The sequence below is a fragment of the Manis pentadactyla genome, chromosome 3 (assembly GCF_030020395.1).
Source record: "Manis pentadactyla isolate mManPen7 chromosome 3, mManPen7.hap1, whole genome shotgun sequence".
In the NCBI taxonomy this organism is placed as follows: Eukaryota; Metazoa; Chordata; class Mammalia; order Pholidota; family Manidae; genus Manis; species Manis pentadactyla.
The window spans coordinates 7,258,071-7,330,159 of record NC_080021.1 but is presented as its reverse complement, the minus strand read 5'-3'; the positions used below and the strand labels follow the sequence as shown (position 1 = coordinate 7,330,159).

The 72,089-nt window shown below is 45.8% G+C and overlaps 1 long non-coding RNA gene across 1 annotated transcript; it reads left to right on the top strand.

Moving 5' to 3' along the window:
- Nucleotides 1–36,695: 36,695 nt before the first annotated feature.
- On the top strand, nucleotides 36,696–67,245 carry LOC118915105 (uncharacterized). The gene is made up of 4 exons (XR_008996117.1): nucleotides 36,696–36,841; nucleotides 53,487–53,584; nucleotides 54,022–54,143; nucleotides 66,795–67,245. It is a non-coding gene; the product is annotated as an uncharacterized LOC118915105 (long non-coding RNA).
- The last annotated feature ends 4,844 nt before the right edge of the window (nucleotides 67,246–72,089 follow it).

Below are 72,089 nucleotides of genomic sequence, written 5' to 3'. Positions count from 1 at the left end.
GCTGTGGGAGGAGGAACATGCGTGGAAAGAGAGTTAGGATCCAACCCACAGCCAAGGAGGACCCGGGGGAGGAGGGATGTGAGCGTGCCTTCCTGGTCTGCCAGCTCGGAGTTAGCACCAGATCCGCCCGGTTCACCCTCCCCTGTGCAAGAGTCCGCGTCTACAGAAGGGGCATGCAAGTGACTCTGTTGAAGGGGACTAAGGCTGTGAATTTATATCCATGATAATTAATAATGAACTTTGTTTAAACATGTATTTTGCTTTGAGATATTAAGTAATAGTAATGATGAATCTATATTGCATAACTCATCATAAATTATGGATAGATCCATAGATCGATAGACAGGTAGAGGATGAGGGCGTGAAAGGATGCTGAAATATTTTTCACTGTGGGAGTATAATCAAATTCAATCAAATAAGTTAGGAAACCACTGGTATATTGAATGGATTGGAGAGAGGATAAGACATGAGTGAATTGGGCACCATTGAGGTTACGCAGGCGAGGCATGTGAAATAGAATGGAGACGATGGTGGAGTTTCCAAAATGTTAAGGTGGTTGACTCAGGAGGGTGAACTGCAGGAATATGTGACGGACGGCAGCTGTGTGTAGGAGCCGGGCCGTGAGTGCCGACCGAGGGTGCAGACTGGGGTGAAATCCTCATGGTGAGCAGACAGAGCGAGCAGCTCACAAATAGAAGCCACCTATTAAGCATGGTCAGTAAGGATCCTTTGGACATTCGAGTCCAGATGCCTGGGCCAGAGGTCCTGGGCAGGCGGGGTGAGGTCTGTGGTCACACTGGATGACGCAGAACCGAAGGGGGCCTTTCAGAGGATCCTCTGCTCCCCGGGGGCAGCGCTGATGAGGCTTACACAGCTTCCTCTGATTGCATTCCAGGGATATGAAGGTGGCGAAATCCAGCTGTGAAGAAAAAAAGTGCATTTTGTGGAAAATACTGCGAGAAGGAGGGAATGTGTTGTACAACTATCGGGAAGAGGTGGCACAGCCCGAGCCTCCACTAGAGGAGGTGACGCACGTGAGAAAGGAGATGAGACAGAGAGAGACAGGACCATGAGTGATGCTTGAAAAACAGGAGAAAATCAAAGCGCTGAATGCAGACAAAGTAAGGAATAGGATGCCCGTACGGAACAAAGAGAATCCCAGTAGAACACATTTCCGGGTGTGAGTGAGGGGGCCTGTGGAGGGCTGGGGCACGGAGGGGAGATGAAAGGCAGGACACAGACAGGGGCAGGGGAGTAGGGGATGCCAAGGGTAAGGTCTTGCCCTGCGTTGTGCATTCCTCTGTATGCGCTAAGGTTGAGCCTCAGCGATTGTCTCTGAACGATTGACTGAATACAAATCCATTTAGCAGCGATTCACTGATTGCCTATGGGATGCGATGCGCTGTGCTCAGGGCCGCGGGGGCTGAGGAGATGAATGGAGCATGGGCCCTGCTCTCTCAGACCTACGGCGTGGCTGGGGTCACACATAAACAACTGGCTATGACAGCAGAACATAACATGAGGGCTACACGGAGCACCCCACAGTGAGCACCACAGGAAGAAATCTTTAACTCTGGCTGGGCGTGCTGGGGAACGCTCCGGGAAGGAGACGCTTGACCCACATTAGGAAGGCTATGTCTGGATGGGAGCCAGGCGGAGGGCATTCTAGGCGAAGCTGGAAGGCAGGACACTTCGAGGTGTGCTCAGAACACGTTGCTGTTGTGCCCTATCCTCAAGGCAGGTACAGGTGGCTTTGCCAAGCGGCCCCCCCAGTGACAATGTCAGGTGGGGAAGGGTCATTCCCTCCCTCTGCCTGCAGCACATACTTAACGTTCTAGGGGACTTGTTGACATCATCATCTTCTCACCCAAAATTTTTGATCCTTGGGGGCAGGGAGCAGGCTCTGTGCATCCCTTTATCCTCTAACTGGCATAGTTCCTGGCCCAAGACTGGGGCTAAGGATTCTGAGGAAGACCACGGAAGGCAGCAGAAGGGTTTCCCTTGCACTCCGTGGGCCCTGGTGAACCATCCGAAGTTTTTTCTCTTTTCAAACGATGTGAACAGCAGGATGTGGTATCATTTATATAAATGGCAAGGCAGGAGGTGTGGGAGCAGCCGTCTAGGGGAAAGTAGGGATGGTGCTGGCATAGTGGGTGGAGGGGTGTCATGCTGACAGCTACTACCTGTCTCGTATTTCTGGTCTGGGGAATGAATGCTGAGGTGGGCATGTCCCTTCTAATTAGTATTAAGCTTAGAAAAGTTGTGAAGATGGGCCAGTCTGAAGATAGAATGAAGAGTTTTGTTACGATGCATTGATTAAACTAAAATAAGTTTAGCTTAATAACGGATGATCTTTCTGTATCAAAATGTCTAAGCATATCCCAAATAAAGAACCTGCATATGTACTTTTTCCCCATTACTTGTGGTCAGAAATGCTCGGCTTTCATGAGCAGCTGTTGTACTTTCTTGGCCAGTTCCTTCCCTTCTGGGTGGTCCTGAGGTGGTACCCGAACATTCACCTGCAGCAGGCAGCCCCCACCACCCCCGCAGCCCCTGACTCTGTCTCCCCAGAACTCTGCTCACATTTTGTGTCTGTATTACTTTCTTGGAAATGTTCTGGATCGGAAAGGGAAGATAATTTGGCTAAATGCTCATTTCCCAGTAGCAAACCGAGGCTTTGATTTTTTTAAGTTAACTTTTTTTTTGCCTAAGATCCCACGGGCTGTTTGTGGCAGAACTGAGCATTAAGTTGCAAATGTACAGATCCAGTCATTCAAAACTTAGGCAACCCAATGGGGCTCCACAAAACGGTGATGGCGACAGTGTTCAATTAAATCAAAATGTAATGAGTAATTATTCCACGTGTCATATACCATCAGCAAGCAGGCTCCATGCTGATGATATTTTTTCATATGAGAGATTTTATGTGCGTATATTAATTGCATCATATGCAAGGAGAGGGGAAAGGGAACTGACATTTTTACCATTTTAATGTTTTATATCAGACATTATGTTAGGCAAGTTGCAGGCATCATTTTATTCTCACAACCACCCTGTGAATTGCACATTATTCCGATTTCCCAATGAAGTGAGTTAGAAATGGCAATGAACTTCCCCCGGGTCATACGCTAGCATGTAATGGGCCGACCTCAGGGCTGTCAGGTCCCAAAGCCTCTCTCTCTCAGATCCGGGCTTCTTGGAGGCGTCACTCCAGTGCAAAATAATACTCTTTCTTCACAAGCGTCCTGCAGAACCCTGGAGGGAGGAATTGCTGGCTTTGGCTGGTTCCCCTGTTCCCGAGGCTGGCCCCGCCTTATGCCCACTTCCCTTTCTCCTTTTTGGGGACGTGAATCTCACGTTGCTGCTATCGGTCAGTGTCAGATGTGCGTTTCCTCACAGCTGGGCTAATGCCCCAGGATTTAAAAAGTCTGACTCTGCAGGAATGTCAGGTTCAAGTGGTAAGATCGGCGGCTGCATCTGCTGTTTGCAGAGGCTTGGTGCCCATTCCGTGTGCAACACCGCCAACCTACCCAGTGCGGGAGAGGCGGTGCTCTTTTCCTTTGGCCACAAGGCCTTCAGCAGCTGCTGGTGCTGAAGCCACACTAGGCCTCCCACACAGAGCTGATGAGGTGGGGAGAGCTTTTCAATATGCTCGGCTTTCAAGGCAAGAGAATTACTCTCAGCCAGGGCCACCCATTTCCATCCCATCACCCACATGCTCTCCCCTGGGACATCCATCAGGGGTCACCTTCTCCCTGGCACATTCCAAGGACCACTTTTGGGTTTTGAGGTTTATATGTGGTTTTTTTCAAAGAACCTCAGGCACAAATACCTCTGCTGGAAAATAGGAAATGATTTAATGAGTGGGAAATTGTTTTTAAAATGGTGAGGTAGCAAGCTGCTAATGCTCTTGAAGGTGAGGAATCTGGTCATTTACATTCCTCTCCAAATGTTATCCTATAATAATGCACTGATGGGTTAAATTATTTGTCTTTGAGGCTTCCAAAGTACTTTTGGAAGGGGGCTGGTCAGTGGTATGAGAGATGGCGAATAACTCACTGAAAGGCAGGACTGCCCCAGGCAAGAGGCTCTGGCCACTTCTGAATTCAGACTATAAATGTCAATGGGCATTTGATTGCTAAGACTTGTGGTTACATCTGGCAGTGTGATGCATGGGGCCCAAGCTGCAATAACAAGAAAGAAGATTGCAGCTCACTTGGGCCATGAAGTTAATAGTGGAGCATGGTTCAGGGGTGGTGGGGGACAGGAAGGAGACAGAGGCCTGGGATGGTCACCGGCTGAAACCAGGAGGGACAGGAGCTCTGTCTGCTTTTCTTCAACCATAAAAGAAATTGACCTAATAATTGCATCACAGAGCTTGAGGTCAAATCAGAAGGCATCATAGAAAACACCCACTTTGCTTGTTTGCCCACAGTATTTCACTGAGTCTTCAGGTCCCCAGAAGGTAACTTGGGAATAATTGTCATGTAAAAGTTATACAGACAAAGAGATCTTTAAGCCCCACCATGTGTCATGTGAGTGACTTGTATCTGTTTTATATACTGTGGTTCTAAGTAAGGTTTCACTTTACCTATAAAATAGTTTCTGCTTCCAAAGACAGCTTGAAAAATACTAATATCCAAAATATCCACAGTGACTTTGAAACTTCACAGGTACTTCCTGAGCCTACAGAGCAAGCTAAGACATTTGTTAGCATGAGAGTCTGTCTTGAGGCAAGTTCTTCCAAAAGCAGACCTCAAGCCAAGGGTCTGAATGCAAAATGTTTCCCAAGGAAGGGCTCCAAGTAAGAGAACTGGGGGAAGAGATGGGGAATGTGAGAAAGGTGAGAAGCCTGAACGGTCAGGAGGAGTCCAACCTCAGCCTGATGCCATGGAGCTCTGGAGCAGAAATGAACCTCAGAGTTTATAATGGGGCAAAGAAGCTAGACTTTTATAATCCAGCACCAGTTAACTATTGGGTACAGACTGACTGGCAGATTTAAATTCCCAGCACATCTTCCTCTTTTTATAGATAAGTTAACCTCAGTAGCCTAAGGACTGTCCTCTGAGGAAGGTCACAGCACACAGAACCTGAAGGATGGGCACACAGCATTGGTCAGGGAGTTCCAAGTGATCAGGGGGCATTCATGCTTCCTGAATTCAGTTCAACCTGGAACCTGGAACTGGCATCTGCCCTCTGCCTCCCTCCCCACTCTGAATGTATCTATATTGTATCTTGTGTTTGAGAAAATGGTTTATAATATTTTCTTTATTCATCAGCTCTCTTCCTGATGGTCTGTATTTTGTCCAACATCTCAAATTAACCCCTACTTCTTTTACTGACCTTTCTTATTGGTTTCTGGGTAAGTCAGGGTTCAACGGAGAAGCAGGCTGCATGGAATTGTGTCATGCAGCTGTGGGGCTGGCTAAGCCAGTCTGCAGTTCATAGGCAGAAAGTTAGGAAGTCAGGAAAACTTCATAGTTACTCATGAGCCCCGTGGGCAGAGCTGAAGCTTTTTGTGGACAGGTGGGAGTTTTGGAACTAGGGGAGGCCTGCACCCTCTTTTAAAGGCCTTATAACTAGTTAAGTCAGGCTTACCCGGGATAATCTCTCTTTTGGTTAACTTAAAGTCATTTGATTAGGAGCCTTAATCACATCTGCTGTAAAAATCCCTTTACAGCAGCACCGAGAGAAGAATGTAATTGAATCACAGGAGTAAGAGGTGTGCCTGCTACAGAATGACTGCCACCTCCCTTCCGTCCTCGGCTCTCAGGAGAGAGTGTCTCTTACAGCCCATGCTAAACAAATGCATACAAGAAAGGGAAATCTTGGGACTCTAGTTTAATCTAGTGAAGTTGACACACTACGTCATACGGTTTCCTGATCTTTGAAGAGTGGTTCTCCCTGCTGTAACAATATATCCACTGATTAATGGCCCAAGAACAGACCTTTCAAATATCCACGGTTCTCCAAACCCATGTATGGCCCTAACCCTGTTACATACCTCCCTCTTAAAGACAGAACTGATACTAGATATAAGGCAGAAATCTTGGACAGGGACTCCTTATTCAGAAGATGTCAAGTTCTAGAGCAGTGGGGTGATTTTCCTGGAATCTGTAGCTGTTGAGTGACATAACTAGATCTAGAATTCTCTCTGTTTCCAGGTTTTTGAGATGACTGTAAGGCTGGAGGTCTGTCCCGTCCAGCGGGACCTAGTTATTTGTGGGGACGAGGGGGATCCGACCTGAAAGAAAATGGGGGCGAGAGAAGAGCGAAGGCAAGACAGTATTCTGATCAAGCCCTCAAATTTTATTGTAAGACGGGGGTAGATATACACCAGTGTTCAGGGGCAGAGTGGGCCATAGGATACTTGTAAGCAGGGGATTGGCTGCATAGCAGGGATGGCGCAGCGAGTTATATTCTGATTGGTATATGATAATGGGGAAGGAGGGGGAGAAGAGTATCTCTTGGCGCGCGCGGGCTTTCTTGTTGGCGCGCGCGGGCTCGCAGCTAATCTCCAGGAAGTGAAGCAGGAACCTCATGAACTGTGGCCATCTTGTTGTCTTTGTGTGGCTCCCAACATCTCCTCCCTTTCTATTTATTTCAGAAAGGTGGGCCTTAATCGAGTGAGGGAATAGAGGCCTGGCTCCTCCAGCAGGGTAACATTTCGCAAATGCTCTCGGTATCTTTTAGGGAGGAGAGGCAGAGCTGAAAGCCAAATTGATCTTAATATATCAAGGCTTTATGTACATATGGATACCAACCTCTATGCAAGCCAGGCGTATTCTCAGGGAGGACCAGAGAGGTTCTAGGAAGAACCCTCCCTTGCGGTACTTTGTCTCGCACTCATCTCGATGCCCATACCCTCATAGTTAGGGGTATGTCTGGTTCTGGCTGACCAGCATATGGGCCACATTAAGTACGGTGCCAGAATCGATGGTACCATGGTTGAGGCGCCTGTAAAGTTGAGAACCGGAGACCGGGAGCATTGGTTGGTTCGGTGTAAGACTCTTCATCATAGGCTGTAAGTCTGTGATAATGAACAGCAACCGCTGGCTTGACGAGCTGGTCAACCTGCTCTCGAATAAAAACTGTCAGTTTTCTTAAGGCCCAAGGGCCAAGAGACACTAAAAGGAAGAATCCTGCCAAGGGTCCAAGGATGGTGGGGATCAGAGTAGTTAACCAAGGGGTGGCAGAGGTCCAGTTTTTATACCAGGCCTCATCCTTTTCTCTTTGTTTTTGCCTGGCTTCTAGGTTTTTCTTAACTTTATCAATGCTATCTTGCACTAACCCTGTTTTGTCTTTATAGAAGCAACATTCTTCTTTAAGAGCAGCGCAGAGGCCTCCTTCTTTCAGGAAAAGGAGGTCTAACCCTCGGCGATTTTGGAGCACTACCTCAGAGAGAGAGACAACAGATTCTTTCAGGCTGTCTAAACCTTCTTGCAGATTTTGTATGTCTTTATCAATAGCCTGACTAAGAGCATAATATTGTTGTTTAGAAGTAATTATGGAGGCAATGCCTGTTCCAGCCCCAGCTGCTCCTAATCCTAATATTACAGATAAGGTAATGGCGGTTACTGGCTCACGCTTAGTGCGAGTAGAGCCCGAGTAATATGGAAGGAGGTCTTCGGTGGGATGTATGGAAATCTTGGGCATGAGCATGACTAAAACACAATATTCATTGTTAGATATTAGCAAGCGCGGGTTAACAGAGGGCGTTATGCCAAAGGAGCAAGCAAAATAAGTACCGTTGGGCGCGACAAGGAATTCATAGGACAGCGGGGGTGAGAAGGAGCTGTTACAAATGGGTATTAGCTGAGGGGGTAGACGCAAGATGGGGCTATGTATACAGAGGCCTATTCCCGAAAGCTGCGTCAATGTGAGACCCGGAGAGGTCTCTGAAAAACGGGAGGGGTCTGACAAGCGAGTCTTGCTGGAGTCATTGGTAAGTATGAGGTCTGCTGAGGTGTTTACTAAAACTGCTATCCCTTCGTAAAACGGGGGAACGGGGGAGAAACATAACCAGCACTCGCTATATCCAGTGGAGTTAAGGGATTCTGCAGTCACATTAGCCAGGCCTTTAAGGATTTCGCCTGTAGAGGGTAAAACTGGGGGGAGCAAGGCCTGGAAAACAGTACTAGTAGACAGGGGAGAAGGGTTAGAAGGTCTTGGGTCTCTTGCCTTAGGGGCAATAGGGCCAAGGACAACGTGCTTGTTGGCGTTTGGAATGGATCGAATTAATTTGATTTTAAAAGTGAGCCCAGGGTCCTTTCCTGAAACATAAAGCCTTAGCCCCCATTCATGTCCCCTGAGCCATCCATCAATAGGGGCCCTTTTTCCCTTGTCAGTAAAGGCAATGGAGAGCGGTGTACATCGCCCCCTTGTGGATTGGGTGCTTTGACATTCTGGGGTAACAGTTGAGTTAGGCTTGGGATTCCAAGCCCTACTTACAGTTATATAATCCCAGGTGGAGCTAGGCTTCCAACTAGCATCTCCTGTAGTCTCACACCCCCAGGAGTCACAGAAATAGGAGTCTCTATATCCACATTTATAGTTAAGGGCTCGATCTCTATGAGCTCCCGGGCAAACATAAAATTCTGTTTCTCTGAGGTAGGTTCTCCTAGGGGTGTTGTTACACCCAGGAGAGGTGGTAGATTGTCCCTCAGGGTAGGTCTCAGGGGAGGTGGAAAAAGGAAAGTAAATGTCTGGGGTCCCCCAGGCCGCAGAAGCTCCAGCGGCCAAGTCACAGAGGTCAGGGGCAAGAACAGGCCATGGGGGGGAACTTGCTAAGGTAGAAGAACTGAAAACGACGTCTCCTGCTTCACTGGTGACTGTCCAGGTGAAATTGAAAATCTGATGGGTCCAAACGGGGCGAAAGGTCATGACGAGGGTCAATAGTGTACAAATCTTCATTTTTGCCTCCTGAAAATAAACAGAAAGGGAAGGCTTCTCAGGGGTTAATATGCCCTGGACTGGAATTATTATTGTTTTTGCCTCTATTTGTGTCTAGGAGTTTAATGAGCCTATCTGGGAGCCATCGGGCATTTTGTGCCTTAGCATCATATATACAAGCATGTCCTTTCCCCCATATGAGCACAGGGTCAGGCCCGTGCCATGTGTTGGTCATCGGATCTCTCCACATAGCCTGTGCATAATTATCTGCCGTGGAGGGATGCCAAAGGCGATCAGCAGCGGTTTTACCCGCGGAGTCATAAGTAAGGAAATTAAGAACAAACAGTGCATGATTTAGGAGTGTCTTTGCATTACCTGTTTTCGGATAGAGTACTTCTCCCCCCGACTGAAGTTTGAATAACATGTTTTTAAGGGTTAAGTGGGCTCTTTCAACAATGCCTTGGCCTTGGGGATTATAGGGAATTCCTGTTATGTGCTTAATACCTAACTGCGCACAGAACTGTTTAAAGCTAGAGCTGGCGTATCCAGGCCCATTGTCAGTTTTTAAGATTTTAGGTGGTGGTAAATATGCCAGGCATGAGAGAACATGGGTAATAACATTTTTAGTTGCCTCTCCCGTTTGCAAGGATGCACATAGGAAACCACTACATGTGTCAATAGACACATGGATATATTTTAATTTACCAAAGGGAGGGTAATGAGTGACATCCATTTGCCATATCTCTCCTGGAACCAACCCCCGGGGGTTGATTCCGTTATGAGGCTCTGGGAGGAGAGTTAGACATCCTTGACATTGCCGAACTATTTGGCGGGCCTGTTCTCGGGTGATTGAAAATTTGAGTCTAAGAGTATGAGCATTGAGATGATGTAGTTCATGAGCCCGTTGGGCTGCAGCCAAGGGTGAGTCTGACGTGACAGAGGCTACTAATTGAGTCGCCAGATCAACTCTGTCATTGCCTTTGGCAAGCGGCCCTGGAAGGCCAGTGTGAGCGCGTATGTGCCCGATGAAAAAAGGGGCATCGCGGTTTAGAATTAATTTTTGCAATTTTGCGAATAGGGGGGAAGCATTTGTAGAGGGACGTATGTAAGGCACTGTCTCTAATAGGGGAACAGAGGTTGCTACATAGGCACTGTCAGTGTAAAGGTTAAAGGGGGCATCTATTAAAAGCTCAAAAACTTTGATTATTGCAGTTAGTTCAACAAGTTGTGCAGAAGAGAGGTCTGTCTGTATTCGAGTAACTTGCCCATTAATACTGAAAGCGGCTATACCGGAGGAGGACCCATCAGAGAACACCATTACGGCCCCAGCAATTGGCGTGGTTTTAGTCCTCTTGGGAAAGACAACCGGGGTCTTTTGAAGGAACTGGACTAATCTGTCTGCAGGGTAATGATTGTCTATTGTCCCCTGGAAGGAGGTGCAGCTAATTGCCCAATCATCATCATGTTGAATAAGCCATTGTAATTGAGATGTATTGTATGGGAGGGTTATAACTTCAGGGTCTCTCCCAAACAACTTGAGAGCTGCCTCTCGGCCTAAACGTAAGAGGGCAGCAACTAATTGAGGATAGGTAGCTAAGACTCTAGGGGGGGAGGCTGGCAAATGAACCCAAAATAGTGGATGGTTTTGCCAAAGGACTCCTGTAGGGGAGAAGGGGGTAGGGAAAATGAGCAGCCACAAACTTAGATGTGGAGAGAAGTAGCTAATGGTCTGTTCAGAAATAGCCCGCTCTACAATGGTTAATGCCCTTTGTGCTTCTGATGAAAGCGAGCGGGGGGAGGAAGGATCAGGGTCTCCACGTAGGACATCAAACAAGGGCTTTAACTCTCCGGTGGTCAGCTTTAAATAAGGCCTGAGCCAGTTGATGTCTCCTAGCAGACGCTGAAAATCATTAAGAGTGTTTAAGGAGCTTCTCTTTAACTGAATTTTTTGAGTGAGGATTTTATTAGAAAATAATTCAAAGCCTAAAAAAAGTTGGGGGGGGTGGACCTGGACTTTTTCTGGGGAAATTTGTAGTCCTCGATCTCGGAGGGCAGTGACTAGCTGTTGACTGGCCGCATAGAGCTGTTGCTGGTCAGGACCGGCAAGAAGAATATCATCCATATAATGGATAATATACAAAGTGGGGAAGAGCAACCTAAAGGGGTCTATAGTCTGGGCTACAAACTTTTGGCAAAGAGTGGGGCTGTTGGCCATTCCTTGTGGGAGAACTCTCCACTGAAACCGGGGAGAGGGCCCTACACAATTGGTAATGGGTATACTAAAGGCAAAACGTTTGCAATCATCAGGATGCAAAGGTATGGAGAAAAAGCAATCTTTTAGATCAATTACTAATTTGACATACCCTTTAGGGATGGCTATTGGAGAGGGAATTCCCGGTTGTAATGCGCCCATAGAGACCATAGTCTTATTAACCGCCCTGAGGTCTTGTAGGAGCCTCCACTTGCCTGATTTCTTTTGGATTACAAAGATTGGGGTGTTCCAAGGGGATGTAGAAGGTTCAATATGTCCAGCAGCCAGCTGTTCCTGCACTAACTCTATGGCTGCATTTAATTTTGTAGTGGTAAGGGGCCATTGATCGATCCAGACAGGAACATCACTTTTCCAAGTAATCTTGTCTGCCTGGAGTGCAGGAGGAGCAACGGCCCTTACGAAAAATGTTTTTCAAACCCTAAACCTGAGCGGTCTATCTTAGGCGTGGCCAGTATCGGGTTGGGATCTCCCTGTTTTAGTTTGCCCAACCCCTGACCAGGGAGGTAACCCTGTGAAAGCATCTGCTGTGTTACAACTTCATTAGGGCTACACATGATGACCTTCATTTGAGAAAGGATATCTCTTCCCCAAAGATTTACCGGCAACCCAGGAACTACGAAGGGTTGAATGAATCCGGTATTTCCTTCTTCATCTTCCCAGTTTAATAACTGTGAGCTCTGTAAGGTGTTTCTTGACTGCCCAATTCCTTGTAGATGGGTCAAGGAAGCGTGTAAGGGCCAGCTGGAGGGCCATGAAGCCTGAGATATGACCGTAGAGTCGGCCCCCGAATCTAAAATTCCTTCAAATACTTTTCCTTGGATCTTAAGTTTAAGAGTGGGGCGTTCTTTAGTAATAGCTTGGATCCAATATAAGTCTGAAGAACCTGGGGTAGAGGAGCCTCGCTGCTTATGAATAGCAGGGTGAGATGTACTTAAAGGGAGGGGGAGCGCCTGCGCAAGGCGCTGACCTTTCATAATGCTGACAGGGCACTGGGGGGCACTAGCAAGAATTTTTATTTCTCCAGTATAGTCATTGTCAACTAAGGAAGGGTGGACAATAAGGCCGTTTATTGTGGTGGAAGCTCGCCCTAAAATTAGAAAATAAGTATCTTTGGGAGGTGGGCCATAAATTCCTGTGGAAATAATTGTAATTCCCTCCTCAGGCGTTAATATTGTTGAGGAGGAGGCACAGAGGTCAAGTCCTGCACTCCCGGGTGTGGCCCGATAGAGGGCGGGAGTGCTACAGCTAGGCTGTTCCCCGAGGCCGGCTGAAATGGAATTGGCTGGGGGGCCCGGGGCTGGCCCCTCAGCCCGTTTCCCTGAAAAGGGGGGGTGAAAGGATTTGTGGTACTGTAAAAAGGATTTGTTGGATTGTTACGGCACTCTTTGGCCCAGTGCCGCCCCTTATGGCAGCGAGGGCAAATACCGGGGACTGACCCAACTCTAGGAGGAGGAGCTGTGGTAGGGCATTGGCGAGCGAAATGGCCTGGCTGTCCACATTTAAAGCAGTCACGCATAGGCGGTGCGCCCCTGGGGAAGGAAGGAGGATAAGAAGCCGGGGGAGTTTGAACAGCGGCACCTACAGCTAAAAGGGCTTGGACTTTGGATGTAAAAGGATCGACATCTCTACACATTCTCAGCATTTCATCAAGAGTTTTGTCTCGAGTCTTACCGCGGAGGACGGCTCGACATGCCGAATTGGCGTTTTCATAGGCTAGCTGTTTTACAATCTTATCATTGGCAGCCGCGGAACCAAGGGTCCTTTCGGCGGCCTCTAACAGTCTGCTAACAAATTCGCTATAGTCTTCTTGCGAGCTTTGAGTGATCTTAGTTAGAGGAGTGTTAGCAGTCCCGGAAGCAGGGAGTGATATCCAAGCGCCCAAGGCGGCATCTTTCACTTGAGATAAAAGACCAAGGGGAAGGCGCTGCTGCCTGGTTTCAGAGATATATCTGCCCTGTCCCGTAAGCTTATCAAAAGTCCAGGACGCTGTTGGGGAATGAGGGTCTTTTACATTGGCAGCAGCGATGGTCTGACAGCGGTCAGCAAAATCTGCCTTCCAAGTTAAAAACTGACCACGGGTAAGCACAGCCTGGACTATACGCAGCCATTCACCTGGGAGTAAATGTCCTCCTCGAGACAGCGAATCAAGAACAGAAAGGGTAAAAGGGGCATTGGGGCCATAAGCTTTAACGGCCGCGTTCAGCTCTTTTAAGCTTTTGAAATGGATTTTGTGAAATTCTCTAGGGCCATCAGCAGGCTCGGCCGGCTCTGGCTCAGCCTGCTCCTCTCCCTCACTTTCTATTTCCTGAGCAGCAGGGGCGTCTTCGCCGTCGCTTTCAAGATCGCCCTCTTCCGGGCTATGTGTTGTGGAGGTGGGGCCAGAGCGGGCGGAGGCCCGGGTAAGAACAGGAAAGAGCAATTTTTTAGGTTGTTTTTTAGGTTTTGTGGCTGTAAGCGGTTTCTTAGAGAGGCCCCTTTGCGAATATAATGCGGGACGAACTGGTTGAGAGACAACTAATTTTTGGAGATGGCAAGTTATTCTTTGTTCTACTATCTGTGCTATTAGGTCTTCAGTGCTGGTAGGGGGGCTAACAGGACCGGGAGCCGGAGGGGGTAGCGGAGGGGCCGACGGGGGCAAAAAGGCCGGGGCGCAAACATTGGGAGGCTGAATAGAGGGAGTGTAAGAGGCTCTTTTCAAAACTGGGGGTGTGTAAGAAGGGGGGTTAAGCGACGGGGCGGCAAGGGGCCAATCTGGGTTGTGATACTTGGCCGCTTCGTCTTCTAGTTCAGCCGCGTCTCCCGGATCTAAAGGCTCGCCATTTTGGCTCTTAGTCACGACTGGAAAAACCTTTTGTGTATCGACAAAGTCCGAATCTCGAGGGAGAGGTGGATAAATGCAACATTTGGGAGGGGTATCATGGAGGGCACCGAGCAAAGATGGTGTCGGGCTAGGGGAGGGGGATTTAGCTGATTTTGGGGCAGGGGGATCACTCGAAAGAGACGATTTTGAGGCCGCCCGAGATAGGGGGCGGAGGCAATATTCTGCCACTGACAAGAGTTGACGTTTATCAGGGTCAGTATTTTCAACAATATCTCTGATAAGACCCCAATAGGAAAATACTGAAACAGGAACAGAGTCAGGGCCGTTTTTGATAAGATAATCATTTAAATCTCTACCTACTTTCTGCCATTTTTTAGGATGAATTTCGGGGCCATTAATGATAAACCACGGACAGACTTCATCAACAAAAATAAAAAACTTTACCAAGTCTTTCTTTTTAACTCGAACTCCTCTCTCCCTAAGTGAACTTTTTAGGTCTCTTATGAAGACCGCTTCTTTACTTAATTTAGTTCCCATTTTCTTGTAAGGCGGCCGGTACTCACCAGGGACGACGACTTCCGTGAGCGGCGAAAGGCGTCACCTATTGTTTCATCAAGAAGGGGTCTGGCCAGACGATATCTTACTCGGGGGTCCGCCTGCGAAGGATCCGCGCCTCGAGCCCCACGTTGGGCGCCACTTGTCCCGTCCAGCGGGACCTAGTTATTTGTGGGGACGAGGGGGATCCGACCTGAAAGAAAATGGGGGCGAGAGAAGAGCGAAGGCAAGACAGTATTCTGATCAAGCCCTCAAATTTTATTGTAAGACGGGGGTAGATATACACCAGTGTTCAGGGGCAGAGTGGGCCATAGGATACTTGTAAGCAGGGGATTGGCTGCATAGCAGGGATGGCGCAGCGAGTTATATTCTGATTGGTATATGATAATGGGGAAGGAGGGGGAGAAGAGTATCTCTTGGCGCGCGCGGGCTTTCTTGTTGGCGCGCGCGGGCTCGCAGCTAATCTCCAGGAAGTGAAGCAGGAACCTCATGAACTGTGGCCATCTTGTTGTCTTTGTGTGGCTCCCAACAGAGGTCCAGGCTGTGAAAGCTTCCCTGCCTTTGAGATGTAGAACCCAAGAGATCTGGGATGCCAGAGATACCGTGGTGCATCAGGATGCTGGGTGGAGTCTCCCATAGGAGATTCTTGGGATAGCCTCCTGGTAGGGAGTCAGACAGAGTCTTCAGTGATACAGAACTACTTGCTTTAGGAAAAGCAGCCTCTGGTGGGCTCCTCGGCTCTAGTGGAGATTGAGAGCTAGATCATGGGACACCATGGGCCAGGAAATATGCAAGCTTAACTGCTCTTTATTGGCTGGATATAGTCACACCCACCCAATCCAGGGTAGACACATCAACAATCCACCATACTAGGGAAATGGTACAGTTGAAGTAAGGATTGAGCAGGCCCAGAGAGCAAAAGGAAGTTGCTGAAGAGGTGGCCCCCATCTCACAGATCTCAACCACTTGTTCTATTGTATGAACGATTACCCTGTAGCTCCACCTATGGCTTCATTCATGGTGTTTCACTGCAGCTAACAGGGGAGAAAGCTCTGGCCTGGTTCACGGATGGGTCAGCTCTATCTGTTGGTTTCATTTGTAAATAGGCATTGAAAATGAATAAAAGTGGTCCCAAAAGAGTAGTAAGGGAAACCCACACATATCAAATTGGTGTGGAAGAGGACATGGCCTAAGTCACAGGACTATACTGAATCCCAGACAGGAGAATGGTTTGGCTGGTTGGGAAGCGCCCTAAAAGGAGTATGATGAGCTTATCATGCACAAGGACATTTGAGAAAGGGTCAGGTGATAAAATGACAGGTGTGGCCCACTATTTGCTGATCATCTGTTCACCAGGCTGCATGCACCACAGAGGAGGCTCTCAACCCCAAGCAGACAAGACTTCCTGTCTTGTCTTCTGTCCTCAGCTGGCCCAGCACCCAGGGCCTATGAGCTGAGCCCCAGGACTGCTCGGCATGGGCCCCACGGCATGGGCTCCCTCTCACCACGGCCCATCTGGGTTCTGTGGCTGACCAGTCTGTCCCCTGCAGAGACTGGTGCTGAACTATGGCACATCCCACAGGAAGACCGACCACGTGATGGGAGCTAGCCATTGGACCCCTCATAGTCTGCTGGGGCAGTGATTTGTCATTACTGGAATTGCCCTTTACCTGTCTACCTTCTCTGCCCTCTCTTCCTGCAGGCACCACCATCCAGGGCTTACAGAGGCCCACACATGAGACCCACTTAACATTACAGAGGCGCCCCAGTGGCACAGGCTTATTGTCTCCACTGGCCCTAATATCCATTTCTTAGCCCAGAATGGGCCAGCCTAATGAAATGATGGAATTGCTCATGAATGCTCACCTCGTGCCCACTTGGTGGTAACACTCAGCAGTTTGCTTTGCTCTCTTCCAGGATGCAGAATATGGAGTACAGCTATTTGAGCCTAATGATCATTAATTCACAGTGATACCAATCTGCATGGTTATGTCATTATCTCGATCAATTCCAAGCAGTCTGTGTGAAGGGCTGACCAAAAGATGTTTGCCATGATTCCAGGTGAGGATTTGACACTCATCTGTAATACCAGCTAAGCCCTTGGCTACAGAAACCTGAGATAAACTTTTTTTCTTTCTCGCACATATACATTTGCAGTCTATGCAAATAGCACTTTTATTGTAAAGGATGATGTGCCAGTGATCATAACTTTGATAAATTATAAAATGTAGTTCCCACCCTTCCTCAGTACACCCACCTCTCCGTTCTCACCAGCCCACAGACTTGTTCCTAAGGAGTTACTCAGCAGAGATGGAAATGTAATGTATTTGAACAGGTGGAAAATTCAGTGCTGGTACTTTGCACTGATGCCCAGCATTTAAAGCTGGAGGGTGTGTGTGCTATGCATGCGAAGAGGAAGAGGAGGCCACGGGGTGACCTTCCATCTCCCAGTGAGGAGGCTCTGTGTGTGGCCATGAGATGGCTCCTCAGCCACCCCACTCCAGACAGCTGTTCTCTAATCTGCAGAATGGTAGCTTTGCTGGAATGATCACTGAGGTTCCTTTGAGCCCTGACTTCCTTGGATTTTGGGGTAACAGAGGGTGCCATCCACCTTCTCAGGTGCTAGCTTTATCTTCATGCCTTACTGCACAACAAGCACTTGAGTCTTTCCAGCATGTAAGGTGCAAGTCTGAGCACCGTGGAAATAAAAACTGCAGCCAAGAGAGAATCACCTGTCCACTGTGACTCCACATCTATTAATTCATTAAATCCCCACAATGGCTTGCAAGGTAGGCAACTTCCCTCCTGCTCCCTTGATAAGCTTGGGGTCACCAGATTGAGGCAAAACATGTTGATGTTTCTTAAATTTTTGGAGTTAGTGCTCTAGGATCTATCTACACTGATTTGTAGAAAGCTCAGTGTCTTTCTGGAGGTCTCCCTGTGCTCTCATTTGATAAATGTCCTAAAATACACAAAGTTCATTTTTGTCTTCCCCACATCTCTGCGGATGAGGCACCCAAAGAAAAAGGCCTTTGTAAAATTTTTTCTTTCATTTCAACATGGACACTTTGGGGTCACTGACAATACTTGACTCTTGCAGTTGGGGAACATTGATTATATTTTGGAAAATTACTGCTTAATCCATAAGTTATGTGTCAGTGAAACACACTACCCACTGTTCCACTGAACTGAGCATCTGGCTTTTTGATGCAAGTCGAGTTTATCTTTCCTGCCTGGGCCGTTGAAGAATTACTCTTTCTAAATGTGGACTTTTACTGAACTCTTGGTGCTCTCAACAAATACTATTTGGGATTGGATGACTCAGACTTTGAGAAAGAAATGCCATCACCAGAAATGAGTCTGTCTGTCCCAGGCAGTCAGACTCCGTCTGCGGGTAGAAGGAAGAGCAAGGTGTTTCCCGAAGAAATGGTCTCTCCTGCCGTTTCTCACTCTGGGTCGGAAAAGAAGCCAGTGTGCGCTGATGTCTGGAGGGGCTGGAAGGGACCTTGTTTCTGTGCTCCAAGGAACCACTGTCTGGGCTCTGCAGGAGGGCGTAGCGGGGTGGAGGCTCGGGTGAAGGCTGGATGCCTCCTCTTGGAAACTGCCGGCTGTGAAATGAGATCCTGAGGGCCTGTTAGCAGTCGGTGAGGTTCATGAGCAACCTTGCGAGCAACCTAAGCCACTCTTTGCTTTATTCTTTCTTACTCCTCACGCATGGAGTAAGGTTTGCTACATACCCCACGCAGTACTGAGATATTTGGGGCAGAAGTTAAGGGAGAAGATTTTCAAGCTTAGAACACACTGTGGTGCCTTCTGTAAAAGACATTTGATGCAATGACAACTTGGAGCATGGAGGGCTGGAGAAAGAAACATCCACAACCAGATTTTATAAACAATGTTTGGAAATTCATGAAAATTTTGGGGGAAGGGAAGCTCCAGGACAAAGGCTGGATGTTCTGTTGATCTATAGTCTTGAGGGTGAAAGTTTTTCTATTTACTATTAAAGGAGATATGTCTTTAATCTCTTCCCCAAGATAGTCAAGTAGAACAGAGCAAAGATCTTTCTGAGTTAGGAATAATAAAAATGCATATTATGTGCCACATATCGAACTATTTTCCCTTTTGATGAAGAGTCTGAGTCCTAACTTGCGGATAAGTCACCGGAGGTGAGCGCGCTCTGAGGGTGATGGCGCCTTCCTATCTCTGCTCTTTTTGTCCCTTTTACATGTGTGACAAGTGGAATCAAGTTCTTCTGATTTAGTCCTACGTCCACTTCAGTGGTACAGAGTTTTCTGTCTTCTCTACATACCCTAGTCCCTGTGCCTTCTCAGTCCATGGGAATCAAACCACAAACACGTGTACACACACACACATGTGTGGCTCTACATACACACACACACTCAGACACACACAAATGCACCCACCCAGACACACACACACATATGCATACATGTACATGCACACACTGACACATGCATTACACACATGTACACACTCATACACAAACATGCACACCCATCTCCTTTCATTGCTAAAATATCACCACTCAGGCAGTGACAGGGAAGATAGGCTGATTTGCATTGTGGCTGATTCTGTTGGTTTCCAAGAATTTTGAAAGGTTTGAGAGGATATTGTTGGTGACAAATAGACATTTTAAAATGTCAAGTCACTCTCAAAATGGACCCTTCTCCCTTAATAGACTTGAGCTAATCACTTAAATGCTATAACACCTCCCACAGGCAGGTGCCTGGCCCCTGCTCTAGACATTTCAAAGGCTAAGATGGGCGGACGCCTCCCACAGAGACAGCGCCCCCAAGGCAAGGCTTTCCTGTGAATTATATGGACTTAGATGATGGGCAGCAGGAGAGACTATCCCTCAGAGGAAAAACAATCTACCAAACACCTTGCAGGCTGGTGTGGCATGTGGATTGGGGCAGACGTGGATTTGGACCTCTCTCCTGTGCTGGTTGCGTGACCTTCAAGTCTTTGACCTTGAGTTTCCTTGCCTGGGACACATGCGGTCAGACTCCGACTTTCTGCAGGTGCTGTGAGGGGTGGCTGTGCTACTGTTGAGTCCTGTCCAGTGCAGAAGACGTAAAGCTCCAAAAACGGCAGCCAGAGTTACTGCTAGTTCTGCTCTTACAAACAGAATAAAATTGATAAGCATACTCACAGGCAAGTATCTGCCAAGTATGTTAGGACTGGAAGATTCCTGCGATCTCATCAAAGCCCTGCTGACCCCTTCCAGGTTTGAGTCCGACTGGTGTTCATGGAGAACCCATGCATCAGTAGGCATCGTGTGAGTGCCGCCTTGCTGGCAACACGGAGGGAGCAGCAGATGCCCCCATCTCTCCCGAGGAGATGCCCCTCTTGCTCCTACGCTGCTGTGCAGTGGGGCAAGGTGTGGTTCTCTGGTCTTCAGAGGCCCTACCGGGTGCTGGATGGTCCCATGCAGTCCTCACAGGAACATCAGAACTTGGTTGAAATTCCACTTACCCTGTTGGTAGTAGAGGGATTGGAATGTTGAGGGCATAGGAATCACACACAGTTTGATTTTGGGAAAGAGGTTCTCAGCCCTGGCTGCATATAAGGAGCATTTGGGGTCTTTAAATACCCCAAAACTCAGGCTACACCTCAGATCGATTCAGTCTGCATTTCTGGTGTTAGCACCAGCACGTCAGGGTTTGGTAAAGCTCCTGACTGCTTCCCTGGTGCCCAGGCTCGAGAACTGTGGGTCTGAGACCTCTGTGGATTCCGCATGCCACCCTCAAGGCTACATCCTCCGTCCCAGGGTGCCCCACCTTGTGTGAGTATGAGATTCTCCTAGGGTGTTTGTTAAAAACACTGATTTCAGGTTCCTTCCCAGGAGGTTATGAGTCTTGCCATTTGCAGTGGCAACTGAGACTGAGATTTTAAAGCTTTGAACTAAGATGATGTTTATGTTGTGGCAAACTGGAAATGACCTTTAACTGAGGACATTGACTCCATTTTAACAGCAAATACTCGTGGTGAGAATACTTGCGCAATGATGGTGAGCTGTCACTGACAATTACTTAGTGGCTTCAGTAATACGATAATATACTGTCTTTTCTAGAAAGGGCCTTGGGGGTTACCCAACCCTACACTCTCATTTGGTATGTGAGTAAACTGAGGCTCAGAGGACAGTGACTTCTCCAAGGCTACATATCAGATTAGCCCTGGCAGAGTGGGAGAAGCCAGGCCTCCGTCTCCTCTCCTGCTCTCTCCTCTGGGGCTCTACTGGCCCTGCAAACTCAAAACCACCAAGCAGCCAGAGCGGTCAGCAATTCCAAGCAGGAAGCCAGAATTGCTTTTCCTTCAATATATCCTTATGACAAGGTGTTTGGTGCTAAACAGAGTCCCTGGAGGAGCATAAAGCAGTGTTCCTCTCAGGGCCACACCTGCTGGACGAGGATGATCCATTTCAGTGGGCAGCTACCTTCTGCTCAAGCACACAAAAACCTTCATCCTCGTTATTAACTCATGAATCACTGTAACCAGGGAAAGCCGGCCTCGTAGGAAGTGCTGGTGTCGGTTCCACACACTTTAACTAGTTCCATTTCCAGTTTCCGGGCAGTCTCATGGCTAATTGTTAGGACTGGAACTTAGAGATTGTCTGCTCTGATGCCAGGGGAGTCCTCGCAGGTGCTCGACGAGGAAGGAAAGTTCAGGACAATTAATACCCTTTCCTGGAGGAATAGGTGGCATAGCGAGAGGGTCTGGGGTGCAGGTTGGGAAAGACTCCTCCCCTTGATTGGCAGTGCAGCGTACAAATGTTAGATCTGCTGCTTCCAGCTTGGTAGACCTGGGACAGTCATTCCCCACCTCTGCACCTCAGTTTCCTCAATTTGGAAATTGGTCTATTACATGAAGCTTCTTGTAGCTACTGCTGAGGATGAATCAGCTGGGCAGGCAAAAGCACTGAGCACTTATCTTACAGAGGAAGGGCTGTCACCAGGCTAGACTGAGACAGGCCTGCCTCTGTGCAGACTTACAATTTGGTACCCTCCAAGCCACTGTTCCTGACTATAAATGGAACAATCATTAAGCGATAGAACTGATCAATACTAACAGTTCCTATACACTGCTGGGAAAGGGCTGACTCTTGCATGGAGGAAAGGTGGAGAGAGAGGCAGACACATAGGCACGGCACATGGGTTCTCTGGAACGGCACTGAGAATTCAGCCCAATGGGGCCCTCTCGCTCTGCACATGGAGTTCCATGGGGACCCAGTTTCATTCTCCTGGGAAGGCCATTCAGGGGCTGGGTGCAAGCTCTCTGGAGAGGGGTCCCTCACCCTAAATGCTTATCAGAATACTTCCTCCAGCTGCATTTTGATAAACAATTCTCTAACTTATATTTCCAGTGATATTTACTGCCCCCACTAGAAGGTTACCAGTCACTGAATGGCTGGCTCAGTCCTTAATATGATGCCAGGAATTCAATAATCATAATTCTCTGTCCTTTCCATTGCATTGTAGAAACTGGGATCAGGCACATGGAGCTCCTCACAGCTCCCGGACACAGTATCTTCCATTCCACGTGTGTATGCCTAGGGGTTCTCCTGCCCACTTCTCTGGATGAAATCTGTGATTATCCTGGAAAGCCCGACCCAGACATCTTCTCCTCTGAAAATTTCTCAAACTATCTCCTCGCTGACCCCCCAGAAGCGGTTGCCTTTCCCTAGAACTCTGGCTCCTTGTACACACAGCCATTGTGGGGCTCACCATGTAGATCCCAAGGAGTCCTGGGTTATCTGCTGTCCTCATTGGAACACGTGCTGTTTGACAACAGAAGCTCGCATTATTCATCTCTGAGCTGCACCGCACCTGCACATAGTGCGTCTGAAATGATATTTTTCTGAAATGGGTAAATGGGTAAATTGTGCACGTGTATGTCAGTATTTTTTTGTTGTTACAAATCTCTATGCTATTGTTTAATTGTTCTAGTACCTATCAATTAGTTAAAATTATTTTTGCTTTTGGAGTGGCCTGTTTCCCCTGTATTAAGGATCTGCTTTTTCATATTGAAATCAAAGCCTCTTAGGGACAAAAATTAATTTTCACAAACATGGCCAGACTAATGGGGAGGTGGTCCAGCGTGGCTAATACGGGATTCTATTTCTAAGGAATAGAGTCTTCTGGCTGGTGGGCTAAGACCTGACACACATCCTAGATTTTTCCACATTTCCTTCTCTTCCTTCTTCCAGTATCTATTTATGACCTCTGATATAAGGAAGATACTCTGTTTTTGACTGAGGAAGAATGGGAAATTCAGGTTAGGGATCAGAATGCAAAGGTGGTGCGGGGAGAAGAATGGTGTCTCCCTGTATTTGCTCATAGCTCTTCCTGCAACAAATTATAACTGTTTCTCTTGCCTGTCCCTGTTCTAAATCATACACAACTTAATGGTAGCAATTTTCTTATTCACTTCTGTATTATCAATGTCTGTAACATGACATGTATTTAAAAAATTTAATTAAATAAAATATTTACTTTTTCCCCAGTGTTTATTTTCCACATGCTAATGTCAATATTACATGTTATCAGGTGGAGGTGGCATAGTTAGTAGAGCATCTCCTAAGGTCTTTCTAGATTTGAATGTCTTTGACATCACAAAGAATAGTGATTTATAGCTAATTCATGGTATTCATGCATACCCAGAATGAGCCTGTCTGCAGCAGGGGTAGTCAGCATCGAAAGAGGTGTCCAGGACCATGCACCTCTCTTTATGCCAACTGCATGCTCTGCTACAGTGACCTTGGCATGCACTGATTTTGGTCACCCTGCAACCTTAGTTCCAGCCATAGTTACTACTCTTATTCTGGTGGCTTGGTTGGAGCTCAGATCACAGTTCTTGGGACCAAGCACAACTGGACATTGTTTCTCCTTGACGCTTGGTCACACTTGAGGATTGGGCATATGATACAATCAGAGGCAAGGGAGGTTTGGATATTAATTCTGCAAAGGGAACTCACTATCTAACTGCCACTATATAATTTTAAGAGACTGCAGGATCTGAAGCTGCTGTCACCTTCTTTTGTCTCAAGGGAAGATCTTGTGTGAGGAAGGAGCCAATATGGAGAAGACTGAACTACGAGATGGAGAGAAAGTAACCAGGCTCTGTCCCTGATCGAGCCATGCCTGAAAGCAGTCTTTGGAATATTTAGTTACATGAGACTGTTGCATAACTCATTTTGAATCAGGATTTCTATCATTTGCAACTGGAAGAGTCTTAACTGAGATAGTAATCAACCTTCTGATTATTATAGTGGCTTTTCCTATATCTCAAGGATGTCTTGGGTAAGAAACATGAGCATTTTGGTTGCAGAAATGAACTCTTAATTGTAAGTTAAAACATTGTTATTCTACTGCTAATTTAATCAGTATCTAACTCATCCATGTTTGACCTGAATGAATACACTGAGTAGAGTGAGAATATTTCTTTCTTCTGGATCTGTGAGAACCTGGAATGCAGTAAACTTGCCAAAGTAGTCTTTCTCTTGTAACAGTGTCTCCCAGCTAGATCCATAGAAAGTGCATAAGTGTGTGTGTGTGTGTGTGTGTGTATGCATATATATGCATGTGTGTAGGTGTGGGTATAGTTGGTCTTCTATGCTAGATGTCCTTGAATCATTATTTTAAACTTAACTTTGCAACATAAGCATCATCTATATTTGCATTAAAGTGTTATGCTTGAGTATTATTAAATTATTAGTAAATAATAAATTACATTATTTGTAATGCTTGAGTGCTAGTCCAAAAAGTCTTGCATTTTGGCCTCTCAGGCTTGGCCCTGTGAGTTGTCAGGAGCAATCCTAGTGAGTACAGACTGTTATGACTCAGTCTTATCAACTCCTTGGACCACCCTGAGGAGCTGGTGGGTCATAAAGGCAACTCTGCTGAACATGGATGACTTTTACGTCTTGTGGAAAATGGACACAGGAAGCTTCAAATCTTGCAGGCTTACAGACATGCATTTTGAGAGCCCTTTGCACTCAAGGAATCTGCTTCATGTTCACATCCTTCTGAAGGGTCAGTGGGCAGCCATATTGGCAGAAACATCCTCTGTAAGTTGAATCTGCTTGACACTACAACATCTGTATGAAAGGTGAAAAATCACCTGAGTTTCCAATGATGGTCTTTATGATGCCAAAGATCTGGATGTATTATTTGCAAACCTGGACCAGGATGACTGGGTTTTCCCTTTTGGTGCTGCTTGGCATTGTAAAAACTGCCCCAGAAGCACAGGAGAGAGATGGTCAGGATCCCCCACCTCTCTTCTTCTTCTTCCAAAAGGCCTTGTGGGTGTACTTTCCCCATTATTTAAATTTCTTCATTGACTCCAACTGAGCCCAGAAACTGTCAAGCTGAAATACTGTGAGCAAAATTGGTCTCATACTTTTCTCTAGTTTAGGGGAAAGCTGTGGAAGTTGAAGATTTGTAACTATCTTCCAGCCCAGAAAGTTCAAATATGTTCTCCAGCTTTGGATTTTTATTGTTGGTGTTACTATTGAGCTCAAACTGAAACTCTGAGCCAAAGAAAAAATTACTGTTAGTATTTATTCCATTTTTAACAGCAGTCTAGCGGCCAGGCACTGTGCTAGGCTCCTCAAGAAAAATAAGAACAGGTGCCTGCTCTCAAAGAGCTCACAATACAGCATCATTAGACATAAGTTTCATGTGAGGCAGAATGAAATTAAGTGTTTAAAAGGGTGCAGGAGCTCAAGAGAAGAGGCATATGGTAGAATCAGGGGGGCTTTTCCAGGGTAGTGGGGTTTTTTTTGCGTGTGTGTATTTAGTCTAAAAGGATTTCAGAAAATATGAAGAGTAAGGAAAACTGAAAACCTAGGAATGCCATGAACAAGTCTTGGGGACATAAAATCAGGTTGTAGAAGTAAGACCAAAGTCCAATAAAACTAGATGAGCCTAAAGTTCATGTCAAGCAAGACCAGCCTAGAGCCTACCCTCCTCCCAGCCCAGGTATATGTGAGTGTGGGAGATGCATAGACAGGAGAAGGGGGAGGCATCTCCAGACCTTCCCTATGGCTCTAGCCTCTCCTCCCCTCCCCTCAACCTACTGCACGTATGCACACAGGCATGCATGTGTCCTGCAGTATGAATACAGGGGCTTCCCTGGACATTCCCTGGTCTTGCTTGCCTTCAAGACTTGTATTCCACTCCTCCTTGCCTGCAGCGCTTCCTTCTTCCACCCTTTCCAGCTGAGGGATCCATCCCTCCTACCCTCAGAATGCAACTTGAGACCAGGTTCTGGGAAACTCATTTTCCTACAGACAACTTTATGTTCTCCTTCTTCTGTATTCCTGTGAATCTATATGAGGATCCTCCTGGATGTGACAGAAACATGACTCAGACTCACATAATCAGAAGAGGGAAATCACTGGTTTGCATAACTAGGATAAGAAGATGAGAGATTATTTTAAGGTTTAAGTGTTAGAATCAAGGCATTGGTATTGGTGTGCATCCTGTCTCTCTAGCTTTTGGCTCTGCTTGCCCAGCTTCAATTTCAGCAGATCTTTGAATATGGCAGCAAGTTAGCCCTTGGCAATGATGAATCTTCATTCTCTTCACAAGTCATAATTCATAAATCCTAAAAAGAGACTTTCTTTCAGTGTACGTATGCTAAATCACATGGTGGGGTTCTTTGTTGTCCCTGGTAGATTATATACCCAAATTTTAATAGCCTTTGTGTTTAGGGAACAGATTTGCTTTATTCTCATTACCCAAACCACATAGAATGGGTTTACCACAGGAAAGAGAGCTTCTGGTATAAGCAAAACAAAACCAACCAACAAAACACATTTATCACCACTCAACATTTTTAACATTTATCATGCCAACGTTTGCTGGTCTGTCTCCTCCACTAGACGGTGATCCTTGGTAGCAATGGAGGATTACCTATCCCTGTAGCAGAGAGTTGAGTGCAGATGACTGGTTGCTCAGCAAATGATGGCTGAATGAATGAGTCACTCAGGGAAAGAGAGAAAGAATGAATACACCTTCCTGTGAAATAGATGGGTCGGGTAGTATCATTTCCATCTCACAGTTTTATCCCACCATTTCTATCCTGGACTACTTTATAGCCTTTTAATTAATCTTCATATCACCGGTCTTGGCTTCCTCTAATCCATTCTTTACACAGCAACCAAATTGATATTTTAAAAAATGCAAATACAATCATTTTCTTCCTCTGCTTAGAGCCTTTCCTCACATTTGGGATATTGGACAGACATTTCTGCAGGGCTTCTGAAAACCTTTATGGTCTCCAGCCCCATGTCTTGCTGTTCTCAACACTTCTATCACCAGTGTCCCAAACCCCGTATTTCCAACCCCAAATGCACAGGCACTTCATTTTGCATTACTTTTACTTCTTCAAAGGCATCAAGTTCTCCTTTGCCGTTAAGTCTTTGTTCAGTCCCCCGGGGGTGCTCTTCCTCTCCCCTCCCTTTTCACCTGGCTGATTCCAACTCATGCTTCAAAGCCCAGCTTACACATGCCTGAGAAATGAGGACTTTCATCCACTGCCCCTCATACTGCTCCCAGAGGCCCCCCAACCCCCATAGAGACACCCACAGTATTCTACTGTGAGGGCTTACTTCATTGTCTGCATCGCTGCTACTCTGACTGTATGCCCTCAGGGTATGGGGTTTATCTGTTTTATCCACCATCATGTCTCCACCTTCTAGGTAGGATATGGCACTGACCAACGAATGAATCAATGAATGAATGAATGAATGAATTTTGTCTCCACAGCGTGCTAAACATTTCGTATGGAAGTTAGGTGTGATCCTGGCACAGGCCCTGCGCTGGAGGGACTCCCTGTCTTTATGCAGAACAGCTGCAGTTCAGATATGTTATAAGTGGCAGAGCTTTATGTTGAGACCTTCCCTGACTCCAGATCTAGGCTCTTCACTCCACTCCTGTCATCCCTGTGCCCATACTCTGCGTGGATGCACATGCACAGAGCAGCTGGTGGCTGCGCTGCGTTTGGACGGGGAGGGAGCCTGAGGCTCTCATGACAGTGAAACCTCTGCGAAATGGTATTTGGGCCAAGAGCCATGCTCCAAATCATTGTTTTCCCATTTATCTGGAAAGAGAATCTGTTGATAGGCTTTGGCTTTGGAAAATACACTAGAACTAACATTTCCTTGCTATTTGTACTGTAAAACATGGGCCTCAGAAAATACCTTTGTGATTAATGAAAGTGCTGTCAAAGTCCAGCTGTTGATTTTCTGGTGGTTTTTATGGCCAGGTTTAGATTATTGGAGCTGATGCTGTAGAGTCACTGTAGGGAGGATGAAGGAGACCCAAGTTCTGGTCTCAGCCTGACTAGCAGCATTTGTGGGATTATTTTCAGGAAAGGAAATGATCTTTCCTTTAGATCTTCACCAAACTAAAGCTTCTGTGGGAATAGCCTAATCTTTGCCAGTGTCTCGTCTATTAAATAAGCTGGTTCTGACAATGAGTCTGCAAGAGGCTTCATTTCCAAATAAAAAGACCAAGTGGGCCTTAAGAGAGTGAGCATTTAGCACTGCCTCCCTTTTTCCTGAGAAGGGTATCGTTGAGAGACAGGTCTTGATTTGCGGAAGTTTCCTTAGGGCCCTAAACAATCAACAAAGAAAAAGAAAAGGTCAAGAGCTTAAGGAAAGCTGACTAGAAAAATTAGACAGTCTGAGACTTGGCTAACCCAGTTAAGCCCCAGAACAAAGGTTCCAGTCTTCTGGTTCCATGAGATAATTGAATATCTTCTTTATTGCTCAGAGCTACTATTCTTTGGGCTTTCTATTACCTGCAGACAAAAGCATTCCTAATGGATACATATGGAATCAGTTAGGTTACAGTTGCTACATTACACCAAAGGAAAAAACACAGAAACAAACATGGTCTGTTGATTGGAGCAAATCAATGATCATTCTCGGCTTGCCTTGATTTGATCATATGTCAAATGGGGAGCATATAACTGGCTTGAGAAATGCCAATGAGGGAATGAACAATGGCATTAACTTTTCAGATACTAGGGTGGTACTTCATTTTTATTTGCTTTTTCCTTTCTCCCTCCACCTATTTCACCCATCCCCCTAGGGTGGTACTTTAAACCATTATACTTGACCTACTGCTGTTCCATCTGTTTCATGTTGACCCTTTTTGAAATTCATATTTCTAGACAATATGTCATGTAGCAAAAAGAACAAGGCCATTGGAGATATACCTGGCTTTGCATCCTAGATCTCCTGCTTTACAAGTTGTATGGCCTTGATCTTGTTATTTCAATATGTTCCATATAAAGTAACTACTTAGTTTATGAAATATCATATTTCTTATCACACTTGAAGGGGTAATGTGCTATTCTTTCAGTTTAACTTCCTTGTGTAGGAGGAGTCCAGGATCACTGGTAGGGATCACATACTTCCTTCAGCTTCAGCTGCTGGAGTTGACTGTGATTCTCCTATCCACTTAGCTTCTCATATCCAAACATTTACAGAACTAGTCATTCTTTTTGTGTTTGTTTTCTGAAAGGGACTTTGGCTGGGGCATAGAGTAAGTGGAGGGCAATAATGTGAGGAGAGGTTGATAAGGTTAAATGGAGGCCAGAGGGTGAGGGGCCTTCAGTGCAACATAAAGAGCTCAGGTTCTATGCTGTGGGGGCCGGGGAGCCATGGGAGAGAGTCCAGCTGCAGAAAAGGCAGCAGTGAGAGCCCGGACAGAGGGGGGCAGCAAGTGAGGCCGCCATAAGCCGGCCCATGCATCTTCTCTCTGCTTTAGAGAAACCACCAGTCAGTACTTTGAATCACATAAAGCTGTTTGTGGTTATGGAGTAGGTCAAAGAGCTAAAAGACTAAAGAAAATTCCAGTGTTTCATTTGGGTATTTTGAAAACATAAGAATTTGGAGGCGAGTAAAACTGATCATCCAGGGCAAACTAGAGACTTCTTTTTCTCTAAAATACTTATTCTTCTCATGCTAGAGTATATAATAAGATCTCTGAGTATAGGTGCACTGAGTATTATTCCTGGAGAAACAGCGGTGGTGAGAGACCCAGTAAACAGAACTGTGTCTCTCCCTTACGCAACAGGGACAGGCAGGGTATTACACCCGATAGGGTTTCTGTCCCTTTGTGTAGACGGGGAGATGGAAGTTCAGAAGGGGAAGTGACTTGCCCTATGTTAAATAGAGCCATGTTATGCTTGTTAATTTTCAGTGTAAAATAGCAGAAGGAAAAGATTAAGGAAAATGCCAGTGAGTATTGGCTTATTAATTACGAAGCTTTCCCTCTCCCCTCTTCCTTGCAACTTTGTTGACTATTATTTGTGGGCTATAGAAACCAGGTGAGGAGAGCCCATCAGGAGCACATTGGCAGAGCTATCCCTGTATGGGTGCAGAGTTTGTACAGGTTCCTTGGGATGTGAGAGGAATATATTAAAAAAAAATTTCAATTCCTTCTCCCCCTGCAGCTACCAACTGACATAAAGTGTTGCACAAGAAACAGGTGGATGGGACTTTATGAAAAAAATCACCACTGTGGCTGCTTGGCTGTGGTTCCCTGCAGGGAATCCCAGTTCTGTGGAGCTGGACTGGGTCCAGAGGAACACCTGGGAATTGTATGTGCCCAGCCCAGTTCACCAATGAAGGAGACCATTCCATCTTTCACCAAGTCAAAAATATTATTGATTGTAATTTGCACCCCTATTTTATAGGCCACTAGGAAAGACATCAGATGCCAAATAAACTAAGACACACTATAGTGGACACTTACGATCCCTCCTGCCACCTGATGTCACTGCAGCTGCAGGAGTCACACCTGCATTTGTCAGAGGCCTGCACCCCATGTGTATCATGGTGATTTTGGGGTTCTCAGATGCCATGATAGGCTGCTCAGCCAAACCACTGCCATAACCTTAAAGTTGGGGGGGTCAGTTAATGACACGGGGACCTGGGGGTTGGTACCTCACACCCATCCCTGTTCCTCAGGGGACCCCAAGCCAAGACTCATCATCAACTTTAAGATACATCCTGATCTCAAATACGTTTAAACTTGAAAAAAAAATCATCCTAGAACTGATATTGTATGGCAAATAGTGTTTACTGGTGCTAAGGAGAAAAATTAGAGGGGGATTTTAGACAGGGTGTCCAGAGAAAGCCTCTAACATTGAAGAAAAGACTGGAAGGCAGCAAGACCTATGGATCTTTGTGGGAGGAGCACCCCCTGGAGGGAGACAGGCTGCGCCAGGCTGGGAGGAAGTGTGTGCCTGGGACGAGGGGGAGACCAGTGTACCTGGAACGTGGCGAAGGAAAGGAACGAAAATTAGAAAATGAAGTCAGGCAGGAAACAGGAGAACTTTGGCCCTTTGAAGGATTTCAGTCTCACTCTTGATGAGGTGAGAAACTGCTGGTGTGTCCTCAGCAGAGCGACGTGAACCGACTGACGCGTTAGCAGGCTCTGCGTGCCATGCTGAGCACAGGCTAGAGGGGGCAAGAGTGGAAGGAGAAAGGCCATCCGGGAGGCTAGTGCAGAGCAGGGCTGGAACGATGGTGACTGGGGTGAGAGCGGTACCAGGGGCAGCAGTGACAGGAAGTCAGAAGGCGGACATGTGTTAAGGCAGAACTGCGAGCATTTTCTCATAGATTACGTATGGAAGATGAAAGAAAGAAACTAGTCAAGGGTGACTCCAAGGTCACTGTTGTTATATTTCTGTGTTCCCTTCAAACTGGGTCACATGTCCCTCCCCCGCCACACACACCTTCATGGGCTTCCAGAACATTCTGTACTTCTCTGGATCACAGATCATAGAGCCTCCCTGTGTCTCAGTTTCCTTATTTGTCAAACAGATGATATTAATAATGCAGACCTCATGGAGGTTTTGTGAGGATTCAAATAGGTACTGTGTGTAAACTAGCTGTTACATGCCAGATAGTTTTCAATGCGTGCCTCACAGTCGCTTCAATGAATGTTAGCTATTATTTCCATTATTTTGTTTTATTATTTCTATGCACAAAATTGTGTATGTTGCATGCCTCTGGATGCCAAGTGTAAGAGGAGTGGGCACTCAGCCATCTGTTCCTGCCAGGCTGGCCTCTGCCCACCCACTTCCAGGCAACACTTGGCAAGGGAGGAGGAAGACTCGGATTGGTCAGAACCCAGGATAAAGGTTGGGTGACCTTGGGCCAGAGGGCAGGGCTCCTCTGCCTTAAGGGCCGGGGCCCATGCCTTTCTCTTTCTTGTGCTTCCTCCCTCTTGTGCCCTCGGGGAAAGTCAGCAGACCCAGGCAGGGCTTGCTTCCTCCCGCTAGGTCCCACAGAGGCCTTCTGTCTTCCTGGTCACTTGTAAATGAAGGAAAATGGGAGGATTCAGAACCCCCTTGTTACCCAACCATCTGTCTTTGTTTGTCTGCCTCAAATACCTGTTCCAGGAAGTCATCTGAAGGATGCAACCAACCCAGGCACATTCTATCAGGAGGTGGTGATGAATTCCCAAACTGCTCCCCCTTCTGCCTACCTTGGGGACCCTTCCTTCCTTGCCTCCCTTCTCCTCCTTAGGGTCTTCCTGAAAAGCCCCTCTCACTCTTTTGTGTCCATCCAGAAAACTCAAAATAAGTCAGAGCATTTCCTCCCAGACACACAGAAGGGGTGAACAGGGCCTGTTTGTTAAGCACACTCAGCATTGCATATTTGGGTTGTGTTCCTCCCGTCCCTACCCACTCTGTTCCTTCATCCTTTGTTTCACTCCTTCAAGTGATGGGATTTTTTTATCCTAGAAAGTAAAGCAGACTTCCTCTGAGCTTCAGAGTTCAACCATGCTTTGCCTTTTAAATGGGAAGACTGCAGAGATAGGAGGGCACTGGGACACCCAACAAAGAAAGGAGCTGGCAGCAAAGCAGCCCTGCCTGCAGGGATGGGTCAGCGTCGGCAGCCCCAGTGCCATGGTGGCAGGACCTAGCAAAGCACGCTGACTGCTTTGCAGCTGGAGGACGCTGGCTCTGCCTGGCTGGCTGTCACGTCGGGGAAGCCCAGCAAGGACCAAGTGAGTTAGGGGCAGGAAGTGGGGCATCGGTTTGAGAGTTCACAAACGCTGTGCAGTGAGTGTGCTCGGGAGCCTACAGGATGCACAAGCACAGCCCCTCACCTTCTCTCTGAAATAACTTCCCATCTGGGGGGAGATGGGGCATCTGCAGGGCCACTCTGAGCATCCCTGTGACCGGCCCTCGTGTGGCTGTGGCAGCTCCAGGGGTGACCCCGCAGAAGCATTGTCCTAGTGAGGTGAGCCTGGGATCTAGGCGCAAACTGGGGATACTGACCAGACGGGCAGGAATTAGCCCCGTTCTGGAGTGGGTGCTGGTGACCAGTCTGATGAGGACAGTGTCGGATGAAGTTGGCAACAGACCTCTCTGCCCCCCAGAGTTCTTTCTCCCCTTGCTTCCCTTTATTCCCACTCACAATTTTCTTTGCTTTTCCATAGGTCTCTCTTTCCAGAAGATTCCATCAGCATGGGAAGTCCTGAGGAGTAAAGGCCCACTTAGTTTCTTAGCCCTTAGTTTCCTTACACAGAAGATAGGACAGTAGAAGGCTCATAATGCATAAGTGCTCAGATCCTTCCTTGCCTTGACATCTCGTGAATCTTGCCCTCTTTTCTTTCTTTATGCCTCCAGGCAGGGTGATGTCTACACATTTTCTATGCTCTGGATAAAACTGACAGGACAGAGATGCCACACATTTCCTCAGCAGCTTATTCTAGGTTTTTGGTTTTTGTTTACCTCCCTGCTCTGAGGAAACTAAGTAGTTCAACCCTATTTAATTAAGATTTCTCTTGTCGGCAATTTCTTCCTGAGTAGGTTTTGTGAATGTGGAGAACAATAACTAAATGCCTTTTTCATATAGAGCATTTATATGCTCACATACACAAGTTAATTTTCTTTTACAACCCCGTATTTAGCCCTGCTTGGGCCTCATTTCCATGCATTTGCATGTTAATATTCATACTTATGCAGATATATTCCTGGATCCAATGGAAGAGAATAGCCCACGCAGAAGGTTGAAACTGACAATTTATTCACAGAACTTGATCCTAAATTCAGAACTTCACTGGGCAGTATTGCCAAACTGAATAGCAACTGCTTTTCCTGTACTGTGTAGAAATGGTTACAAATTATATTCTTCCGTTTGTCTCTGACCAAAGGGGAGCAGAGGTAGAAACTGCATGTGGAAGACATTCCCTGGCAAGACAGTTCTGAAGAATGGCATAACGTCCCTAAGATGTGACAGGCATCTGGGAAGAAATGGGCCATCTGGGTGCCAGCAACATCAGTCCCTCGCCACGTAGACGCCATTCTGAAATGTACTGTCTTTGGCAGCCACTACTGGTCCCTTCTGATATATGGCTTCTCTGTTTAGACCTTAAACAAAAAGAAGAAGCTAAAGAGGTCTGGTATTAGGATATCCACAGCTCCCATGATTCCTAAGAGTTAGGACCCCACACTGGCAAAGCTAATATTTGCTGACTACCTATTGTGATTTACTGGTTCCTTATATGTTGCCCTGCTGCCCTTCAAAAATGGCCCTATTAAACAAACGTGATTGTTCCCATTTTTCAGTTAAAGATACTGAGGTTCAGAGAGGATGAGTGCCTTAGCAAGGCCAAGCAGATGGCAGAGCCCGGTTTTCCAGTTAGATCTATCTGAGCTCAAAGCTCATATTTATTTCTGCTTTGTAGGGTCCCAGTAGTAAAGGAAGAGTATTTTGGGTGCCTTGGGAATAAAATGCTTTGAATAACCTCTCTGATTATTTTCTTCCGTGAAGCCTTGTTCAAATTAATGTGCAAACAGGTTGTCTTTGTTCTGTCTCACTAGAAAACAAAAACTGAGGTGATAAGTGCATAGTAAGCTTTACTGGGAGGTGCAATGCCAGGGGAGCAAGAGAGGGTAAAGGGAAGGGGAGACGTGGAGGCAGGGAGGACAAGCAAATATGAGGAGGTTTGTTTGGAGCCTGGTCACAGGTTCCTAGAAATACACGGCTGGTGACTGGCACAAGGGACATCCTTAGACAGGCTACAGGGCAGCGCTCACCTCAGAGCAGACAGTCCGGTGGGGGGAGAGGAATCTTTATCTCCCAGCTCCATTCGTCTTGCCTAGTGGCGCCACATTTGCCCTACAGTGTGATAGGTTAGTTCACCTGCACTCCAGGTGGTGGTGCCCCAGCTGTCCAGGTAGCCTCAGAGAAAGCCAGACCCATGCCTCATGGTGAAGTCTTTCATCTGAAGTCAGAAGTGGCAGAAAGAGATCTCTGGGTTCAGCTGGTTGGACACTGGATGTGGGAGGTACGGTGGCAGACATGACATAGAACATGCCAGAGCCCAGCCCTCGGCTAGGTAAGGATGAGCCACGGAGCAGTGTTAGGGGATGAGCTGATGCGGGCTAGTGGCCTAAGCCAGGGGGCAGGTGGGGCCAAGAGAACCTGAGGAAGTATATAACCTGGGTGATGTCAATCTCCTTCCTGTGCCACTCAGACCTACTCACATCTTACAAAACTAGAACAAGGTGAATCTGTTTCTTCCACTTCAAGGTGGTGGCCAGTTGCAATCTCCTCAACGGATTGAAATATGAGTAAGAAACCCAGCTACAATCTCTGGTACTGTGGCTGATCGTGGAAACATAAGCGATGTTTATCATCTCTTTCCTTATCATTCCTTTGAGATTTTCAGAGCTGTTCTGGGTTGCTTGACTATTGATCCAAGCAGACTACGATCTCAGCCCATCCTTCCTGGCCCTTGAGTCATGACTACTCCAGGTGACCATCTGCAGTACGCGAGAATATTAGAGGACACCACAGTGAATACCTGGTGCCTAAATAAACTCTTCCGTCTCCCTTTGTAGCAGTGCTAGAAATTGGGCAATTTCATGCATCACTTAAATATGTCCTGTATATTCCTGCTGATTTACTGGCCTGGGGAGCCCAGGAGGTTGTCAGTTTCTGGGTCATTTTCTCCCTTGGAACTAGGACATCAAACCAGGTAGAGCCTCAGCATGGGGGGACAGGCAGTGCAAACTGTACAGGTGGGTCATCGGGAGCGACTGCACTGGGGCAGCTCCCCATTCCCACCTGCGGTCCCAGCACCCACTTCAGCTGCTGAGGACACAGAGCAGCACAGAGCCACTGCTGCAGAGCAGCCATAGGCCAACTTTTTTTCTGTAAAGGCCCGGATAATAAGTATTTTAGCCTTTGTAGTACCTGCCATTTGAATGTGAAAGCAACCACAGACAACACATAAACCAATGAAACAATCTTATTTACGTAACAGACATTGGGTCAGATTGGCCTGGCGGAGGATGGTTTCCTGACCCTTAATTTAACATAAACACCACATCCTGGAGTTCAGCGCCCACACCCCACAGGGGCTCTCTCTGGGTTGGGGTCTCAGCTGTGCCTTGGAGCCTTTAAGCAGCGATTCTTCCACCGCCTGCCTCTGGGCCGCCGGATGCACGGTTAGACCAGGGAAGCTCCTTGCTGCCTCCTTACAGTAAATGGCTCAGCAAAAGCACGGGAGGTAACACAGATGAGGCATTTTCTCAGTCCTGGGATATGTTGCTGAAGGAGCCTCACAGTCAGGGAGGGAAAACTAATGCCTGGAGTTCACAGCAATTCCAGGAAGGACACACCACCACTCCTTCAGGGTGCCGGGTGTCTGATGTAGTCAACCTTCCACTTACAGGCTCACTTATCTCCCTGAAGAAGGGGGCCCTGGAGAGGATTTGTGTTGATCTTGACTGACACTGGGGGCATCTAGTGTCAGCGGCTGTCATCCTAGATGGAGGAGACCCGAATTGTTAAGTTTATGCACAGACCCCATCTGGGTCACCACAGTGACGTTCCTGGGCCCACTGCACAGGCATCGAGGCGGGGAGTGGAGCGGCTGGCTGCCGTCCACAGGGTAGGTCAGTCCATTCACTTGACTGTTCATTGCCTTCCGAGTGGTGAATAAGCTGAGCATTAACTTGAAACATAAAGATCCACCTCTTTTGTGGCCAGTCCTCAGTCACATATATATATTTCCCATACTTCCTTTTCCTGAACCTTCTAGTCACATATTTACCAAGCTTCTGCCTAATTGTGCAAGCCATTAGCTGCTGTCCCGGACCGTGTTTGTCTGTGCCTCAGCCCCTACTATGCTGTGAGTAGAGTGAACGTACGGTCCTGTGTCTGCATACCTGTTTGTCCTCCATATCTTCCCAGGCCACCCCTCATCCCCACCCCAAGGTGAGGCTGTAAAGAGGAGGTGAGTTCTTTCCTTGTCTGTCAGTGGTTCCTAGGGATACTTCACTCCCTTCCTGCTAAATCACCAGGAGATCAGAAAGAGGATTCCATGCAGTAGACATAGGTGGCACGGATGTCTGGGCCATCTTTAATGATGTTTCCATACACCCTCTGGATCTGCCCCAGCCTGGTTCTGAAGATACCCACCTACCATGCAACAAATCACTGCCCTCCTGCTCAGACCTGTGACTACGTGGGCAGGTCCGACAGCCACGCACTGGGTGTTTCACGGTTGTGTGCTGGTCTCTACCACCAGGAGCCGATTTTCAAATGCAGAGCATTGCTTGGTGGCAGAGCCATCAGCATGGGTCCAGAATTCTAGAAGCCTGTGCTGTGCTTTCCTAAAGGGACTGGTCACAGGCTCTGTATGCCGCTGTGATCTGCGGTGGAGGTCTCAGCACCTTGGGGTCAGCCACTCAGGATGCTCAAGGAATAGAGAAGTTTACACTGATTTCTGGGCCTGCTACAGAGCCCCATCTCATGCTGGCCCCTAGTTAAAAGGGGAATCCTTTGAGTCACTCAACCAGAACAAGATTCCCAAGGGCAATATATGCTGCCCCCAGATTCAAAATAGCCCACCAAAGTCTGTGTTTCTTTTTAGTGATAAAAGTTGCAAGTTGGAACAAATTTGCTATGGTATAATCCCAAGCCCTGGACCCCTAAAAACTTAACCTGAACCATTTTCGGGTTTATCTCCCATCTTTTGGTTCATACATAACTTACTAGGTTACCCACAATACTTGTCATCTCATACTCACCCAGTCTGACTAGTATCATGTCATTAATAGTGAACCAGTTTGATGTCTGAGGGATGCCAAAATGGTCAAGGTCGGTCCTTACAGAGTAATTTCAGTAGTCAGCTAGAGAGTTATGACATTGAGGTTAGAGGTGGTGATCTGCTACCGTTTCATGTAAAGGTGAACTGTTTTGTTCCACTTTATTTGTGGTGTAGAGAAGAAAGCTCGCTGCATCAGTAGCTACATACCAAGTTGCAGAAGCCATGTATCCAGTCCAGTATTTGGCACAGTTGCTGGGAGTGGGGCCAGTGCCTAGTTTGGTCCCAACTCTGAATCTGGAAGCGACAGAGCAGCCAGGGCCCTTGTGAGTGTGGATGGGTCTGACCTACGCCTTCTGTCGCGGCAGCTTTGGAGGCAGGTCTAAGGCTAACCCTCACCCCACAGGGAGTTGAGGCCATGTTAGGTGGTAGCACTGGGGTTTTGCAATGAATAAGAGGTTAAGACCCAGAGAAGATGAAGCTAAGACTTGGAGAAAGGTGGGAGGCACTGTAACTGGGTCCAGTTTGAAGGATGATGATAAAATGCACTTTTCTCAGCACACTTCCTCCTGTGCAAATTTCATACTAGAGCACAAGAGCTCATAGCGGGATATTGTCATCCCATCCTGGTAGGTGCTTCTCATGTCTCCCGCGTATTTCCAAACACCAGATGTACTTGTCCACAGCCACTTTGTCTACAAAAGCAGCATCTCCTCTTCTGCCAGACACATCACCTCTGTTTCTCCTATTATGATTACTATTTTTCCAATAATCAGCAATAGCTTCTCATTAGCAGTTGACTTAGACACACAGGTTTTACTTAGAAATGACTGAATAATAGTATTTACTCTACAGATGTGTTGTGAATATTAAATTAGATACTACATGGAAAATGCTTAGCAGAGTGCTTAACACACAGCAAGAACTGTTTCCAATATTAGTTATTAGCACCATCATTTTAGAAGTTGCTAAAAATAACAGTTGAAAAAGACAAATTTACCATCTTAATAGAGATCTTTGCTATGGCTTCATGTTGGCCAGTACAGAACTGGATCTTTGAACAGTTAACACAATCTTCAAGACACCAGATTGCAGAATAATCTCTTGATACCATCCTCCTACACTAGTTGCTGACTCCCTGGCAGCACACATTTGTGTTCAGATGTCTACATTGCATTACCTTTTTCTTTTCACTCCACAAATCATTATTCATCCTTTAAGGTACAAACTCAGTTTTATTCCCTCCCTGAAAATTTCCTACCTACCCTAGGGAGGCTGAAGTTCCTTTTTCTTTCTGACCCTGTTGAAATCTTGTCCATTTCTCCATTACATTGTAGGACATTTATTTAAGTTCTGTCTCCTATAATTTGCGAACTTCATAGGAACAGGAATATATCTTAATAATCCTCAAATCCTTAAGGCACAGTAGAAGGCTTGACATAAATTAGGCGTCCATTGAACATTTGTTGAAAAAAATCAATGAACGAGTTTATGATTTTATACATGAGTTTGTCTTTATGATGCTCAGGGTATTATCTTTTCTTCTCAAGAATAAAGAAGAGAAAGGACTTTATCACAGTCTGGAATATCCTGATTTTTCCTTAATAGAATACCAACTAAATTAAAATGACAAGCCAATCCATTCAGGCCTAGGGCGTAATTCAACTCCAGGAAATAGAAGGGGAAAGAAAGAGGTACTATTTGTTTCTAAAGCTACAGTACTTAAGAGTCTGGTACTGACATAAAGACAGACATAAAGACCAATGGAACAGAATAGAGAGAAGTAAATAAATCCATGCACATACAGTCAACTTTGCCATATGACATAGGTTGCCAAGAAGGCACAATGGAAAAAGTATAGTGTCTTCAACAAATCCTGTTGCGAAAGCCATATATTCACATGCAAAAGAGTAAACTGTATCATGCAAAAAATTGACTCAAAATGAATTAGACTTAAACATAAGACTTAGAACTGTAAAACTCCTAGAAAAAAATCATAGTGGAAAATTTTCATGTCTTTGCACTTGGAATTGTATTCCATGAATATGACACCAAACAAACAGGGAAAACAGTAGAACTAGACAATATCAAACTAAAAAGTTTTTGCACAACAAAGGAAACAATCAGCAGAATGAAAAGGCAATCTATGGAATTGGATACATATTTGAAAATTATATATACATGAAATATCCAATAACTGGTTGATTTCAAGAAGCTCCTACAAATCAACACCAAAAACACAAAAACAATGAAACAAAATGAAAAACCCAAGCAAAAATATTCTAATACCCTGATTAAACAATGGACTAAAGATGTGACTAAACATTTCTCCAAAGACATGCAAGTGGCCAAGAGGTATATGAGAAGATTCTCAACACTGGTAATCATCAGGGAAATGCACAGCAAAATCACAACGAGGCATCGCCTCAACCTATTAAGACGGTTGTTATCAAGAAGACCAAAAGACAAGGGTCAGTGAGGACATGAGAAACTGGAACCCTTGCTTCCAGGGTAGGAATGCAAAATGGTGCAGCCACAGTGGAAACTATTTGCATGATAAAGTTTAAGGGTCCAATTTTACTCTTTTGCATGTGGATATATGGCTTTTGCAACTGTATTTGTTGAAGAGACTATACTTCTCCATTGTGCCTTCTTGGCAACCTATGTCATATGGCAAAGTTGACTGTATGTGCATGGATTTATTTACTTCTCTCTATTCTGTTCCATTGGTCTGTTCACATGGTTCCATTCGGATGAAGTATCTAAAGTCGAATAATTTGTAGAAGCAAAGAGTAGATAGTGGTTGCCAAGAAATGAGGGAGCAGGAAATAGGGAGTTGCTAATCAACATGTATAAAACTTTAGCTACACAAGTTCTAGAGAACTGATGTACCTATATATAGCAATACTGTAATGTACGCTTAAACATCTGTTTGGAGGGTAATCTTACATTAAATGTTCTTACCAAAATAAAAACACATAAATAAAGTTTAATTATAAAGAGAGAAACTGAGAGAGGAATCTTCCATCACTCATAAGTTGCCTTTATATACTTGAACTTAGTTGAAATCACTACTAACCAACTCACTTGGGATTGGGTCTTCTCACTGGGATTGTGACATTTCAGCATATTCTGTAAGGAGGTCTAGGAATCTCCCAAGAAGTGAATTGTGTAAATGCGGAAGTGGGGATTGAGGAGAACAGGGATGGGTACAGAATCCATGCAGAGGGATATTTCTGGCATAGATGCACAGAACTGAAATATTTTGGGTTTTTTTTTTAAGTTTTAAAAAAAATTTAAAATTGAAGAATAGTTGATATACAGTATTATATTGCTTTCAAATGTACAGTTATTTACATTATTAAATGCTCACTGCAGCTAGTAGAATTAGTATCTGTCAACACAGAAAGATGTTATAGAACTATTGACTATAGTCCCTATGCAGCGCTTGCATCCCTGTGGCGAATTTATGTTATGATTGAGATTTTGTGCCTCTTTACTCCCTTCACCTACTTCACCCACCACCTGAGCCCTTTCCCCACAATCATCACCAGCCACTTCTCTTGGAGGGAACTTCCCAAGGTCTGTATGGCTGAGATGAAAGGGAGAGGGCGATGGAGACAGGAAGACTGGTAGAGAGGGGCCAGGTAAGAAAAGCTTTGTTCCATTATTCTTAATAGTTTGGATTTTATCCCAGGTGTAAGCCTTGGGGACACATTGCTGTTTTTAAGCCATCCAACAAAATCTTGGGTGTCAGTAGGAAGAATGAAATAAAGAGGAATTTGGTTTGGAAGTCTGGATGCCAACCACACACTCCTCCTTCCCACTGGTTTCTAACCTCTGAAGAAATGGACTTGAAGATCCGAGTCTAACGTCACTCACGCCTGGGCCAGACCAGTTCCCATTACTCCCTGATAGAACTAAATTCAAGAAGGCAGCTTGAAGCCAAGTCAGAACGGGGGTTCCTGGCAGCCCCCGCAGCTCACAAGGACAGTCACATGTGGTGAGAGCGTGACTACCAAGCAGACCCTTGTCCAGCCTTTGGATGGAGGATAGGCTCTTGTCCACACAGCCAGGGTGGGCAGAGGGGATGAGAGTGTCACTGACCAGCTCTGAGCCAGCTTTCCAGAGCAGAGGCTCTGCCCCGCTCAGGGGGTCAGTGTGCATCAAGCTCCTGAGGCACCTTGATCAGGTGGGCCGCTCACTTTCCCACAGGTGGAGGAAACAGGACAGGTGGGGCCAGATGACTGAGGCACCTGTGGTCACTCTGTCCCTAGGAGTGAGGTGGAGACCTCCTCCTGCTCCGCATGGAGGTCAAGCTGAAAGGAAAGAGGGGAATAGGTAAGAGTTCCTACCTAACAGTGCACCTAGACTCAGGAAGGACACTACAAAGATTACGACATCATGAGCTTGTCTAAGAGATGGTGAGACCCCCAGTCAGGGAACAACATTGAACAGAGAAGTGGGTATCAGATAAAACAGCAGCTGTGTGCGTTCACCAAAGCATCTTCCTTAGACTCTGCCTTCCTGGATTATAGCCCCTTATCCATCAGGTAACCATTACAGGTCAGGTCACCACTCTGAGCCTCAGTTTCTTCACCTATACAGCTAGCAGATTAGAGCTGACAATAGTTAAAGCCCCTTTCCACCGACACCTCAGCTTGTTGACACTTCTACCCTGAGCTGAACTTTGGAATTTTCTTCTGCTATCAAAAACTGCACAGCATAAAACTTAAATGACCAGGAACCTATTAAAAAATTAGTAGTTACGACCCCAAGGAAATGAAAAGTTTAACAAGAGTACAGCCAGAGCTGATGTTTAAATGGGGAGAAAGCATTCTTACAGGATCCTTAATTGGTCACTGGGGCAGCCAGAGTGAGGCGGCTAACAAGCCAAACAATTTTGATGACATAAAATTAACACCAGGACATAGGAAAAGCCTGTTTTATTTGCTATTTTATGTGTTATATGACAATTTAATTAAACTTCAAAGGAATCCAAGCAGTTAATTCCCCAGAGAAATAAACCAAAAATGACATTCAGGTCTGTCTCCTAAGGAGTTAGGCAAGGGAGTACTTTCTGTATTTTATAATGCTATAAACCCAACTTTTACTTCAAAATTAATGAGTATGATTAAACAGTCTTGGCCTTCCCTGCACCCCTTCTCCTTTCTCCTCTCAGGATTGACTTGAGGCCATCTGGAGTCTCCCAAAAGAATATGGTAAAGGCAATTCGAATGCCACCTCATGGGCTGTAGAACGAACCTCTTGGATATGTAGCACTGCTGGGTCACCTGGGCATTTCTGCTTTCTCCTCACAGATACTCGTGAGATGGCATAATAATAATAATAATAATACTAACAGCAATAGTAGTAGCAATAATGAAACATCAGCCAGGAGGGGTTAAGTGATGGTGCAACAACAAACATCCCCAAAGAGCCCCACCAGCTCCGTGCCTCCACGGCAAAGGTCTACGCCTCACCCACACTGCTGTGCACCAAGCTCTCCATGGCATATGGTCTCCGTGGTATAAGGAAACCAAGAGCACTGAAGGAGGTACCAGCTACAAAAGCCACCAGCTACAAAACCTCCCATCTGCTCTGGAATCTGGAACAGACATGTCAATTCCACTCATATTTCATTGGCTCAAGCCAGTCACATGATCACCTCTAGCCTGGGGTTCAGGGAAGTGCAATTCTTCCATGTGCCTGAGATACGGCAGCACTTCCTATGTATCAGGCTTTGTCCTAAACAACGTATGTAAATGCATGCATGTGTGTTTGTGCACGTGTGTATATATATATCTCATAGATATGTGCGTGTACACACATCTATGCATATTTGCATAAATATATATGTACATACATATTCATTTAAATAATTTGAATAATATAAAAATACCTGTGTAGTAGATTCAAAAGATCTTGAAGTCTGGAATCTCAGTATGTGTCAACATTATACTTTCTCCACTATGAGTCTTGAGCAAGAAAATTAGCATTTAGTTTCTCCATTTTTTGTTTGGGAAATGGAAAGGATCAAATTGCTCACCTCACAGAGCTGGTGCAAATATGTAATGCTTATGACATTGTTTCATAAATGACCAACAAGCGTTCATGATTTTTACCTGCAAAGAAAGGTCAGCACATTATCTAAAAAAATAAATGGAGACTGATTGAAATTACTTTTTTCCTATTCTGGTCAGAAAAGGTAGCTCTGTTTTCTTTGAAATAAATGAAGACTTTAGTTGACTTTAAACTTTACCTCTAGTCTGAGCAGCATGTCTGTCATCTCAAGTTCTAAGTTCCCTCTGCTGAAGCTATGATTTTCTTTGCAATTTCATCGCATTTATTCTGTCCCACTCGGTCTGGTTTAACAGAGCAGTTAGACATTATAATAGCCTAATAAATGCATGGATCCTAGAGTGAACCCAGCGAGTCCCCACACATGGGCATAGGAAGGAAACTAGTCTCAGTGGGGTGTTGGTAAACAATGCATTTGGCTTTATAAATATATTACACAATTTGATCTTGACAATAATTTCTGATGAATTATACAGGATCACCCTCTTGCTATATGCAGAAACTGATACTCAGGTTTCTCCATGCAATAGTGGAAACAGCCAGCATTTATTGAGGACTCACAATGGGATGAGATCCTGCCCTGCATCTGACAGTGCAAAAATCACTCCCCCACACATACACACGCACACACGCACATGCACACAAACGTGCATCACTTAGCTCAGTGCCATGTAACAAATGTTCAGAGTTGGTTTGGGAAAGAACAAGGAAACGTGAACGAGAGGCTAAAGACCTGGGGCTTGTTTTGGTGCCATTCCAGGAGCAGAGCGGCGTTTGTCGGTGGTGCAGGCTGGAACTGGATGCAGAATGAGGGGTAGGGGAGGGGTGGGACTGAAGCTAGGGGACGTTGTTGAACTAGTTCAAGCAAGTGGCAATAAGCCCAGGGCTAGGGAGGTGACAATGGAAATAGCTCTGGGCAGTGCAGTGAAGCTCTGTAAAAGATCATGTGAAGTCAGGTGGAAAGCACTAAGTGCACTCATTGACATGAGGGCCAAGCAGGAGAGAGGCAGCCGGAATGGGTCAGTGCAGAGTTTGGGCGCCTAGCAGGATAATGGTCCCATTTATAGCAATTGGGAGGCCCACAAAAAGAGCTAGTTTGGGGTGACATGAAGAATTGATTTCTGAGTGTACTGTGCTTAAAGTTTAGACAGATAATCAAATAGAGCTGTCTGGCAGATGTCAGGCACTCTAGAATCAGGGATTCAGGAGCGAGAACTGGCTGGATTGGGGCATTGGTGCACCAACAGTGGAAGGTTGGATGTTACAGCGTGAGGTATGAAGAAGCATCCCAAGGGAGAGAGCATGTAGGTATAGCAGATAAGACTCTGGAGGGGAGGACCTAGAAGCAGCCGCATTTAGCCGAGCAGAAGCAGACTGACTCTGGGAAGCATGTGGGAGTCGGGCTGCAGAAGGTGGATTCAGTTGCTCAGGACTGAGGAAGGGCTGAAGGTCTTTTGAACAGGAGATATTCCTGGAAGCCGAAAGAAAACAGTGCCGAAGGGTCAGGGTGTGATCTATGATGGAGGAGCACCGAGGCCAAAAGATACTCTGCCCAGGAAAGGTGGCAGCTAGTGAGAGGCTTTCTCTCTAGAGGCTCACATGTGGGTGAAAGACAGAGAGTAGCTCAGTGCTGGGGAGGGGACCAAAGTGGCTTGTTGCTTTCCAGACCAGGGCAGGGTAGAAAGTCCTAACAAGGGAGAAAGAGAGTAAGGAATAGGACAGAGAGAAGAATCGGCGTGGCAGGCGGACCAGCAAGCATAGAGGCTGGCACGTAGCAATAACCAGATAGACTTTAGTACCAGAGAGGGAAGCAGAGGCAGGGAGACGGCAGCAAAGCTGTATCAGGAGGGAATGGCAGTCCTCATTTCCAGAGAAGAGGGAAGGTCTAGTGCTTCTGCCAACAGTAACAGCCTCGGGTTAAATTGGTTAACCTGCCCCTGCCCAGGCCAAGCCTCACCTGTGTTTCAGTCTCTGCGGAATGAGAAGGACAGGGCAGCACTGAGCACCCAGAACCTGCTTCGAATCCGGAATCTCCCACAAGGCTAGCATGCGGCAACCGTCAGCACGTGTCTGTTTCTAACAACTGAATTTGATTTATCTTATCTCTGATCTTTTCCTTCATAACTAAAATTAGGTGATAAATAAGTAGATGCTAAAATAAGAAAGGCAAATTATTTCTGAAACACCTACATCATGGTACCAGCTTTTATTTACATTTTCTTAGACTTTATTTTAGACATTATCCTGAATCCTCCTCAAGTCCTCTGGTAACTGAAGTTGCATATCTGTGGCTCAAAGCATTGCTCACATGCCTCCAAAGAGTGCTGACGTTCCCCTCAAGGAACCCTGTGCGGTTTGCGTTCATGACTGATGCACCGTCTCACACACGGTTAGCACTTGGACATGCTCATCAGTGGGCCTGGAGTCTGGTTTCTCTTTTTCAGGGTGGTTTTCCCTCTCCCTACCCCCACCCCAATGCTGCATTTCCTGCACTTCCAGCAAAAGCTGACCATGGATTTATTGCTGATGTTAAGAATCATACTGTGTCAGCGTGCAGATCTCTCTGTCAGCTTATCAAAAGAAAACAGCTTTTATTTTCAATGCCAAGGGAAGATTGGGATGGTAGCAAGAGAAGTAGGGAAAATGAAGGGGGAAGAAAGAGATAAGAGTAATGGACAGCTGTGAGCAAGGTCGGGAAGGGTGGGGGGAGAGTGGGAGGTGGAGGAAGGCACAAGCCACTGGGAGGTGAGAGGAAAATGGGAAAGGGAGGAGGGATGGAGAAAGAGGACAGATGAGGAAAGGGTGTGGACAGAGGTCAAGGGCAGCGAGAAGGTGAATGCAGGATGTCCATTTCCAGCTGGGAGCCCTGCCCCGTCACTGTGAATTCTTGCTGTTTAGGAACCCCAGCAGACCAGGTCTGAAGATAGCAGACAGTCTGTCGGACACTTAATGATTTATAACAAGTACATGAGAATGCCATTAAAAACTAATTCATCACCACCAGGCTAAATGACTTGCAAACATCTGCTCTGCAACAGGACCCTCTTGGGAAGAGAATTTCTAGGAGTTGAAAAGTTCTTCTAATGTGCGTATTGCAGATAGAGTTAAGATACAGACACCAGCATTTGGGACACCAGTCTTCCATCCAAAGTGATTAATTAGGGTGATGCTTAAATGTTGCTCTTTGATTTGCCTAGTTCGTGCGCAGAAATTTCCTCTAAGCTGGGTACCCTCCAGAGCGACATGCAGATGCAGAGATGGCTGTCTTCCACTCTGGTGGCTTGGTTCCAGGCGATGACTAAGTTTCCTAGAAATGGTAGGTCTCCACCTTTCAGTCTGCTGACCGGATCTTTTATCAGACAGCAAACCCCAATACCAATGAGCTCTCAGGCAAAATCTGTTCACTTCTTGCTGAAAACTTGATGTGGATCATTCTTCTGGGACTGGCCTTGGCTTGATTCTGCTCCCAGCCTTCAGGCATTTCATTCCAGTCAATCCTTAAATTTCCTTTCCAGGCAATAACCTATAGGTGTTGGTGTCTTGCGCTACATACCCCGTGCTGACCTGGGAGTTAAACTGCAGGCACACTAGATTTCAATATGCCTACAGATTCCCATCTGTTATGGGCTGAACTCTGTTCACTAAGAAGGGGTATTGAAATCCTAACCCCTAAGGTGACCTTATCTGGAAATGGGGTTATTGTAGATGTGCTCTACTGATGAAGTGTCCGGATCCATGTAGCTTGTATTCCAATGAGAGACAGACCATAACAAAAAAAGAAAATTCATGTAGGATGTAATGTCAAGTAGTGCTAACACCCACAGTAAAAAATAAGTAAGAAATTAGAGAGTAATGTGTATGTTACCTGGATAGGTGGATGAGATAAGGTGTCACACTTGCTTAGGGACATGATTGGTAGCATCACCATCTTTATCATCATTTTCGTTCACATTACAGCTGGGATTGAACACAGGCTCTTGAAGTCCAGGGTAATGCTGTGTTAGCAACATCATGCTGCCTCCCAGTGATGGAGAAGAGGAAGAAAATTCATAAACTTTAAACAAACAAACAAATAAATAATAATAGCTACAGCCTAGATCTCTCCCTTCACCCCAAAGTCTGGAGAAAGCTACCAAGTAGGTCAGTAAAAATAAATCCTCTTTTCAGAATGTATAAAATATTAATATTTGGAAAGGTGACCATCTCTGATTCCTGTAGCCATTCAGCATGACTGTAGCTCGTAAATGCCTCTCTGCATCTTCTCTCCTTCCTGGCTGCATACGCATGTGCCGTCTCCAAGGGGAAGAACATCTCCTTGTGCTGTATTGTTACTGAGAACAATCAGACGCAAGGTGCAGTGGTTAGGAGCACAGCATTTGGAGCCAGAGAGAAGTACATTTTAATCCAGTCCTACCCCTTCCCAGCTGCGTAATTGAGCTAGATGAGCAGCTGGCATATGAGCCCCATAGAGGCAGGTCTCTCACCTAAATGGCCTGGTGCTTACACAGTGTGCTTTGTAAATCACAAAGAATCAAAGAATGAGTGGCTCAGTGGATCACCTCCTAACTCAAAGGTTCAATTTTCACGTATTTAAAATGGAAACTACAATACACACATCAGGGTTTTGTAAGTTAACTGAGATAATGATTATAGAGAACTTAGCACAATGCCTGGCACATAGGAAGCAATCAAGACATAGTAGCTTTATAATTCAGTGCATTTAGGCTGAAGACTACCCATGCTCAGGAGAGAATATGATATGCATCTCTCTGAAGAGTGGGAGGGTAAAGCTAGACATATTTAGAAATAAGTATAAATAAAATGCATACTGTGTTCCAGGAGCCTCAGGGTAAGGTGTCTGAGAAAGATCCCTAGAACCTTTAGGGGAAAATCAGAGTTCGTACTCAGATGGCATTTAGGGATCATTACCTGCCCATGCCAGGATCTGTCCTTGTATCTATATGTTTTCTCTAGGAACCTCCTATCCTACTGGATAAGTGTGGTTGTGGTCAAACTTCCAGATCTGGTACTTAGCACAATGCCCCAACAGAGTTGGGGACTGAGCCATTTCCTTAACCTGGAAGACATGTGGATGGTATTAACTTCTAGATCACATCAGTTCCATGACAGTCTTTCTGGATGATGTCATATCATGGATTTATCCAGAACCTCAGGCATCTGTGCTCCCTCCCTTCTGATTTCTACTAACAACCTATCCCTTGGACTTCCTAATCCATCAAATGGGAAAGAAAAATGTCCTCTGTCTACCTCCCAGAATTGCTCAGAGAATCAAACAAAAACAACAAAGCATTATGAAAGGGTAAATGCCCAAATGTAATGTTACTATTACTAAATTGAGATAATGATGCATACATTCTATAATTTTTAAAGAAATGTTGCAGGATAATTTTGTACCGGTCTGGTTTTCCCTGAAGAATATCTGTCTACACAAATTTGAGACTTTCCAGAAACTGCCATTTAGTTACAAGTTCAGTTGTCCATCAAAAATCAATAAATACTCATTTGCAATTAGCAAAGTGCATTTACACCCATTTTCTTATTTGCAATTCATGACAACATATGGAAGAGTCATGGTGAGGATTTCTACAGCAGGCGAGGAGACCGGGATGGAGAGAAGTGGAGGGACCTGCCCAGGACCCTGCAGGACAGACCGAGCTCACACCCAGCTCTTTCAGCTGTTGACACCACAACTGTCATTATCGCCCAGCTGTCCTCGCAGGCCTTTCACAGGCTTGATGGGCATAAGTAGGCTAATTATTGGTAATTTCTTTTTTTCAGTGATTTCACTTGCTATCTTGTCTCAAAGCCCAGATTCTGAACATAGATATGAAAGACAGCCTCTCTATTAGTTTTGTTATACTTGCGTTTTTTGAAAAAAAAACGTATGGAGAAAATACAGCCACGGGCTCTTTAAGAAGGGCATATTGATCAGAAAGCATTGTGAAATTACACGGCTGTGCAAAGATGATCATGTTCATTGGAAGATGAAGGATTTGAATAACTTAATCAGTTGGGTTAGTAACTTAGTTGCTAAGATAATTTTTTGCTTATTGAAAATTAGGTAAAGTTATTTAGAGCACATCTGTAAGAACTGGGGGCTGGGTATTCTCCAGCTGCTTTCCACTTCACTCTCCTGCTCTGTGCCCCGGGAGGCTGAACCCCAGGGACTACTTCACCCTCCCTTCTTTGCCTCTTGTTTTAGATGGGAATCAGACAATGGGAAGCACCAGCAGAGGGCGAGACAGAGTTTGGGGTGTTCATTGCCCTGGGCTGCTGTAGGTGGTGGGGGGTGTTCCTGCTTGAGGCTGTAACTCCCACGGGGGTGTTTCCCTGCAGCTGTAGGATAACTACAGGACCCTCTACACCCCGTAACTCTTCCCTCCTGCCTGCGATGGCGGCTGCTCCTGGCCCTGCTCCCTCTGTTGGCATTAGTCCAGACTGTTCCATCATCCTTGGCTGCTTGCCTGTAACCCCGCCCAAGTCTTTGTAGGAGTTCTGGCATTAAATACTTCTATGCTCTCTGTTGAGTGGCTGCTTCCTCCTGGGACTAAGTAGGGCTGGAGATGACAGATACAAAATGATCTCCTTCAGTCCTACGTGCTCTGACCTGCAAGAGGAAGGATGCTCCTCCCCACCCCACCAACACACCATTTACGGGGAAAAGGCGATGGGAATCGGTGGTGCCTGACAGGCACTAGAGCTTGATCCGTTGCGATGTCAAGAAGACAGCAGAAAGAATGCCCACCAGGACTTTCATACCCAAGCGGCCCATGTCTGTCAGCCACTATCAGTGGCCTTGGCCACAGAGCTCCTCAGTCTAAAAGCACAGCAGGTGAGAGGAAGTTACAAAAAAGTCCCTGAAAGTAGACAGGCAGCCAAGGATTTGGTTAACAAGTGATTAAAAATAGAGTAAGGGGCAAAATTCATGGCTACTCCTATTTTTTAAATATTATTTTTATGTATGTTAACTGCATATTGTATGTAATAAAATAGTTTCTATTGTGATTTTAATAAGGAATTGTATTTAGAGAAAGATGACCATTGGTTAGCATCTGTGGTGACTTTGCAATGAGCCGGCTGGGTCCAAATGCACCCTCTTGGCCAGAATCTCCTCTCTGGTATGTTTGGGAAAGTTGGGCCATAAAAGAGAGATTCTTGTGTAAGGTTAGGAGGCAGGGTGACCAGCCCTTCTCAGGGTGCCCGCAGCTGAGGTATTTCCCTGGGCATGGGACCTTCAGTGCTAAAACCAGGACAGTTTCAGGAAAACAGGGACAGTGTCCCCCCGTTAATAGGTGGGGATGAGGCAGCAGCTCACAGCCTGTTCTCACGCACCTGCAGGCTCCCCTGGATGGTACAGGGCATCGGCGGGGGGCCTGGGACCGCTCTCCTTCCTCCTCCCTCCTTGTTCAGCTTCTCCAACCTCTGGCCACGTGTGCCTGTAGCTCTGTGAAGAAGGGACACGCAGCACCAAGATTCACCAGCTCAGTGGGGGCTGCTCATGGACTTCTGCTCACCCTCCATAGCCACCTTCTCCTCCTGACAGCCTGCTCTGCAGAACACAAGCTCCAAAACCAGAGGCCAGAATAACAGCATTAGCAGCACCCACAACGGCATGAAGTCACATTTCTATAATAAGTCCCCTTACATATACATATATGTATATATATATCCCCGGATACATCTCTAGCTTCTGCTTCTCAGATTTAACTCCAGGATACAGTTTCATTCCCTAAGTTTCAGGCATTGAACACTCCTTAGGAAAGAGGCTTATAGCTGGGCCCCCGCAGGCACCACTTCTTACCCGCTGGGGCCTGCCAGGATCAGCACGTTTGGCCTAGAAGGCAGTTATCTATCAGATGCTGACAGTAACATCGCACCAGAAAAATCTAAGGGGCAAAGAGGTGCAGAGTCCAGAATCATAGTCACTACACTGCTCAAAATTCAGTGTTTCCTAAATATCTACAGTCCTAATTCTTTATTAAGAATTAATAGTCCCCCAAAGATTTTGCCCTGCCGTATTTGCCTTACCTCATCTCCCCCACTTTCATCTTCACTTAATCCTCTAACAACGGGAATGATTGGCTATTTCTTCTTTGTTTGCAACTAATTTTCTGAGTGATCTTGGGCAAAAATAAACAACAAAACAACATTCTAGCCTTTAGTTGCTGATATCTGTGATTATCTAAGTCATAACAGTCACGTCTGTCTCAGGCCATGCTCCCGTTTTGCTTTGTCCTCCTCCACCCTGTTACCTGCTCAACGCCCCGAGCGGCTGTGATGAGCCGCTCCTGCCAAGTCTCTGTCTTCCCCAGGCACAGCGAGGGGCTGTTTCTCCTACCATTGCTATTACTGAATAAGAACGATATTGATGATAGCGATAACAACAATGAATCGTGATGGGTAATTACCAGGAACTGGGGTAAATGCTTTACCTGTATTTTCATATCCAGTCCCCACAGAAGCCCGAACGAATGTAGTCTGCTCGCCACCTGGATCAGACAGCGGGCACTGAGGATCAGAGAGGTACAGGAACTTGCCTCCGGCGTCAGAGAGGCTAGGAAGTGCCCACTGGGGGTGTCAGGGAAGTCTGACCCCAGAGCCCAAGGGACGCTCTTTACACTAGTAGGATCACCCTGGTCACGCTGTATCCTAGTCGGCTCTTCCCAGGTCTGGGTGTCCTCTCCTTGGTAAGTTTTAGACAGGAGGGACAACCACTGTTCATTTCTGTTTCTGGAGTCTTCAACACTGCGTCTGGCACAATAAAGCCGGGCAGAGCAATGACCGAACGGGAAGGTGGTGGAGGGACGGCTGCCAGCGGCCTGAGGATCATTCTGCCCCACCTGATGGGACGCTGTCCGGCCGAGTTGGCTGGGCAACTGGAGGCCCCTCCGTCTACCCTGACTGTGCACCCGTGCTCTGCCCCACTCCTGCTCCCCACAGCGGGAGCCGATCCCAAGCTCGCAGCCTAGAGAGAGCACTGGGGCGTTGAGCCCATCTGGACGGGGTACAGGACTGACCCCCAGGAAGGCCTGTTCTACAGACTCTCAGGACTTGGCAGGGGCGCAGAGATCTATCCATTCTGTGGCCAGGACGAGCCTGTAAGCTCCCTTGCTCATGGGAGCTGCCAGCTACCGATGTGGAGGGGCTGCCCCTCTCTTCCGCCTCTCCCCGTCCACCAGCAGTCCTTCAGCAATCGCGACCTCTTTCAGCAAAGATGGGCACATGGGAAATTGGCACAACCTATTATCTGAACCCTGCAAGTACCAAAAGAAGGGAGGGAATATGCTGGTTCTTTCCCACTCCTACTTAATATTTCATGGCCCCAAATAACTTGCTATTCTTGCACAAATTGCAAAAATATATGCTGACTTTGATAATTAACCTGCTGCTTTTAGCTATGGGCTGTGTAAAAACATCAGAAGGAAAAAAATGCTGGGATTTTCCGTTTTCCCCTCATTGCTCTGCTTTACTCTTACCGAAACTTGGGAATCAAATTATCTGCTTTTTCTGTCAAACAACAAAACATTTGCCCAATAAATCTCTGCCCCGAATCTTGTTTTCCTGAGCCTAAATCCATGTCATTATGCATCACTCACATCCTGAAAATGCAATAAAGTGGACACTGAAGTGTGGCTCAGCCTCCTTTGGTCAGCATAATGATCCTAAATGTATTGGATATAAAAATACTGTTCTAATTTTGCTTACTCTTCATTTTTTCCCTCACAAACAGAGAAAAACCACCGTGCCTTTAGGGGAACTGAAACGCAGCCGCGTCTGCTCTTAGGAGCACGTAATGGGTTACAGCACGGCTTCCTCAGTGCCTGGTGGGTAAGAGCCTCAGCTCCTGGCCTGTGGGTCAGGGTTTCCAGTGGCCCCGCTGGAGCCGGGGACCAGGGGCCAGCCAGTCAGGAGCCAGAGAGAGTGACTCTGTTTATTGGCTTGCTCTCCAAATATATTATTTTTATTACTTAATTTGATGCCACAGGCAATACTTTATTAACCAACTGTTGGGCAGACTCCTGGTCATTCTGTTTATGGGAAAAGAGCACTGTGCTAGGAGTCCTGACACACTAGGACTGTGTTGCCCTCTTCAGTTTGCTCTTCCACTAGAGAACTCCGTGACGTTGGGGAGCCACTCATGGTTAGCATCTGACTCTCTGTAGACTCAGGCTGGAGGAGCCCCTGGCTCCCCTTGGATTTGGGAACATGCTCTTCAAGTAGGTGCATGTTCTGGGAGAATTTTTACATTTCATGTTTTCATTTAGGTAACTTAGGAGAAGCTGAAAGGGATGTCTCCGTTGGGTGCATGACTAAGAGTCCAGCTCTTCCTGTGAGTTAGCCCAGCATTCGCGTCTGCGTTAACTACCTCAAGTGAGGAACTTCACAGGTAAGGTTTGGCGTTCATTGTCCTGCTTCTCTTGGGGGTGGGTAAGAGGTCTCCAGTTTGAGAATCAGTGGACTGGGCTGCACATCTCTCCTCCATTTGGTGATTTTCTGAAATTCCTGAGAGTGGACGATTCCACGTGTTCACTCTTTTATTTTTTCATTCATTCGTTTTTTATCATGTGTTGTGTTGCACACCCACAGCAAGCCAGACGCTGTCCTAGCCACTGAGCCACCCTGAATGAAGAGGAGCCTCTCTGTGCTTCCAGAATCTCACAGCCAGGTGGGGGAGACACACATATCCATAGACACTTACTGGACATGCAATTTTTAATTGAAAATATCATTGAACTACCTTCTAATAAAGCAATCTGTAACCCTAAACATAAACTCTATCATCATCTTGGCCTGCTCAGTCTGCATTCATAGAGCCCTGGCTGGGGTCTGGGAGACTGGAGCCATTTCCTTATCCACATTCAAAGGTTGCCATGAGAATGAAATGAACAATTCTGAGTAGAAAGGCCTTGAAACAAAGGGTTTTATGCTTCCTTGAAAGCAGGAACAACTTCTGGAACTATTTTATTTATTAAGTTGTACCTTTCCAAAAAGCCATGTACCAGAACAGAACTGATAAAAGGTGCAAAGGACAAGGAAGAGCATTTGCTCAGTCTGTCATCCCCCTGGGTGGTGTGTGGGTCACAAATCACCTCAGCTGGGGAATCCTGCAGCCGGGGTCTCACCCCAGCTCAGTATGCCCACCCCAGTGACTGAGATAGGCTTCCCCACCTCTCTAAGCCTGCGTGTTTCCTCATCTGCAAGTTGTTCTAATCGTTTCCGCTTCAGGGAAACTGAGCATTAAGTGATTTGTAAATACAAAATTTCAGTGAATAACTTTCACAAATCCCAAGGTTTATCGTTATCTGTTTCTTATTCCTGGACTCAGAGATCAGACTTCTCTGGGTTGAGTCTTGGCATTCAGTGGGGTTTACAGTCTCCTAGACCCCTGCTTGTCCAGTGCCCTTCAAGGGCTTGCCCCAGTCCCTGGTACCTAGGGTGAGCAGCTCAGAGTTACTATGGTGTAAACGTGGATGAATGAATACACATATGACTTTCTTCATTTTATACATGGGAAAATCATGTGTCCTTGGTGTTCATGTCAGAGAGTGGCCAGATGGAGATTAAATCCAGAGACTGCAGTGCCCTCTCCCCCATCCCATCCCTCCTCCAGCCTTTGACGGTCTCATAGAACTTCTCATAGACGTGGGGACGAGGTCTGTTCTCCATTCCTGACACGGCCGCCACCCCCGTAGGCATAGAGTTGCTCTTCACTCACATTGACTTTGGAATGGGGCACAGTTCCCAAAGTTCTCCATTTCCTACTTCTCTGATATTTTCAAAGCTAAAATGAGCCCACTTCTGTTTAAATGTTCTCTCTAGGGATCCATGTGGGTGATGGGATGGGATTCGTAGGAAAGAGCCGAAGACATGCTTCCCTGCCTCTGCAGGAGCGGAAATGACAGGTTCTCATCTCCCACAGTCGTCCCTACACATGCATTTCAGGGATTCAGTCCTAGAATTTCCACTGAAATCTCCCTCTTAGTCCAGGATGATCTTCATAAATGTCTCTTCTCCAGGTCATGGTGAGCATTTTTACTGTGAAATCCACTTAGAAGGTAAAATGAAGCTATTTTCCATGTGCCAGGCTATTTTAAAAAATAATTTCTTATATTCTTTACAAAATTTTACAGGCCTGGTAAAGTAAGCATTGATTTAAAGGATATTAATTATAGCTGCTTTATCTTTTAATGAATATTTTAATTTTTACTCATGATCCAGCATTTGTTGGATCAAAGAAAAAAATGTACCATCCTATTGCTGCATCAAGTCTGAGCCCAACGCAGACAAATATTTTACAGCTTCTTAGCCCAGCTGATGCCCAGGTAGCACTCAGGCTTCCAGATCCCACCCATCTGTCGCTTCCCGTTTAGAGGCACTGCAGTTGTAGGAAGGAGTGTGTGACTGATACGACCTTGTGGTCATTTAGGAAAGGGGTCCATGAATGTCCTCTGGTCTTTGCTGCCCATGGTAGACAGAAAGCTCCCCCCAAATATGTCCATGCTCGAATCCCTGAATCTTGTGCATATGTACTTCACATGGCAAAAGGGATTTAGCTGAGGCAATAAAGGTGATGGACCTTAGATAGTAGATTATCCTGGATTAGCAGTCTAATCACATGAGCCCTTAAAAGCAGAGAACTTTCTCAGCTGGAGTTAAAGATATGTAGCAGAAGAAGACAGATTTAAAGTGTGAGAAGAACCTGAGCCACTGTCACGTGGAAAGCATGAGAATCGACGTGGGCAGCCTCCAGGAGAAGCCCCCGGCTCTGCCGACAGTCAGCAAGGAAGGGCTTCAGTCTTACAACCACCAGGATGAATTTGGCCGATGACCTGAACGAGGTTGGACGTAGACTGATCACCAGAGCCCCTAGGAAGGAAGACCACCCTGCTGACACCTTAATTTTGACCTGGTCAGACTCTTACTGAACCATATTGTCTCCAGACTTCTGACCTAAGAACTAGGAAATAATAAATGGGTGTTGTTTATAAACCTTGTATGGCAACCCTAGAAAACGAGTACACTGCCTTGTGGTTGGACAGTGTTCTCCACAGTCAGGGGGCTACTCTGCTGTGCTCGGCTCCTCGTGCTCATGGCCTTTGTGGGGAGGTCCTGGCACCCACCAGGGGAGCTCATTTATGATCATGACTATTTTCTTCTGGTCATGCTAACAATCCTAAACTTCCTCAAATATATGGGAACCTCTGTCTCAATGGGTAGGGAATTGGGAATCATTTCAAGAAAATATTGAAGAGGAAAGGTGTCTTCATGTTTCAGAAAATATTATCTATCCCACTCCCCAGGAAACTGCCATGAAAAAAGTGGTAGTGGAGCATTTGGAAAGAACCTGTGTGTGCACATGTGCACATGCACATGCACGTGTATTTGTGCTGGGGCAAGGGAGAGCGAGTTGGGATGCCAGGGAAAGCTCTGCATGCAGTAGGCTTCACTTCCAAGATGAGACTCAAGAGGAGCCATCTGAGGGAGAGGATTCTGGCAGAAGGAACCACCCAGCAAAGGCGTGCAGGTGAGCACATAGGTGTGGCTGAGGACTCGAGGTGGTTGGGCACGGCTGGAGCACAGGGCATTGCCTCAGAACATCTAGACTTCATCTGAAGAGAAACACGTGACGCTAGTCAAGTGTTATGTGGCTGGAGAGTAAAATGACTGTAAGTGTTTCAGGGTTACTCTGGTGATAAAAGTGGCCCAGAGGAGACAAAGAGTAGAATGAAGGAGACCATTAACTTTAAATGATTGCTGTTCCTTGTTTAAAGAAGGACGATTTGTCTCAAAAAGGTGTTATTAGAACTGGATTACTGTTATCATTACCTGGCACTCAGGCGCCATCTTCCTACAGAAGAAGCCAGGGGACTGGATCACTTTAGGGAGAGCTCCGGTCAAAACTTGAGAAGTAGACGGTGCTTATTTTTGTCTCCTTTTCTCCGTGGTAAAGACAGTGTAACAGCAAAAGAGAAAGAAGAGAAAATAGCCCTCAAATCACCCTCGATCTTGTCATCCCAAAATGATGATTTTTCTTTTTGGTGGTTGATTTCTTGGCTAGTCCAAATGTCTATATAATTTTACACTGTCGCAAGCATACTGTACACAGTTTTCCATCTCACTTTGGGAACTCAATGTGATATTTTCATGCTGCACAAATGCCTTTGCAGGATCATTCCTAATGCCTACCTAACATTCTCCTGGAGAGACACTTGATAGTTTTAATGAACTACTTTCTTTTTCTGGACATTATGTTCCTCACAGAATTTTTACACTTATTGGTAACACCTCCAGCACACGACATATATTATTTTGGGGGGAAATTTCCTTAGGATAGATTTCTTCTGATACTTTTAAAGAGGTTGAAGACCAGGAATGTTTTTGGCTCCTGCTACCTATTGCTAGATTGCCTAGAAGGTGCTTCTGGGACAAGTCACTCTATCCCCCATCACTGGAGGTTGCTGAGGGCTTAGAAGAGGAGCCAGCTTTATCTAGTTGTGTTTTCTAGTTCACCAAATCTTTACAGCAACCTGTGAGTTGCTTTTATTGAGGTGTTACTTCATAGGGAAGTTTGTCAAGCACTTTTATTTCCTAACCTCATTTAATCATCAAAAGAGCTCAGGGAGGAAGATGCCTGTGTCCCCTGTGCAGATGAGGAAAACTGAGTTTGAAAGAGGCTGAACAGCGTCTCATTATCAAGTGCTCAGAAAATAGCAGAGCGTGGAGCTGAATCCTGGTCTAGCTTTCTAGTCCTTAATCTTTATTGTGACATTGGTAAGCAACATGCCCTCTCCTTACCTGCTTATCATGAGGCTCAATATTCTCAGTCAAGAGACACAAGCAACAAAAACAACCTAAAAACTGAAGAGTAACGGACATGTTTGGAGCCCTGAGCACCAGTTAAAACTCCTTCTTGGTAGGTCGTAATTACATATGCTGTGCATTCTGGATCAAAAGATGTCCGAGCTATTGTCCACTGTTTATAAACTATATCCAGAGAATAAATTCCTGGTGTTTCCAGGAGTCTGGGTTCTGGCCAATTCCACAGCATATGTGGAAAAGTGTTGGGCATCTGAGTAAGCCTTGGCAACAGGCTCCTCTGATTCATACAGATTACAAGGCACAAGGATGCTATGAGCACCGGGACTCTCCAGCCTCAGAAGCTGGTGGAGGGTCATGATGTTTCCATGGAGGAAGAGGAGCATGAGCATTTTTAGCCGAGGGTGGGAAGGGTGTGAAAACAGCGGGCGCATGTAATTACATCATGACGAGTTTGCACTGGATTCAGACTTCAGAGGAGGCAGAGGTGCTATATGATCCGTCTGCTCCTGTTTAGCTTGCCAGGGACCAAAGTACGCACAGGAGGCCAGGGAAGGGAAAACCATGGGAACCTGGGATAAGCAACCTCCTCTGGCTATTTTGCCCAATGTCAAGACACCCTGAAAGAGACTAGATTGCTGTCTTTGGAAAACATAATACCTTTGTGGTAATGCAAGCTTATTTGCTTGTTTTCCTGTCTCATGGCTTTGTATCTTTAAGGGCTGTCTGCCCAGTGCACTGGACGGCTGAGGTCTTTTTCCCGGCTTTGACATAATATACTTCAACAGAGGGATGGAGCACAAATCCTGTGCCAGCCACTTTGCTGTGTGGCGGAGACCTGGAGATAAATACACGACTGATAGGTGAGGGTTGTGCGCGTGGGCAGTGCACGGAGGGGCCCAGGACAGGGATCTCTAACTCTTCCCAGGGCAGGAAAAGGTGGAAGAGACAGGTACATTTTCAAGGAGGTGGTAGAGAAAGGCTTTGGCAGCTTTATAGGAATTTTCCACTGAGCCGAGGAGGCCGTAACAGTTCAGGCAGAAGGAATAGCCTAGATAAAGGCATGGTTTGTTTGGGGGTGTTGCAAGCCCTTTGAAGTGTTAAAATCTAAACTGCACTGGTGATGATGGCTGTTTGGAGGAGATGAGAGGGAACAGGAAAAGGAGAGACTGAGAAGAAGAGGTGGGCCAGAAGTGGTCTTGTGGCAGGGACTCCGGTTGGACCTTTTAAGAAGCAATTTGCTGCTCCAGTGCCAACCGCCCAGCAGTATGGCGCAGTCCTGTGACCTAGCAGCAGTGTGCATTAGAGAATCAGGCCGAAGCACAATAGGGTCGCCCACTAGCCATTTTGCTATGTTAGGCAAAGTGTTTCATCTCTTTGAGCCTCCGTCTTTCTATCTTTAAAACATGAACATTAGTATTTATCTCACCAGGTTGTTCTGGCAGATTAAAAAAAAAAAAAAAAGGTCCGATGGCATAAACGTACCCAACACCTTGGCTTGGCATATAAATATTACTTTCTTCCTCAGGCATTCAGTTGTTGCCCAGTAAATTTGGACTGAATATAACTTTATTAAACAAATATAAACAAACCAAGGATTAAAAGGAAGAATGTGGAGAACGTTTTTAGCGCTCAGAAGAACGTGGAGCCGAGGGAAGGGAAGGCGGAGGAGCGGAGGGAAGGGCGCGGAAGGTGGCAGACGCGCGGTTCCTGGCAGGCGGTGTTGGTTCAAAGCAAGAGGCGCTCTCCCTGGGCTGCTTGCTGGACGACCAAGTGAACAGAGCCCCAGCCACGCAAGGCCCTTTGTGACGCGACCCTGCCCGACGCGGGAGAGCAGGGCAGACCCGTCACGCATTCCTGCGTGCATTCTTTTTCTCTGTCCCCCTGAGTCAGGGAGCAATAATTCTTTCTAAGCTGGCTCCTGAACATGCAGTTAATTTAGATCTATTGAGTTTAGAGGGATTACCATGCTTCCTTTTTAGTAAATAAAGCTGTAAACAGCTGGTGAAATTGATTAATGGCTTTGGGCAAGCTGCAGCATTTAATCAATGGCAAAAGCTGTTCATTGGGTACAATCTGGAGGAGAGCTCAGGGCAGGGACGGCAGCCTGGGGCAGTGCTGGTGGGCAGAGGAGGGCAAGGCCCGTCAGGGCAAGCTTACTTCAGCAGGAGACGGGTGGCGAAGCTGTGCTTGTCCAATCGGACCGTGGCCTCATGCACCCCTTCTTTAATTTTGTCTCACTGGAGATAATTGTTTGAATCACTATTTTTTAACAACTATCATTGCATAGAAAACATGAAGAGAAATGCAAATACAGAAAAAAAAATCTAATCCAAAATAAATCAAAGTAAATTTAATTTTCTTATGCATATCACTGGTCATGCATATATACCATTTTTGCATTTTTACTTTGCTCCCCGAGGACCCATTCTCCCCAGGCAATCAGAGACATTGCCTTAAAATGTAAAGCTGGTCATACTAGGTGCTGCTCACAGTCCTTGAGAGCTTCACAGGGTCCTCAGAATAACATCTCCAGTCCTCAGCAGGCTCAGCACTCAGCCTTCCTCAGTCGTGCCCTGCTCACCTCTCCAACTGTCTCCGGCCGCTTTCTGCCTTACTCACTAGACTCCAGCCACACTGACCTCCCTCCGGCTTTTGGAATGTGCGCCGGGTGGGCTCGCGATGCTAGATCTCCGTCCTGCTTTACCCTCTGTCTGGAATTCTCCCTTCTTCTTTATTTGATGATTCCAACATATCCTACACATGTCAGATAATGTTTTTGGCCCCAGTCTAAGTGAGATTCTTCTAATTAAACTGTGTCCAAGTATTCTGTACTTTTCTACATTTGTTTCACTGCAATTATTATACTTTGGGTGGTTTTTATTCCATGTCTTCCCCCCTAGATAGCAAGTTCCCTGGAGCTGGAGAACATCTGTTTATTCATCACCGCATTTGCAATTTTGGGCAGAGTACTTGGACCATAATTGAAACATTGTTGACTATGGAATTTAATTGTAAAAATACACTTTTAATTCCATCCTTTTCACTTAGCATTGTGTCATAAACATTACACCTCAATGAAGCATTTCCGTTGGTTGATTGCTATGCCATCAGCTAGACATAACTTACTTTAATCATCCACTTGTAGTCAGGCAATTGGGTTTTGCTCAGTATTTTATGCTTATAAATAATGCTTACCTTTTAACTTCCCATGACTGATACTTTTAAGAATTATTCTAGGAAAAATGGGGTAAATTGAACAGAGCATGTTCTTGGTTGCAGTCAGAAACATAATCATCAAAGTACTTGTCATATAGCAGGCTGAGAATTCCTGCCTGGGGGAGTCCAGTGAGGTCTGACAGACAGATTTGGGAAAACAGCAGGGAATACCAGGCAGAGGAACTCTGAGGTCACTCTCTTAATTCAGTGAGCTGGGGCAAATGCAAATTCTAACTCAGTGGTGCAAGTCATCATAGACAATATGTAAATAAAAGGTCATGGCTGTGTTCTAATAAAAGTTTATTTGCAATGACAGGGGCAGACTGGACTTGGCCCCCAGGGCTGTAGTTTGCCAACCTTTGGTTAAGAGAATTGAATCATATGGTCAGTGTACAATGCTTAGGTCAATGTCTAGAACATAGAACATATCTAATAAAATGAAAGCTGTTAGAAAGATTTTGATGCTGATCATTATGATTGGCATTTGTCAGTCTACTGGACTTGGCCAACTGCCATGATCCTGAAGTTTCTTGGATTCTGACATCTGTAATAACAAATTCTTGTGGTTCTTTCTGCCAGCACAGCTTTGCAGAGCATAATGCTTTGTGGATAAAACTAATTCCCCTCTCTTTAGGTATGTTCCATTATCATGCAAGAATTCCTGGAGTCCTTTGCAAATTCCAATATTTTCAATTGGACACATTAGTTTAAAGTATATGACTACTTCTAATTGGATTCAGTGAATGGGCCACAGGGCTACTAGAGGCAATAATTGATAACTACTCTGTGGAGCAATTCTAACTCAATACCATCTCTTTCCTGAAACTTTTGATCAGTTAAGATTTGATTGTGTATTAGATAACACTCAAAACAGCATCTGCAGCCTTGGGTTCAGCCTATGATTACTGATGTATTTTTCATTTGCTTCAGTGGAAAATTGTTGACCACATACACAAAGAAAAGCAACTCTTAGCAAAGTGTAGAAACAGAAGGGTTGTGCCAACCTCTGCAACTTTATGGCTCCAAAGGCAGAGAATAATAGGGTATATGACATAGGGAAAGACCACAGCTACATTTAATTATGTAATAAGCTCACCAGATCTCAGAAAGGCATTTTAGGGTTCCCTGGGGCTAAATCTGAATCCCTCCCTGAAGCACCAGGATCTACAGCCTCATTCCCTTTACCCAGGAGTTGGGTTTGGGCTCCATCAGCCCCACTGACCCCTCTCTGGCAAATTCCCTTACAGGAGGTACGAGGTGGCTCCTTGCTCTTATCCTTGGCTATTCCAGCTCTGCAGTCCTGTTATTTTTCTTTTTTACCAGCCACGATATTTTAAACATTACCCACAGAGTAGTGGAGCTGGAGACAGAGAAGAGAGTTGAGTTCCTGACCCTAATATTAACCAGTGCTGGGTGACCAGTTATGGGCCTCTGTTTTAGGTTTTAGACTAATGCCGAGGTCGCTCTGGCTCTAGCCAGCTGGGTTAATGAGTGTCGAACAAGGTTGAACAAGGAGGTATTTAACCTTCCTTGCTTATGTAAAGGGATTTATGTATCTATTATTCATGAACTCACCTGCCTGGAGCCAGAATCTGGACCATCAAAAGTGGATGAGGGTGATCAATGTTGAGGACAGTTTGAGGTGTAAGTGGTTTTTTAAGTTAACCTAACCTTTTCATAAAAATTTTTCTTAAGTAAATAATTTTTTAGTAAGTTAAATGGAGTCAGACAAGTAAATTAAGTGAATGAATTGAGTAATGTGCTATTTCTCAAGCTCCTATCATGAGCGCCATTGCAGTAAGTAGTGGAGGCAAGACAGACAAGCAGTGGGGGAGGCAACGGGCCCAGCCTAAGCTCAGCGCTGGGCATAGAATCACCATTTACCTGAGTGAATAATGGTGCAGCCACAGAGTACCGGTTCAGCTCCATCCAGTCTTAGAATGACTTTTGGTCAAAGTGGAAACCGCCCTAATATCGTGTATTAGGTACTGACCATGCGGCAGGTGCGCTAGGCAATCTGAGCACATTAACTGACTTTGTCACAGCCTACCTCCCAACATGAGATTGGTTCCATTCTTCTAATTTTGTAGGTATGAAAACTGAGACTCAGGCACATTAAGTAACTTATGGACATGCTACAGGCAATCAGCAGTAGGATCCAGAATAGACCGGAAGTGTCTGCCTCTGGGCTGTTCTTAGCCACTGTCGTGAAGTGCCTTCCTGAGAACTAGAGGCTTGACCACCTCTGTTTCTGTGGACCTCATGGCCAACTTGCCCTGGGGAATCTGGGCACGTTTCCTGCCATTTGGCTTGACTCCTGTCTTGGTTTCTTGAGTTTCTCCAGTCTTCTACTGAGTCTGAAATATTTGCCCTGAATCCACTTGGTTGTCTGGAGTCTTGAAAAACGGCCTATTGCTTGCCGGCCTTGTTTCTCTGGCTCTCAGCTTCTGGTCCTTGTACCACCAACCTTTCTCTGCATGAAGTCAGCTACCAAGGGACTGATCAACCAGAATTAGTGGGTTTGGGGAAATGCCCGCCTCCTCCATGCCTGCTTCTTTATCTGCCCACTGAGTCAGACTCACCCTTCTTGCTTTCAAAGGCCACCTGACACTGGATACTGGACTGGTGGTCACCAAACTTGAGGCTATCCTCTGTGAGAATGTCTGTGACAGAAAACAGTTTTGGAGCGACTTCCCAGCTGTGGGATCTTGGACACACCACTTACTTTCTCTGAGGCTAATCGCTCAGCTTGTTAGGGGGCATGGTACAGACAGCTTCCTCATGCTGGTGCGTGGAGTGAGGTGGATATGGTGAGGATGAGAAGTAAAGGATGAGGACCTCCTGCCACGTGGTGGCTGACTTTGTTGCAGTGGCTCTTCGTTAATTGATCTTTTGGGGGTCTCATCACTGTTGAGATGGTGGCCATGACCTGTCCTTGGGTATAAAGCCAGCCTTACTCTGTCACCCTTCCAAACCTCCCAAATTTACACAGACCCAAGGAAAAAGTCTGGCATGCACATAAGTTAATTAAGAAAATGAACCCAATCAAAGGAGGCAGAGGTAGTTAGGAAGGAAAAAAGAGAGAGAATTGGGTTCAAAGCGTGGCTGTTAATTACTTGCTCTGGATTTATAATGCCAAGGGGGTCCATCAACCAGAATACAGAATGGAAAATTGAAATAAATAAACAGAGAAACTCCGCCTTGTGTTGATTCTCAGTAACAGGCCAGAATTCTCATGAGTAATTAATAACAAGTTAGGAAGTCAATTTATGCAGACATTGATGCAGGTTTTGTAGAAAACTTTTTAGGGATGAAAGCAGAGCTCATGAGGAAATGGCGAGCTCCTTCACAAGAGTGAATCCCCTTTATTAATTCCTAAGGGAAGTCACACCTTAAGAGTAGGGGTTCCCTGACTGCAGGGTGGCAGTAGATTGAGGGCAGCATGGAACTGGGGAGATGAGCCGAGCGAGGAGAGGTCAGCCCCAGAGGGAAGCCACGTTCTCCCTCATTGGCTCTGTGACAATGGGCAGACACCTACCTCTCTGAGCCTCACATGTTTACTTTGGTTGAAGGACAATGCGCACCCCATCTACCCTCAGGGCTCTTGTGAGGATCAAATGGGAGAAAAGATTTTGTAATTTGATAAGAGCTGTGAGATCTGAGCAGCCATAATGATGAAGATGATAGTTGTCATGAAGGTGATGTTGTAAAGGATTTGGGATGAAGCTAATGGGAAGTTGAAGTTGAGTTCTAGAGGTTACAACCCGTGGACAAACACCGGGCCAATTATCCACCCCGAATACCTCTCCCGGCTCCCCCAGGCCTCCACTGGGGTACCCTGCTGAGCGTGTGTTCTTTCTCGGTATTGCACAGCCATTGCGCTTTCTGCCCATTCATCAATCTGTCCTTGTACTGCCTACTACCATCTACCCGGTTTTGCTTGGGGGAGTGTCAGGGATTAAGGGAACAGCTTGACCGTGTGTTGTGCTGTGGGCAATGCCAGGAGCTATGCTTTCCTCACACCATTACAAGCTCTTAGCAGAATGATGGGATATATTTATTAATCCCATTTTGCATTTGAGAAAAGTGAGGCATATCCAGCATAATACAAATATTAAATAACAGAGCCAGAGTCCAGACCAGATCTGCTTAATTCTTTTCAATAAATAAACTAACTCTTAGTATGCTTAGCTTTGTTCTGCTCAGCTAAATTATGTTTTCAATTTTTCATACAGGAATAATCATGGCTTCTATGAAAAGATTTTATTTAAGTGTCCAAAGCAACAGCTTGAGTCTTCAGGAAAATGAAGTTTTGGTCTTTGCTGAAAGTACAGTTATTAAAGTAAAGGGTTAGCCCCCTAAAAGTTAACCACCAGTGCTAGTAGGAAGCTTCTAGGTTAACTAAAGAACATGCTACTTTGATAGACTCTGGTGGTACATTGTGCATGCGCATTGTCCACTGCCCTGCTGGTCACCAGGAACGAGGGAGCTGTTTTCAGAGTTAGTAGGTACATGTGTGTTGCACTGTCTGCCAAAAGAAGCGGTGGCCTTTGGAAGATGACATCATGCTGGATGTGATTTGCAGAGACACTCTTGATGCCTCCCTCTGGTAAAGGTACCCTAGATCTTCCAATGCCAACCAAGTAGGCCCTCTTGGGAAAGTCAACACTCGAACGTGATTTGCAATTTCTAAAAACACAAATAAGATAAAGCAAAACCCTCCAGAGAGAAGAAGGAATACAAAGCTTCTAAAGAGCAGTGATTGAGAACAAAGGCTGACATTGATGTTTCCCCAAGCACGAAGACATTCTAGGGGGAATTAGTAGGTGTCACACACAGTGGGGGTTCTGTGTGCCCATAGATGTGATCGATGTCATGTTTAAATCATGTTAAGCACTTATAATACTGCAAAACTTCTCAGAGTGTTCGCAAATGCACTTGGTCCTCCCACACGCCCTCACCCCTCTCCCCATAATGACTCTCTGCTCCGTCTCTCCTGCAGCGTTCAGTGAGGCATAACTCAGACACGCTGGAGTCAGCTCGGCAGGTGAGCCCAGCAGGTGTGGCAGATGTGTTCTCCAGATCCATGCTCTTCTCCGAGGGAGACATAGCTGTCCCATTTGTTATTTTAAATGAAAAGCCATTTAGAAAAGAAAATGTCTTATTTACATGCCTAGATTATGTGTCTTCACCTCTTATTTAGGCATTCCTGTAGTCAGCCTGCAAAACATGACTCCATAACCCTTAGTTTATGGAGGAAAGATAAACAAATTCCCTGGATGTGTTCTGTAATATTCTTTCAGAGATTATTTACTAAGCAACTTACATGTGCCAGATCTCTGATAGGGACTGTGATTTGAAAATAAGAAATATAACCGCTAATCTCAAGGAGCTCAGAGTCTGGTGTGTTTGTGTATGTGTATGTAAAACAGAAACAAACAAATAAAAATCATCATTTATGCAACACTGTGATTGAGTGTATCTCAGGAATGGGAGCAGAGGCATGAAAGGCCGGCAACCTACCCTCCGTGAGAGCACCCTAGCAATGAGAAACTAGCTCCTCTTGGTAAACTGAAAAAATACACTCTGAAATAGTTCCATTGAAACTTCTAGATCAATACAATTACCTTACTGGTGATTGTATGAAATTGTGAGGTCTTCCCAATGGAACTCTGAAGATTTTTGTACTTCCCTTCCAGCCTCCCTGACTTTCTTCTGTGATTTAGATTTTGCATCTTAGGCCACATAATTAAATTACTGTTATGTGGGTCTTAATGGAGTCTGTTGAAATAAACCAAAATGAAGGCAGTTATTGATTTTTCTATAAAACATAAGTATTTTAATTGCTGTGTAAATTGTTAATAATCTCTAAGTATTAGTTTTGTTTAAAGAATGCATCAACGAAGAGCAAGATTTAGATAACTACTGTGTCTAAGTAGAATACATTTACTTCTTCCCTAAATATCACTTATCAATCACCGTTTGTCATTGTTATAGGCTTATTGTTAAAGTTTTAGCTACTTAAGCCTGACCCATTTTCCTAGCGATGAGCTCCTGAGCTGTACCTATGCTGTTTCAGGGCTGCCTTTTTCTATAACAATTAAATTGGTTTAGAGGCATTTGAGTTGATGATGATCCTCTAGTGTTTACTTGGAAACATGAATGAATCCCACTTAGAGAACAAGAAGGGAAAGATTCTTACCATAGTCTGTCCCCCAACCAGAAAATGAATCTCAGAGGAGTGTAGGGAATTTGTCTTAAATATTGGGAAAGAATACTGAATTATGCTAAAATAGGAGAATCATACAAGAAATAGATACCCCCCAGGAGTTAAAGTTCTACAGAATAGAGGACATGGGACACTTACAGTACCTACTATACAACACGTGCTTAGCAACCCATTTTAAATGGGGGAGGATGGATTGCCTTTACATCTTTGATGTTTACAACTGACTCTGTTGTTTATCAGAGACATTCCCAGAATGAACTCATGTGCTTTTTGGTGGTGTGCAGTTTTGGCAAGAGTCGGTGGAGAGATGCTTGCTTCCTTCTGCAGCCATTTCCAGGCATCGGAATCATTCTAATTGCTCCTGGTAACATGTTCAGGACCATCTTAGAGTGGTGTCAGACCCTCTCTGCTGCCCTACCAACTTTACTGGCCTAACTTGTGCTACAGGAAGTCCAACCTCTTTTCCCCTCTGATGGCCACAAGGCTGATTCCAAGGCTGGGGTCCCAGCTGCCTTCTCCGTGCCGGCGGCTCTCTGGTTCTTTCCAACTCAGTCTATATCCTGGACATAATGATACGCCTATAATAATGTCTCTGTGTTAGAGTTTCTATTCACTCCTAAGACCCAGTATTTGAGACAGTGAAGCCGCTTCTGATTTCTCACTCTGCTCCTATGGAGAATTGCTACAGTGATGACCCAGATGTGCTCACACTTCTCTGTGTCCATCCCTGGGAGGTTCCTATCACACTGTCACTGAGCTTGGCCACACAGCTTTTTAGCCAATGGAATAACAGCAAACATGACAGCTCCCAGTTTAGGTGCTGCCTGGGACTCGCCTTCCTATGTGCACATCTCTGAGTCACCCACAGCTGACCAGCCACTTTTGCCCAGGCCTCACCTTTCCCCATCGTGGGTACTGTTTGGACTCTTGTCTCCTAGTGTCATCTGGTCTGGTCTACCCTAGTCTTGGAGCTGCGTCTGCTAGACGCTGCAGATAGGAGCTAAGAGCAGAGCTCCTGCTATATGCTGCCAGGGGGCCTCTGGGAAAGAATCCTTAGACTGGTGAGAGAATTGGCCTGAGGTGCAGAGATGCCACCATTGAACACTGCGCTGATGTTCTGTCTGGTGATGAGCAGTTTAAGGGATCAAGGGAAGAAACAGGTTGGGGGGATATGAACTATAAACCACAGGTCAGAGAGCAGGAAAGGCCAGCACGCTGCTGAATCAGCCCCAAACAATGGACTTGCACGTGAGGGAAGGGCAGGCTCTGAGAAGGCAGAACCACCGCTGGACTCGGACTGCAGCATCTGGAATCTCCAAACATTAGGTGCTTTGCCCAGTCAAGCTGCATAAAGGGGGTCAAACCCTCCCAAGTGCTGAGATTTTACAGCAAAGGGAAAGTGAAATTTCCCAGTGTCAAACCTCAACTACCTAGTTCGAGCTGCTTCATGTAAACTAAAAATATTACTAAATTTAACTGTGAAAGAATCTGTATAAATTTTCAGATTTGCCAGTTAAAAGAAAGAAGGTGCAATTCAGAACGTTTCCATGAAGGTAATTACATAAGGTCAGACATCCAGGAGAGATGTACAGACATCAGTGTTTCATAAACAATCTAAAAAAAAAAATTATACTCATTGTATTTCATTTTATTTAGCTTCACCCCACATTGTGGGTTACACAGAGACACACACCAATCACATTGTGGAGGAAAGTGACTTGGATTTGAGTATGGGCAATGCCAGTGACGAGTGTGTGGTGCGTAAGAAGCTACGGCAGCATTTGAGACTCGGTTTCCTTGGAAAGTGAGAGCAAAGTTATCAAGAGGATCTGAGGACTGAAGTGGATTCACACACACACACACACACACACACACACACACACACACATACACGCAGCAAAGAGTAAGGCAGGCCTGGTGCAGTAAGAGGTGCCAATAAAAATGTACTGCTAGCATTATCAGCCTGTGCATTTTAAAACTGCTAGTCATTTCCCCATAATTTCCAGAAGAAGATCATAAAAGGGAAGCAGAGTGCCGACCTACCCATCAGCCACGAGGCACCGCTCAGCCTTGCGCCTGTTTGTGTGACCACCTTAGGGGTTCCCGCTTTCTCGCTCTCCTGAGTACAAGACTGGAGAAGATGGATCGCCTTCCCCCAGGACGGGGCTGAGTGGGGGCGGCGGGGGGACGAACGGCTGGAGAACATAAAGAATCATGATATTGACACACACATATGTGAGGAAGGCTTTACAGTTGCTTTCAAAAGAAAGGAGAGAGAGAGAAAAAAATCCTTCTACTGAAAATTGTAAAACATGCTGACTCTTTTGTACCCTCGGTTGATGCTATTCATAAGGAATTATATGGTGGTGATTTATTTATACCAAGTATTTAAGGAACTTGCCAGATTGATGAAAAATGCATAGGTCTGCACTTTAGTCTGTTGCCAGACTTAAGATGGGGAAAGGCGGGGCCAATTTGGAAAGAGAGGGTTGGAGGAATGCACAGGAGGTTTATGGGGCAGTGTTGAGGGGAGGGAAGAAGACATTTTAGAATTAAAACCACACAAATAGCATGTGTGACATTTTCTTTTGAATGTCCCTGATTTTCCACCTCTAAGAGCATGATGAGCGGTAGGTTTCCTGGGGGTCCGTGAGCGCATGGCGGGCAGCAGCGTGTGGGTGGGAAGGGCACAGGGTCTGGGTCCAGTCTGGCCTGACTCAGATCCCAGCCCTGCCTGTCTAGCGGTGTGACCTCGGGGAATTCTTTATCTCCCCTGACCTTTTCCTGGGCTCTGTACTATTGTCCCTAATTACATTAGTGAAACTGAATGAAAATTGAGTCAGAACAGTTAAAACAAGCTTGGGTGAGAAACTTAAAGAGCAGAAGAAAAATCTAAACGGAGGCCTCTAGGAACCCACGACTCCATAAAGAAATTTGAGCTCAAATGCAACCAAGGGTCAACCTGGAAGGTAGACACAGAAACCGCAGTGTGGGGGAGAGGCGCTGAGGTTTAAATTGGATGTGGGTTTTACAGCATGACTATCTTTTGTTTTCTCTTTTGGAGCATCTGTATATGTGTATATAGTGAAAAAGTAAGACATGCAGTTACCTAACTCTTCATTAGTATAATTCATTATACAGGCAAAATAGTGAACAAACACTTTTTCTGAATTTCTCTTATCCCAGGCTTCTGATTCAAGTGTGGTCCCTCCACTAGCAGCATCTTCGTTACCTGGGAACTTAAGAGAAAAGCACATTTTGCAGCCCCAGCCCCAGACAAAGGATCAGAAGCTCTGGGGTGGGGCCCAGCCCTCCCAGTGGTTCTCCTCACATTAAAGTTTTCCACACCAGTCAAACACTACTAGCGATTTCTTGTGTACTTTTCCAGAGATTTAAAATCATATACAAGAAGAGACACATGCAGATGTAGGTGAGATGTAGACAGAGATGCACATGCCAGTATAACAGACACAGACATAAGTGGTTTCTCTGATGCTCCTGAAGTCCGTTTCAGACGCACCTGACAGTAGATGTGGGTCGGTACCACAGGCAGAGGATCAGTTCCAGGACAATGCATTTGAAGTGTTACCGAGTCCAAGCTCATGCCACTCGCTGCAGGACAGGCCGAAAGTCAAGAGACAAGGTGTAGATGCACATGTAGTTACAGATGCAATTTAGATACAGTTGCAGATATAAGTGTGGATGTAGGTGTACATACAGGTAGTGTATTGGTGTAGTGGTACATGTAGGTGAGATACAGATGCAGGTGCAGATGTAGGTACAGATGGAGATGTAAGTGGGAGATGTAGGAGGTGATGTAGATGTAACCTGTACATATAGATGTAGATGAGTATGTAGGTGAGATGTTGCTATAAAACCGGATGTTGGTATAGATGTAGCCATAGGCTTAAGTGTAGATTCAAGTGTGGACGTAGCTGTAGCTGTAGATCTATGTGTAGATGTAGGTGTGGGAATAGCTGCTTCTGCACACGCCCTTCCTCTGTGTGCCATTTGTATGCACTGTTCTCGCTTTCCCATAGCTTTCTGTCTTCCCCTTTTCTCTTGGGG